Genomic DNA, 72089 nt, shown 5'->3' with positions numbered 1-72089 from the left:
CTACACATATAGCCTCACAATCTTCCTTTGTAACTCTTCTAAGGCAAAGTTTCTTGCAACAAACTTTCATTATAGTTTCTTGTATATTCTATTCGGATAGCATTACATGCCTCTTGGGTTCTAGAATTGATGCCATGATTCGTTGCCTTCCTTAACACTTACATACTTTATTTTTTATCATAGCAGGTTTCTTTTCCTATAGGACATGACATCGTTGTCCATTTCAGACTACATTTCTCCTACATCTTCGTTTGTGAAGTCAAATGTTGAATGGCCTTGAGAACTATTTGACAATCTGTAATACCTTGGAAATGGCAATCTTTTAGACATTGATTTCATTCAAGCCAATGGTTAATCCAAAAATATGTCATTGAATCGGCTCCATTTTCAGCCAATATCATTATTATCACTGATCCTAGTTATTGCATTGCTTATCCCACAAATGGCATTGATATCCTCTACTCTTGTAAGTGCTTCATGACCAGTATCACTAAATTTATCATTGACTCTTGTTACTGCATTGCTTGTCCCACAAATGGCATTGATATCCTCTACTCCTGTAAGTTCTTCATGACCAGTATCACTAAATTTAGCATTGACTCTTATCCCACAAACATCATCAATATCCTCTATTCTAGGAAGCACTTCATGACCAGCATCATTGCTTTTTGTTAGCACATTACTTTTAGATTTGGTGCCCTTTAAATGCCGTCTTCCATCACATTGAAGGATACCTTTTTAAACACATGGGATTTCACAAATGCTGCCTCCCAAGGAATAGTATTATGCACTGTAACTTTGATTCACCATAATCCATTGCACTTTGAATACTTCCTTTACTTGTCAACTTTATAATCTTGGTCATGCAAAGTATATTGTGGGCATAGCCCACAAATGTGCCAACTTCTAGTACTTCTCTTGACTAAGACAAAATATCAACCTTTTCTCCCTCAAGAAAGGTTTGAAATGTAATATCATGATTATGAAGAAGAGACTTTGGGATGATCTCATTCCGATCCCAAAGTACTTGTTGTGCTTGTATGTTAATAATTTGACATTCTAGTAAATCACCGAGTGTTTTAAAATCTCCTTGCAGATACTTCAAATCCACTTCAGGTGAATCACCTTAGTGATTGTTATCTTTTCTCACCACAACATTGAAAGTGACACAAGCTCATGGGATCAATTATTTGTATTTGCCCAAAGGCAACCACTTCATTTTTTCTATACAATACCACATCTAAACCCTCTTCACGAGTGAAATCTTGCATTGGAAACAGAGATTATTTAATTTAGTAATAAAAATTAAGTAATTTAATTTCTTCAAAAATAATTAAAGTGGTCAAGATCTAAACCCTAACCCTAAACTCTAAAGACTAAAATAATATATTTAGTTAATACATATTTATTTTAAAAATATTTAAATTAGGATTTAAATATAATATTTATTATAATTAATTAAAATATTTTAATATTTTAGTATATTAAGATATATTAAGATCCAAAATATATATTGTAATTTTTAAAAACTTTCATATACATTAAGATTTAAATATATTTTATTTAGTATTAAATAGGGATATTCATTTTTAAATATATTGAGATTTTAATATATTAGCATATATTAAGATTTAAAGTATCCATTTGAAACTCTAACTCTCTCCAGTTGTACATTTTGACCAACAATCTCACACGTGAGGACAAAGAGAGAGAGGAGAGAGAGAGAGAGAGAGAGAGAGAGAGAGAGAGAGAGAGAGAGAGAGAGAGAGAGAAGGGGGGGGGATTATATAATGTATTATGTACTATTACATGTATGTGTGTGTGTGTGTGTGTGCAGATTTAATAATCTCATCAATAAATGAACCATACAATTAATTCAATCATTTGGATAATTATAAAAAGTTGCATATGAAAAACAAAATTGATGTAACTTTTGACAATATTGCAATCTAAACAATACTTTGGTAAGGCCTAAGCAACAGGATTGGCAATATAATTTTTCAAAACATTGAGTTTGCACATTTAAGTAAATAAATAGCCCAAATGTGTCGAACCATCAAGTAGTCCAGGCTTCGAAGTCAAGATCCACTTACCTGTCACCATCCAAACAAAACAATGTGTTAGAACAACATATTTTTGTGAGGGAAGACATGTAATGCCTATAAACCCCAGCTTGTTATCGCTTATACCATGGAGCAGGACACCTATCAAGATTCTACAATGATTAAAATAGGATGTCAAAACTTTAAAAAGTAGGGAAGAAAAATTCTATATAAAAACAAACAAGGGGGGTAAACCACACTTTTGTACATGAAAAAAATCAAAGATTACTAGTACTTATTGTAAATGGGGGGTATTCTCCACCCACAATGAGAAGGAATGAGGGGGGTAGTCTAAACTAACTAACAAAAAGTGTTAAATGGGGGGTTATTCCACACCCTTCTTTGAAGAAACAAAAAATAATTTAAGAAAGTGAAAAAAAATGTCTATAGCTCAAAAGAGAAAGAAAGAAAAACATCCACTATAGTTAATTAATGAACATCATAATGTAGAGTATATCTCAATGGTCTATATATAATCAAAAGGAAGGACATAAAGCCCTAAAAAGAATTCTTAGAATTTAATAAAATTATTAGTAAAACAAGATGACCTTATTCTTAGGCCTATTTAATGTTTTTTTCTTTTAATTTTGCAAATCAATAAGCAACACATCCTATCATAGAAGATTTATTTAAAAAAATCTAAAGGAAAAAAGTCAATTACTTATTCTAGGTATTTAAAGGACACATTAAAATAAAAAAGGATGTAAAGTTACAATAACTAAACCAAAATAAAATATCCTAAAGAAAAAATCAAGAAAAAAAGGTACCAAAAAGAAAAAAAGGGAAAACTGCCATAAATGAGTACCAAATAAATGAAAAAGGAAAGCATCTAAGATAAATCATAAGAACTGACCAAATAGTTTACGCTACTGAAAGAATTGAAAACAAAGGGGGAAAAAAAGTCAACTTTATAAACTTTAGGAGAGCCAAATAGAGGGAAGAAAAAAACTTAATTAAAAGTTAAGGGACCATGAAAAAAGGCATCAATAACAACTAGCACAAGAAACAAAATCCTTAAAACCATATATATATATATATATATATATATAAAGCATAGTAAAGGTACTACAAAAACATTGGTTAGAGATAAAAGAAAGTTTAGAAAAAAGAGGAAAACATAGTTGTACAAAACTTAAAAAATGAAGCTTTTCAAGGTAAATGACAAAAAATTTGAAATTATACATATATATATAAATATATACTCAAGAAATGATGCAAACCATAAGCGGCTATGCAAGAGTTCACCAAAGCCAGTGGAGCACAAGTTGGTGCCACTTAAACACAACTAAATAACAAAGCTATAATGATACAAACTGTATATATATATTATCCAACAACAACCACATGAAATCAAGAGTATGGGAAATCATCAGAAGTGCAAGGAGCCGAACCATTAAGAAAAAACACTAAAAAGTGAAATGTCAGACCTATAGTCTTGAGCTGACACATAAAAGTGGTCGTAGGTAAGGGTGTTAGGCTACAAGGTGGGCTCATCAGGCAAGGGATGACAAAGGGTGTTAGGCTACAAAGGGATGACACCAAGCAAGGAAGGTGGCGAAGCGTAAGCTCTCACAACACAAGCAGTCGGAGAGAAAAAGGCAGAGACTATAGAGGTAGCAAAGAGGCCATGCACAGTAGAGCTTGTGAGACAACAATCGTGGCAAAGCGAAGAGAAAGCCGGCACACCAAGCTCTAGAGAAGAAGGGGAGTCAAGAAGTAACACCATGCAGTGGGAGTTAAAGAGGCAACAACAAAAGGGGAAGGGAGAGCTAAGCATCAGAAGGAGGCTATCCTTGAGAGCAAGTGGTAGCCAAGAGGTCAGATGAAAATGAAGAGCAAGGAGTTGGACAGTAGAACAAATAGAGGCAAGGTGAAGCAATGAAGAAGGTGCATCTGAGTGGCGGACTTAGTCAGGGTAGCGATCTTAAGGGGAAAGGGGCCACCCAACAAGGTTAAATACGGAAGGAGTTGTTATAAGCTATAAAAAACCATTAGCAAAAATAAAGGGGCAGTGAGGGGCATTACAAAGAATAATAATAGAAGGGAGTGGGGGGTTAATATATGGTAGTTAGGGATGGATAAGCATAGTTAGGTTAGCAAGTTAATCAAAGTATAAGTGTAGGGTTGCAATTTCATATATAGGGTCTTAACCCACCTTCAATAGAGCAAGAAAAGCAAACTTTAGCAACAAAGGAGTAATGTAGTTAGCATGGAAAAGGTCGAACGGACATCAAACGAGCGAAAAAGATCGAAGGGCTAGCAAAAGTGTGAAAGAAATAGTTGCCACATTCTATTTTAAAGACCAAGTCAAAGAAAACATTTAAGAAAACCAAGAAAGCAAGTCAGTTACTCAATCATGGGAAGGTCGATGGGGCAATGGAGGATGGTTGGGTAATGGTAGTAATACTATGTTTAAAACCCAAAGTGTTAGGGGGATTTAATAAAGCTTATAAATTGCAAGATCTAATAAATTAGCATTTCTTAGTATAAACATTTATTAAAAGATTATGTGCTAAAGAAGACCATGTGGAATTAATAGTAGGTTTTATAAATCTCAAGGGGAGTTTACGTAATTAGTACATAATAAGGGACTACAAAAGGGTGGTTAGTTTAACCAAAATTATCAAAACTAGTGGGGAGCTTTGACCAACCTAGTATATATAGGACTAAACCACAAGATGACATGGGAAAGGCAAGGGGGAAAAAGAGGTATGGGTAGAGTCAAGGTTGGTAAGTTGGTTAGGTTACTGAAAGAGGAGCAAGGTACAGGTTTAGATATAGAGTAAGACAAGGAGCAATAGTCAACTATCGGGATGGTTGGATAGGAGAATTGTTAGACAAGGGACAACAAAGCATTAAAAAATTAGTGAAAAATGGTTTGGGTAAATGAGGGTAATAGCAAGTGGGGGTAATTAAATTAAATCCAAATAATAAAATTCGAATGGGAGATTTTAAACCATCAAGATTAAGGAACAATAGAGGGATTAAGCATTTAAAAGACAATTAGTACTCATAAGGTTAGCGGTCAAGACGAAATGGCACAACAAACAAACAAAAAAAATGCAAGGGTTGAAAACTTTATTAAAACCTTCTATGGTAGCCTATAGAGCCAAATTTCTTCACTCTTACTCTTTGGAGAACCATGTGTAAATGTGTGTATGGAAAAAACTTTTTAAAAAGGGGTAAGGGGGGAGGAGGAAAAAGGGAGGGGGGTTAAGGTAAGGAATTGTGTGCACACATCATGAATGTATGTAAGTCAAAGAAGTAGTAAATGTGTGTGTGTGTGTGTGTGTGTTTAGATTTAATAATCCCATCAATAAATGAACCATACAATTAATTCAATCATTTGGATGATTATTAAAAGATGCATATGAGAAATTGATTGAAATTTTTAAGAGAACTAAAATTTTTGCAATATGGTAAAGATCTAAGCAAGAGAAATTTTTCTTTAAATTGCCTCTTATAATACGTAAAAATAGGTAACAGAGCTATAACACCAAGAACTAGTGTGGTGGTTGCTCCAAGCCAACCTTGAATTTTGGGCGATGACAGGTCGTCAGGCTAGAGACTACACTGAGGTGATGCTCAGAATGATAGATTGCATCTCATTGTTACGCCAAAAAATAGTGCGGTGGTCTCTCCAAGCCAACCTATGATTTTCATATACAAAGCTATGGTGGCAAAAGACTGCGCGATGATAGGTGTCAGGCCAAAGACTTGCTACGATGACGGTGCTCAGAATGATACATTGTGTCTCATTATTATGCCAAGAACCATCATGGTGGTCTCTCCAAGCCAACCTTGAATTTTAATGATCTACATGGGCGTGGTGCCTAGTGACAGGTGGCAAAGCTATGGCAAAAGGCTGCATGATGATAAGTGGTCAGGCTACACCGTGTGAAGCAATGCAGAGATACATGATGTAGTGCAAAGCGACCATATGTCGAGCTCTGTGGTGTTCAAAATAAATAGATTATCTAATTATTACGCTAGTGCAGCATTATGACATCGAGCAAATTTTTTATAAGAGCATGGATCCGCATAAGATTCAAAATTTCACCTAGGAGTGTGTCGCATCACGGCCTCAAAATGGCCCTGAAAATTATTCCGCGATTGGCTACACCCAAGCAATCGTTGACCCATATAGATCAAAATGAATTTGGGTCCTATTGTAAAAACTAGTCTCTATAATTTTATAAAGAGTGCTACCATTTGTATGGGTACCCATAGTGACACCTATATCTCAATTTGTATATTAAGTTGTATCATAAATATATGAGTATTTTGATCCCAAACTTGGTGTATATGTTCTTAAAAGTTTGCAAACTTAAATAAACACTTAGTACAAAAGTGTCAAATCTATCAAGTAGTCCAAGCTCCGAGGTCAAGGTCCACTTACCTGTCACCGTCCACAGAAAACCATTTGTTGGAACAAATTGGCATCATGTAGGAAGACAGGTAATGTGTGTGTTTCCCTTTTTATCAGTTATACCAAAGAGACATAAAACTAACAAAAGATTCTAAATGTATACCAAAATTTTGGATGTTATACAAATGCAATAAGTAATCTAAAGTTTTTTGCATTTGGCTTTTCAATACAAAAATGGTCTAGTTTTATTCTCTTGTCCAATTGTTTCCAATTCCCTTCATGCTCCCTTCAGCTTTTGCGAAATAAAGGCCATTTTAGCAGGTTCTATGCATGCGGACATCCTTGCAGTCCTATGAAATTTGTTTGAGTTTGTGACCGAAATTTCCTATCAAATACAGTTATCAACCAAATCAGGGGGTTTTTTCATCACCAAATATTTTTAAAGAGGTTAGTTAATAACAATATTTATAATCTTAAGTGTGAGAAGGGGGGTTAACAAAGAGTAAATAGGGGGGTCAACCGCACCCTTGTAAAAAATACAGTTAGAAAAATCCCCTTTAGTCTATGTGAAATTATATACATGAAGCATAAATCGTGGAGGGTAGTAAGCATTAAAAAAAACAACCAAACTTAGGGGGGTACTCCACACCCTTAATAAAGAAAAGTTTAAGAAATGGGGGGTAATCCACACCCATACACTAATAAAAATTAAAAATTACATGGGGGGCCCATATGAGGAACATAATCAATTATAGGGCAGTAGGTACATCCATGAAAGGAAGTAGCATAAATTAAGGAGTTAGTTCAATTATCCCAAAAAATAAAGTCATAGTTCAAAACTGAGTGAGTTACAAAAAGTAATAAAGTAATTAAAGCTTACTGTTATTTGAAGAAAAAATTAACCTAGCTAATAAAATAATAAAGACATTGCATAGAAAATTCTTTCTTTCATCACATTGTCATAATATGCTAAAGTTTTTTTTTAATAATTATATGTTATTGTAAGGGTACATTTAATGGGAATAATACTATAAAAATCTTTGTAATTATGACCATAACCAAAAACTTAAGAGAAAAGCCGTAACATTTAGGAAATGAAGAAAGACACTTTTAAAAATTGAAAATAATTAGTAAAGGGAGCATTAAGTTAGGTTAACAAACCTAAGGGGCACTTTTAAAAAACCCTTTACACAAGTGAGAAGGTCAAAAGAACCTAAGGACTAAGATCAACCATATGATTGACTCGACTCGAAAGAGCTACACGTGACTGCCATGCAACCACAACAATAGCTAGACAAGCTTCAAGAGCAGCGTGAAAAAATGACTAAAAGAGGCAACATTATCGAGTTTACGGTTGCGAAAGGTAACAACGGAATAGTTTCAGTAAACCAGTAGCTCCGTGCAGAGAGTTTCATCTCAAAGCTTTTCTTTTCATGCTATTCAGACTAGTATGAAAAGCTTTTGTTTTCGCAAAGAAGGCAACAAGGGATCTGACTAGTAAGCAGTATCAGCAGTGAAGCAGTGTAGAAGATTACATACTAAAAGAGAAAAGCACTAACATGCCAATAAAGTTACAATAGAAGTAGGCAATTGTGAAGAGGGAGTACCACCATGTCTTGCTAGCATCAGATCTGGTTTAAGTAAGGGCTTGAGCCATGCCATGACAGTAGCAAGAAGGCCAACCAAGGTGACAAGCAAGCATGTTGTGAGAATAAGAGAACCTTGCAAAAAGTTGACCACCACGGAACAAGAAGGCAAGAAGGAAATCAAGAGAGCAGAACGGCCAATATGAAAGCTTGCCGAGGCGTAAAAGGAAACGGCATAAAGACTAGCTATAAAACAAGGCAATGAAATGACACCTCTTAAACATGGCAAGGAGAAGAAGCTGCTCAACTCAAATGGCAGCTAAAGAAAGTAAAAACTTGAGAGAATTGGATAGCAAAATATCCACGGGAGCTAGAAGGGAATTGCTGCCTCAAATCTTTGAAGAGAACGGAGCAAGGAGTACTACGCGCAGGTCATCAAAGGTCACAAAAAAGGGACGACAAGCTAGTCTACAATAGTGGAAGGAGAAGCCACAAGGTAGTGGATTAGCAAAGTCTCACAACGATGGAGCTAGACCTGTCGCAAATATATTTGCAATTACTAAAACCTCCATGGGACGTTACAAGTAACACCAAGATGGGGGGCAATGCTTTGTTTATGGTTATGATTGTTCATGGTAGAAGGTAAGTATGAGTGTGAGGCATAGAAACCATAAGTAACATAAAAGCCAACATATTAAGGCATATAATATATATATATATATTATATAGTGCCATAACACTATATTACCTAAAATAAATGAAGGAAGAAGGAAGGTGAAAGTGTGTGTGTGTGTGTGTGTGTGTGTATGTGTGTGTGTGTAAGAGTGAGAAAAAAAGGGTTAAGTGACTGTGTACGGGGAGAGATTAAGGCCTATAACTGCACGAAGTCATTACGAATAAGGGGTGAGGGATTAGAGTCTATTTATATAAAAAAGGGGGCAATTAGGGGGGGGAGGGGGGAACTCAATATGCAAAATTTTATTAAATTTGGAGGATAATCCACACCCATCATTTTTTATGTAAAAACTTTGATGGGGGGTAATCCACTCCCTTAAATGATAGGTTAAAGAAACAAAAAAGAATTAAAAATTTGAAAGAAAAAAAATTAAAGAAAATATTAAGAGAGTTAAGGCTTTAAGAAATGCAATTTATAGGAACATTAAAAAAAGTTTTAAGGCAATTTGAGAGAGAAAAGTAAAGTCAAGCAAAAAAGGAAACAATTAAAGGGAAAGTGACAAAGTGAGAGCTTGTATGTTTAGGGATTAATTACATATACAATTATAGGTGTGATAGCTAAAAAGTTAAGGAAAACTTTAAAAAAATAAACAAAACAATTGAGAACATAAGTAAAAAAGAACATTGAAGAAAATGAAGAAGAAACTTAAGACACAATTAACTAGATTAGACAATAAAGAATAGATGATACCATTAAAGAATAAGGAGATTAAGTAACTAACTAGCTAAAAGAAAAAAAGAAAAGAAGTAGAGAACTTGAACATAAGTAATTAACTATATACACAATTAACTATATATATACCAGAAGGAAACAACCTTTAAAAATTAAATGACCATAGTGAGAAAATAAATAAACAAAGGAAGAGCCAATTGAAGAAAAAAAAGAAAGAACTTAAATAGCTATCTTTAAATATTAAAATAGAGGACAAGAAATTAAATAACTAGGAAGAATAAAGAATTAAAGAAAATATAAAAGGGGTTGAAAACTATAAACAAATCTATAAAACTCCGAGAGCTTAAACATAGTACGCAAGTACATAGATCTAAGAACGAACTTGTACCATGTTCTCTAAATAACGGATTATTTAAGGACATTTTATTACGTATGCTCTCGTAATGACAAAGCTACCAAATAGACCATAGAGATCACAATTAAATTACCCAAGCACCAACTCTTTAAAAGAAAATTAAACAAATAAAAAGGGAAGACTTAATCACTATATATATATAATATTTCTTAAGAGTGGAAATGAAAAAAAGGAATCGAGGAAAGAAATATTGAACTGAAAATATATATGATATAATGGAAAGTGATATAATGATATATATGAAATATTGGAAATGAACGTAGAGCTTCTCATACATCATTTAACGGAATGACTAACCACAAGTGATTGCATGCGCAACACATGGTAAAAGAACAATCAGTCTGAGAGAAGAGGTCGACGCCAAGAAGAGACTGCCCGCCAGGAAATCCATCACAAAGCAAGAGAGTGAGTGAGTAAAGATATATATATATGATATATATGATATAATGGAAAGTGATATAATGATATATATGAAATATTGGAAATGAGCGTAGAGCTTCTCATACATCATTTAACGGAATGACTAACCACAAGTGATTGCATGCGCAACACATGGTAAAAGAACAATCAGTCTGAGAGAAGAGGTCGACGCCAAGAAGAGACTGCCCGCCAGGAAATCCATCACAAAGCAAGAGAGTGAGTGAGTAAAGAGAAGGAGCTACAAAACTGTGTTAAGAGGAGTCGCCATGAAAAAGACTATCACGGAGACGATTAGTGTATACAGAGACGACTAGTGTATACAGTCAAGAGCCCGGAAAATTAGAGCACGCAGTCAAGTTGAGAAGCTGTCCATCCATAGTGTACTGAAAAAACGAAGTAAACTGCTAAGAGACACCTTACGTGAGTAGAAGGTCGTAGAAGGAGGAGGCATAGTGGAAGTAAGGGCGAGAAAACCATTACGTGAGCTTTGAATAGCTCTGAAAGTCTAAAAAGTGCCAGTCGAAGAGCGACTGTCGGAAAAACCATTACCATACGTACAACCGAATGCCAGAGCAGGCACCACACAATACCAGTAGCTTCACAAAGGAGTCAGGTTGCAAGGGAAGCACGAGGCAGTACTCAGTAAGAGTTGTAGAGCAGGTCGATAGACAAGACGAGCAGGTCTAAGAGTGGTGCAGACTACTAACAAGCCAATAAAGTTACAAAGAAGAAGGAGCGTAGACACTAGAAGTACAACTCAACGGCATAAAAGTGAAGGTAATAGATGAGAAGGTAAGCATATGTTACGGAAAAGCGAGGAGGCGCAAAAGTACTGTGAACATAGATGGAACGATGAGGCAGCACCGAAGAGAGCTGAGGCACGAAGACCACCCAGTACAAGTCGCACAAAAAGGTTACTGGCACGAAACAGAGAAGAGAGCAGCACCGGTTGCGTACCTAGTCCCAGTGACTTGAAGGTCATCACTAAATAACCAGCAGGCACAATAAGAAGGCTGTGGCTTGGGAGAAGGTCATAGACCCACAACAACATAAGGAGAAGAGCAAGAGGCGAGAAGGAGATAACGTGAAGGCAATTCATAACGCTCTATCAAGAAGAGCGAGCAAGAGGGCGGTAAGTAGTGGCAGTTAGGGGTTGGGCGGTGGGTAGCGGGAAATTAAGGGTATAGTACTAAATAGTGAGTGATTACGTGAATAGCGGGTTAGCAAGAATAGGGGTTACGGGTGGTTCGGAGGTAGTCAAGATTAGGGAATGGTACCTCAAGATTAGGGAATGGTTAAGGGAAGCATGGGGTTTGGAAATGAGGTGACGGTTAAGGTAGTAGTAAAAATAGGGAGAGGGACACCAAGGGGGGTGCTTCTTTCAAGCATATATGTATATATATATATATATAAGGCTTTAAGCTATAAAAAAGCTAGTGGAAGAATTTAGAAAACAAAGAGTATAAATTCTCTTATGACTAAAGTAAAAACACATTAATTATATTAAACTAACAACCAAAATAAAGCTTGATAGATATTTAACACTTTATGAAGTAGTCCCATTAATTATATTAAGCAGTTAAAAAAGTGCTTACAAACTTTTTAATTTGTGATTTTTTTATTATTTTTAAAAAAGGGGGGGTTGAAGAATAAATAAAGAGGGGACGATTGAACAAAACCCTTCAGTTGTAATTACAAGCATCAGGTTCAAGGACAAATGAAACTACTGATTAATTTGTAAATTATGGGTGGTAAAATACTTATTAATTAGTGAACAATATATGAAGAGGAGGAGCATTAAATAACTGATTAACATTTAAATGTGGAGCTATTCACAAAGCAAAATGTAGAGTGAGTGTACTAATATGTAGGAGAAAATAAATAAAATGTAGAAAATGTAGGTTTATGTGTGTATTGTTATTGTTAGGGGGGGTTTTATAATTTAGAGTTTTGAGAGAGGAGTGTGTGTTATTAGCCGGAAAAGAAATCAGGACCAGAGGCTAGAGGCTGAGCATAGCGACGCTTGAGGGCCATAGAGAAAAGGAGAACGTGAGGGCAAAATGTTATCATGGGAGGGGAAAAGGAATTAGAAGGGGAGGGAATGAAGAGGGAGACTATGACACAAGGGGAAAGGGAGAGGGGGAAGAGAAGCGGATACATGATGGGAGGAGGAATGTAAAGATGGAGACATCAAGGGAAGAGGACCATGCTTTATTTTAAAAGGAAGGGAAGGGAGAAATCAAAGTACTAGCTAGGTGGCTTTACAAGAATGAGCGTGTCCCATCAAGGAATAGCCCCCTCATTTTATAGCCAAGAGAGACTATGACACAAGGGGAAAGGGAGAGGGGGAAGAGAAGCGGATACATGATGGGAGGAGGAATGTAAAGATGGAGACATCAAGGGAAGAGGACCATGCTTTATTTTAAAAGGAAGGGAAGGGAGAAACCAAAGTACTAGCTAGGTGGCTTTACAAGAATGAGCGTGTCCCATCAAGGAATAGCCCCCTCATTTTATAGCCAAGAGAGGGGGTCTCTCCCAATAAATGCATCCTCCCACATGCATGGTGTGTGTGGAAAAGTTTCCCATGTAGGCTAGGCAGTTACGCACTCTCAATTGTGTGCGACAACCCTTTGCCTCATTTTTTCACATAAATCAAGCCCCATATCTCAAGTCTATGATACTCCCTTGATCTCTTCCCAATTTTATAATACGTTCAAACCTCTATGAGGACATGGAGGGTTGGCAGAAGGAATCTTGCCACCTCATCCTACTTTCCCCATTATTTAACTTGCATCCTTGGACTATCTATACCTCCCCCACATGGGCCTATCCTATATGGAGGGAATAACCCAATATAATATCCATCTCCACCTATTTTATATTACTTCTCCCATAGACTTTGGGCCATATCTCACTAAATGCAGCCTAGGTGGAGGGGTGGCACATGGAGGAGCCATGCCATCTTATATTTTATAATATTACTACCATGGATTATGTACAACACACCTTACGGGTCCTCTTACGTGGAAGGGTAGCAAAAAAGACTCCTTTATTTCAAAATAGGATTTACGAATGTGAAGAAGAAAAGAATGTAAGCTAGAATGTGAAAGGAAGGAGTCTTTTTTGCTTTCTCAAGTATGTGTACGAATATTTTTTAAACAATTTGTTTTAATGATGTGTATGAATATTTCTTATAATTTGTTTAACACTTTAATAATGAACACCAAGACCAATATTGTCCTTGTTTTAAAAATTATTTTGGTATTTTTCAATAAATTTTTGAATAATTTGTTTTCATAATGACCAAACGGTGGCAATGTAATTTTTCAATGATGAATATTTTAGCTTAAATATTTTAGTTTAATAATTATATTTAAAAAATAAAAAATAAAAATTTGATTATTTTATTTTAATATTTTGATGGGGAATATTTTAGCTTAATTATTTTAGTTTAATATTTTAATTCTCATGTGTCTCATGATCAAAATTACTCTATGTAAGTGGGCGTGTAAAGTGTTGGCTTAATTGTTTTGTTTTAATGTTTAAATGGTGAATATCAATAGCAAGAAGGTGTATATGTACATCGTCTCTCAAAGAGAGAGATTCTCTTCTCATTTGTCTAAGATCAAAATTACTCTATACAAGCGATATTGCAATATTTGTTTTGAAATATATGGGAAAAAAACCATGGGACTATGATATTCAAAAAAATTGGACTCGTATATAGTCCAATTCTAGAATTGGACTTTAGACAAGTCCAAAATTTTTTATACAATGTTTTTTTTAATGGCATTAGGCTATTAAATGCAATTTTTGTAGGATGAGACATTAATTCAAGGTGGCCAAAAGCTCATCGTCTATCACCAGGTGAGCAATCAATCACATGAGATGAACTTCAATGGATCAATCAATCAATATGAGACCAATTGAAACAAGAGTGCACAAGTGAGCATAATTGGTCCCTTGGTCCAATCACTCATATAGAGAGCTACCCAATTGATTGATGATTGGGGGCTCTCCCTCATTTCTCTTGTAGCAACAACGTAATGTATTCATTTATTTATTTTCTTTCTTGTCATAAACATCAGCCTTGGGCATGGATGCTTTGTTAGTGGCCCCACCGCTTAGCTTTCATTGTATTTGGGCTTTTCCAGTCTCACAGACCCTTCAGTCTTTCAAACACATCAATACTCTCTCTCTCTCTCTCTCTCTCTCTCTCTCGATGTTACACATGGCAACATAAAAGTAGCCATGAAGGGTGAATTTGAGCTAAGACAGCGAATAAATTCTAATGACATTTTTTCAAAACATTATTGTGTTTTCTATGCTCTAATGGGCATGTATGCCAAGTGGGGTGCTTTTACAAAAAACTTAGGACTAGCTCTTTTCTCAAGATGCACGAACTTCTTATATGCACAAAAAGGTGTAAGCATATAGGGTGAGACATAGCATAGAAGACTGGATACATAGCATCATCAATTAATAACTACATAAGCATTTGCATCTTCAAGAGACACTCACGAAAAGACAGACTCTAATGCTCAACATGGAGCAACCCCAAAATGTTGTGCTCAAAACCTCAGCTCTACTCTCAACATCTAGCTCTTCTTAAGCCTAGTTATTGCAATGAACACTCTCGTGTATATTGCCACCCATCAAGTACCAACAGACACTATCGACATGTCACTCTTCATTAGCCTTGCCATAGCCCAACAAAAACTGTTGACATGGAGCACTTCATTTAGCCTTGTTACTACAATAGACACTCCTTTATACTGCCACCTTCACGTGCCAACAACTTTGAATTGTCCACTCCTTTATATTACCAGCTTGCAAGTACCGATAGCTTTTTTGGCAATTGCATACCACCCCTTGTTAGTGAGCTATGGGGGGTTGGTGGTAGCCCCCCCAATCTACACTATCGGGAGCTCATATGTCCATTGACCATCCTTCAATTCCCTGTCAAACATTGAGCCCTCCATTTATGTAGAAAATACTCTTTCTACAATTTGATCTCACGTTTGTCGCTAGTAAAATGCTTCGTACCAAAGCTCCAACATTTTAAGACCAACACATCTCATGGTAACGATGGGTTACGATAAGAATTTTTATAATGCATTGGCCTATAAAGACCATACTTGACTTGACAAAAGAAATATGAAAATGTGCAAGTGATGAAAGAACAAAATTTTGAAGAATCGGAGTACTTAAAGATGTTTGATTTTTGCATCTTTTAAAGCATGGTTTTATGCACGTGTAAGATTGCGAATGAAAACTCTCTTTTAAGGTCAAAAGAAAACTAAACAAATGTACAAAGAGATATACGTGCACACACACATTCTATGTTCAAAATGTATGTGGATTCATTTCGGTTTCTTAAATGTCTTTTTTAGTCATCCTTGCTTACTTTATATAAATGGCTCCCTATATCCCTACATACTACTATGTAAGCATCGGGAAGTGTATGTTAAATAGTAAACCATTCGAAGATTATGATATCAAGCATCAACCCCAAGGAAATTTTGTTGCATGAGTCCCTAGACATGCTTTGATCCCTATGACTCATCTTCATATTTCTATAACATGGTTTCTATCTTCCACACTCCAACATTGTATGCTATTTTGTTATAGACTAGTCCTAATTGCATCTCCTTCTATGATAGTAACATTTAGTTAGGATTTTTATCGGAAAAGGTGTTCTTGAACCCATTGCTGCCATTTTCCATTGTGCATGCCTACAAGTGGTAGCATCAAAATTCGCACACATTTTGAGACACGTAACTACAAAAGCACCTATTCGGCGGCCTGCAGCCCGGCCACGGGGGGGGGAAGCAGCTTTAATAGTCAACTCAGAATCGTTTAGGGAATCGTTTAGTTGAGTGTTAAATTGAGTGTGTTTTTATATTTGAGAACCAATGCAATACGACACCCTTTATTCATAAGAGCACTAACAAATCATCATCATTAGATTGCTGCCAACTGTCAAAGTGATTCCATTCCTTTAATTCTTGGAAGTTTGATGAACAATGTAAACACGAGGATCACAGCATTTAAAGCACCAAAGTACGTGTGCACACATATAGAGCTTAACACACCCATACGTACAAAGGCCTTGACTTGCAAGATCGTTTGCATCTGTTAATTGACTATCAAATGAGTGAGGCAATGAAACAGGAGGAACCCGTGCAAGTTACACGACCATTTTAACACAGTGAAATCCTCATTGCATAGAGGACAAAGGCATTCATGACAACAGACTTCAAAAGTTTGTCTATTCTTGCCTAGATTTTGAATGAAGCTCGTTCCTTGAATGTAGCTTACATAACAATCAAGGCAACCTTAAATAGAGGTAGTTTAAAAAGCTTCAGTATTCCTCAAGCAAATCACATCCCGTTCCAAACTCTTTACAGATCAATCACCATCACATTTGGTACATAGACCAATCGATTAAAAAAGATGAGCAAGAAAACAAGCAAGAAGGGGACAAAGGAGCTAGCGATCCCAATCTACCGGATGAGCTAACACTCACTGAACAAAAAATATGAACAAAAGAAACAGGCACAAAGGGGACCAAGAGAGCTAGCAAATCCAATCTACCTGATGAGCTAACACTCACTGGTTTGTTGTCATATGCATATCGTCAAACCCTTCACACTTGAGAGAAGTGGGAACATATGCTACTTACTTTTCAACACATGTTTTAGACAAAATCCCACTATAATTTTGACTTCGCAGACTAAGACACCATCATGAGCTTCTGCAAGGAAGACATTGCATACCTAGCTAGGTACAAGATTGAAAGGACCTAATTTGTTAAGATGTCTTCTATGAACTACCATTTCATTTCAAGCTGCCCTGCCACACCATCATGCTTTTGCACATGATAGTACATTCATGAGTCACAGGCTTTGTCCAATGGTCCTATGGCAGCTAATCCTGCAAGAATGTCCCATTTGCCAATGATGGTAGGTGCTGCTGCCACATACTTCGTTGTTGAGAATGTGAAAACCCATCTTCAAAAACTGTATATAGCTATGAACTGGGATGGACATTGCGAAAACTGCTTTATGTTGAGGGAAAATGCATCGTGCAAACAAAAACCATCTTGGAGTTCATCAAACTGCTTATTGGCTGGGAGCATGCATGGCACAGAGGCTTCACCACTGGTACTCAGAAATGCACAGATTTCTGCCCGCGTGTGAACTGGCCTTGTAGAACCTTAGTTGGAGGTAAAATTATATAAATGGACCCTTGCCCTAGGTGTAAGTTTCTGATTTAGTAAGTGATGGATATATCTTTTATTGAAAATTTTGGCATGAGGAGGGAAACAAAGTCCCACATACCTCTACAAGAACACGCGAACGGGCAACGAGATTACTAGGTACCATTCGGATGCTTAGCTGGGGGGTGGAACCCTCAACCTGGGTTACATGATGAGCCAACCCAACAACTAGGACAATAGCTTGTTCATATTTTGAAAAACGTTTTTCAACTTAAATGCTGAATCTAGCTTTGTTGTGCACTTACAATAATCACTTTCATATATAACTAGAGGAATCCAGGTACAAGTCCAAATCCACCCTATCAGAAAGTGCAAGTTATAAACTCACGGTGGTCGTCCACAAGACTATAAAAGCATCAACTAAATACTACAACACCCCTGCTAACCTCAACAGTGCTTAATAGTGGGGATAGGAACTTGGCACCAATATATGCTCCCAACACACACACACCCACACAAAGAGCATACATTCATACAAAGGCCTGCGTACTGAGTTTCTCCATTTTTATATAGCTATGCAAAGAAATTGAAAATACAAATAGATTATACCACCTACCATGACTCAATTCGATACTCAAGACAAACTCAATATGCAGAGCCTTGTCGCCTTAAAAAGTCTACAGCTTTCGGAATACAAATGTCACATGATTTTAAACAAGCAAAATTTGCCAGAAGACAAAGGAAGATTTTCAAATGTCAAGCCATCCAGTGTAAAACATCACGCAGTAGAACCTGTCAAGTATGAGTGTGTGTATGTGTTTGCACACTGTTATCACATGATAATGCTAATGATAACTTTTAAGCCTTTATTGTATTCAAAATTGGCACAAATTCCTGTATGGCATTCTTAATGGAATTGCTTCAATTGACCAGTCATCAACAGCTGTTGCATGTGTGATGATTCTCTACTGGTATGGCACTCCCTTCGAACAGCTGACAAACTTCAAAGTAGATACCATTGACAAAATTTGACTGAGAATCTTTTCGAAGTACAAAATGTGTACCTGATTGAGAAGACACAACGAATTCTTGGGAGGCTAGGGTTTAAGTCTTGTAAGGTTCACATCCAAAAATTTAAGAACCTCAGATCTCTGCAACTTGGCTTGCCCAAAAGCTTTTTTCAGAGTCTCGTCACATACAATCTCATCGTTATCATTCTGAAAAACATTGAGAGTCTCCCACCATCAGAACCAAGGATGACACCATCCCAACCAAACATTAAAATCAACAAAAGTCCATTAATCAACTACAACAGTTTTACCAGAATATTCATAAGAAAGTCCAGATGCACAATTCATCTATCTTCATGCCTAGTTGAAAGCAAATCTTCACATGGTCCCTTAATCAACTAAAAACAGTTTTCCCAACTATTCATGAGAAAGTCAAGACGCACGAAACCACCTTGATGACTTTAATTGAAGGCTAATCTTGACATTGTCAACAAACACAGGAGATTTTGGAAAGGGAACTGTGGGACATTGTCAGTCAAGCACAGGAGATATTGTGAAGGGAAATGTGGGATCCTATCATTCACAGCTCATAGTAATCCCTTGATTTTGTTACAAGTTGCCACATGGGAATACCAAATTTTTGGTTGCACCGAAGAGCCATTTGAGGTGATGTGGCATAAGGCTCTTTGTTCCACAGTATAGAAATCAAGCACTTCTCAAGCAAAGGCCTCAACACCTCCCCTTCCGCTTTATGTCCAGTTAAACATTTTCCTTCTCCTTTTCTTGCAATAACTTTTAGCTCGTCGCTTCAATCTATTTTTGCCCTAGTGGCTGTTCCCATGAGTGTTTGTTGGCTCCTATCGCATTTTTTCAAGATGGACCAACCCTATCATTTTGGTCATCTACCCAGTCACCTATGAGCCCATTATTGCATCCACGTGGCCTATATTAGCTTAGCCATGTTTTTAGCATGTGATATATCTAGCAAAATCATTCCCCCTTCTCTTTGCACCGACACTCACAACTCTCTCTCCCACACCCTCACGTGGGCGGATTGTTGGAGTAAGTACTCTCTTTCTCGTAGTACAACATTTTCGTTCTTTCCTCTTCTCCACTAGTATTATTAAATTTTGTCATCTTCTGTGCATATAATCTGCATGATATCAGAGAACACAAGTGTACAAATTCAGGCATGCTGATGCCATCACCGCTGATCGGAACATTCATGGGCTACTTTCTCTTCATTCGAAGTGAAGAAATCACACAAGAAAGTTGCAAAGAGAAGTTGATTCCAACACAGCCAATCAGAGCGTTCATAGGCTGTTTTTGGCAGTTTTCTTCATCTAGAGTAGAATCAAGAAAAGGAAGAAGAAGACATTTCAGCAGCAAATCCCTACAATGCAACTTTGAAAACACACAGAGGGACAAAGAAGAATCAACAGCATGCTTGAGGATCACCTAAGGGCAATAAACATGTGAGGAATTTCAAGAGGGGTAGTACCTCTGTCTCTTTGTTACAGACAAGCTCAGATATCTAGAGGTCGCTTGGTGACATTGTATGTTTCACCTGAAGTACTACTTGCTAACAGTATATCTGCCTTGGGACTTCTATGATCAGTGTACTAGTCACTGTTAGTTGGCTTTTGCGATGTATATGGATTGCTACCCTACGCTCTGATCAATCATCTATGCTATGCCAGTTTGTGATACATGTTTTAATGATGGTATATTGTACGGATTGCATGGACAGCCCGTACGCCGTGAGTGTGACTGTTGGTACGGCTGTACAGAAGGGGCCAGCCTTCCTTGCTCGGGCTGAATGGAAGGATTTATTACTGCAATGCAGGCTGCTTGACGACCATAAGCTGAAGAATATCATGGCCTTGCACGGGCTGTTCAACACACTTTTCCTGCACTTGGAATGGGCTGCTGTCATAGAGGCTGAGTTAGAAGGCTTCCAGCTGAGCAGGGCATCCAATGAGCTCGTGGGTGGTTTGCATTAGCACGTTAGTGAGCTTGGTTGAGCTTGAGCTTCGGGCTAGTAAAGAGGGCACATAAGTCTTCTAGTGACTTGCTTGACAGGGTGATCACAATGAATGCTTGCAGGGATTGTGCTTCTAAGCACCGGGGGCATCTCACTTATGCTTTCAGCCATTGTTTGGGTATCTCAATGGATCAGTGGACACTTATGATTGTCTGGGGAGCGTGTGGCCTTGTTTAGGCTGTAAGTAACAGCTCCCATGTTAAATGCAGGTGTTTGCACTGAGTATGGATGCCTATGGTCACATGGGTGTGAGAGCAGAGCCCCGCAAGGCTAATGTGTTGTGATACTGATGCCTACGGGGTGTGGGAAGAGCACTGAATGCGAGTGGGTTTGTACTCATTGTGTATTCTATTTGCTGGCTTTGGCAAGTAATATGTTCCGTGTGGGAATATGTTTTTGGTTTCTCTAGGAGATGGGTCACTTGCAAGCAGTGGTTGCTAGGCAGACGGCACATCTTTGTTACAAGCTCATTGCTGAGTATGCTAGGGTCGGGAATGAAAGGGACTAAAGGGGGAAGAAGAGCAAGAGGGAGAGAGTGAGAGAGAGAAGACTCAAGGTGTGTGGGTGTGAAGTGATGAGCCACACCACAAACTCATTTGTTTTATTAGGATTAGGTTTGCCCTATGACTGTCTTAAGACAGTCATAGGTGTCCTATCTTTAATGAAGGGTTGGCAATGTGCCTTTACCCCAACAACCTCCCACCTAAAGGCCAATGTGCCTAAAGGGGAGAAAAGAATAAAAATTACAGCAATATACAGTTACTGTATACAAGACCATAAAATAAGAATGGTCTCATCCTAATCCCATGATGTGGCGGCAATGTGCAAACCGCTCTGTAGGCAAGCTCTTAGTGAGCAAATTTGCAGAATTATCATCAGTATGCACTTTCACAAGCTCAAGTCGCTTGTCTTCCAGTACCTCCCTGATGAAATGATATTTCACTTCAATGTGCTTGGTCTTCTGATGAAAGACCGGATTCTTTGCCAACATGATAGCACTCTGACTATCACAATGCAAAACTGGCATATCTCCTGTAATGCCCAAATCTCCCACCAGCCGAGTAAGCCATATTGCTTCCTTGCAGGCCTCAGTGGCTGCAACATATTCAGCTTCAGTGGTTGACAGTGCAACGCATTTCTGCAACCGAGACACCCATGATATAGCACCTCCTGCAAATGTGAAAATATAACCGGTAGTAGACTTCCGGTTATCTGCATTCCCTGCATAGTCTGAATCTGTAAAACCATGCACCAATGCATCCTGCCTACCATAGCATATGCACAAGTCTTTGGTACCCTTGAGATACCTCAAGACACCTTTCACTGCTTCCCAGTGCCGCTTGCCTGGATTTGCCATATACCTGCTGATAACTCCCACCGCAAAAGCAATATCCGGACGAGTGGCAACCATGGCATACATCAAAGATCCAACTGCAGATGCATACGGAACCTTGGCCATTTCAGCCTTATCATCATCTGATCTGGGGCTGTCCTTACTGCTGAGTTTTAAATGTGGAGGCAACGGGGTACTAATAGACTTCCCCCCCTCCATTTTAAAGCGCTGCAGTACTTTGTCAATGTACTCTTTCTGTGACAGAAACAAAAGTCCCTTGGACCTGTCACGAGTAATCCGCATGCCAAGAATATGATTTGCATCACCCAAGTCTTTCATGTCAAAAGACTTATGCAGTTGTTTCTTCAAAGCACTAATCTCATGCTGAGATTTACTGGCAATAAGCATGTCATCCACATATAGAATGAGTAGCATCAAACTGCCATCCTTTGCCCGTTTGGTGTACAAGCAATGATCGGTTTCACACCTATGATACCCTTGGGACTGCATGAAGGCATCAAACTTCTTGTACCATTCTCTTGGCGCCTGCTTGAGTCCATACAAGCTCCTCTTGAGCTTACACACAAGCTGCTCTTTCCCTTTAACAGCATATCCCTCTGGCTGACTCATATGGATCTCATCATGGAGATCTCCGTGAAGAAAAGCTGTCTTCACATCCATCTGACATAAATCCATGTCATCATGAGCAACAAGAGCTAACACTGCTCTCAAAGTAGTCATCTTGACTACAGGGGAAAAGATCTCATCAAAGTCAATGCCCTTCTCCTGCTTAAATCCCTTGGCAACCAATCTGGCCTTATACCTAGGTAAAGCATTTGAATCCACTTTGACTTTGTAAACCCACTTGCATGGCAAAACCTTTCTGCCTGCAGGTAACTGCACCAAGTCCCATGTATCATTCTGAAGTAGGGAATCCATTTCTGACTGCATGGCTTTCTCCCACTTCTTTTTCTCCGTTCTTCCCATAGCTTCCTTGAAGCTGAAAGGCTCACCACAATCTGTCAGCATGATAAAATCAGCCACATTATTGGCTCCTAGAACAAACCTGGCAGGAGGCCGTTGTGCACGGGTGCTCCTCCTAACAAAATGTTCCGGATTAGGCTGCTGTCCAGCCTGTTCTTCATGCATGACGGGTGGCTGTACCACCATATCTGGCTGTTCTACAGCCCTATCTGCTGGCACATCCAGTGGTGCATCATTGGCAAAATTATCTGGCTGATTTTCAGCCTGTATACCCTCTTGAACAGGGTGATCTGCAGCAGGCTGCTGCTGCATATAAATGGGCATTCTTTGTTGTCCAACATCATCATAAATAACCCTCCTGTATTCCACAGGTTGCACGGGTTCCTTGTGTACACTATCCTCTTTAAAGATGACATCATTGCTGCGTATAATCTTCCGTTTAACGGGATCCCATAACCTGTACCCCATTTCACCTTCGTCACCATAACCCATAAAGATGCATCTGATAGACTTTGGATCCAGTTTGGTGCGTAGTTCTTTGCGTACATGAGCAAAGCACTCGCAGCCAAATACACGTAAGTGCTTATATGAAGGTGGCTTGCCAGACCACACCTCTTCTGGCACTTTCAACTCCAAAGCCTTGTTTGGAGACCTGTTAATAATGTGAACTGCTGTTTGCACGGCTTCTGCCCAAAAGCCATGGGGTAATGCAGCATAAGACAACATACATCGAACCTTCTCCTGAATAGTTCGATTCATACGCTCACTTGCACCATTTTGAGATGCATTATGAGAAGCTGTGAGTTCCTGTTTGATGCCCTTAGCTTGGCAAAACTGCACAAAAGCATGTGACACATACTCACCCCCATTATCGGATCTGAGGCATTTCAGCCTGCGACCTGTCCGATTCTCAACCTGAGCAACAAACTTCTTGAAAGCATCTAAGGCATCGCCCTTATGCTTCAAGAAATAGACCCACACTTTGCGTGTGGCATCATCAATGAAAGTAATAAAATATTTTGCACCCCCTAGTGATAACTGTGGCATCTCACACAAATCAGTGTGCACTAGATCAAGTGGTGCTCTATTTTGGGGAGTTCTCCTCTTATGAGGAGTCACAGAATGCTTGCCAAATATACAATGATCACAAGTAGGCAAATCTGAAAAAGAAAGAGGCGGCAAATAACCCAAACGTGACAGTTCTTGCATTCCTTTAACAGACATGTGTCCCAACCGGCTATGCCACAATGAAATCTTTGGCAGCTCGGTTATGGCAACAACATGATTACCCACACTGGAAACATAAAGAGGGTACAAGGTATCACTCTTAAAACCCTCAGCCACTACAGTCTGGCCATCAGTAATCACCCATTTGGAATCCCCAAATGTGGTGTGGTAACCACTGTCATCCAATAAGCCAGTGCTAATCAGATTTTTCTTGATTTGCGGCACATGGCGGACACCATCAAGCATGAATATGCGTCCATCAGGAAATACTATCTGTATACTGCCAATCCCTGCAATCTGACATGCATAGTTGTTCCCAAGATGAACAACTCCATGAGTACCTGTGTAGGAAGTAAACCACTCCCTATGAGGAGTAACATGAAAAGAGGCACCTGAATCCAAGAGCCAGGTGTGCATGTCGTGACCATCAATAACCAAGGCATGTGCTATTACAGCAGAAGAGGATAAAACATCATGTATGTCACTGTCACTGTCACTGTCCTCTGCTGCAACATTCATTGCATCCAAGTCATCTGCCTTGGCCTTGCCTTTGCCTTTGCTTGCATTTCCTGCATCCTTTGTTTCAGCCTTCTTGGCTTTCTGATCCCGTATGAACTTGAAGCACTTAAACTTCACATGTCCCTTCTTGCCACAATAAAAGCATTCAATATCCTTTTTACCACGGGACTGACTTCGGGATTTGGACTTACTAGCAGATCTCCCCTTCTGCTGAGTCCTGCCTCTATCCTGTACCTGCAAAGCATTTGAAGACTTGCTGCCCGCATTATTCTTCCTGCTCATCTCCTCCATAAGGAGAGAGCTCTCTACATCAGCATATATAAGAGTGACATTTGAATTAGACAGGGTGGTCTTGAAAGTGTCCCAACTCTCAGGGAGGGTACACAACAAGAAAGTAGCCTTGAATTCCTCATCAAGATTCAACCCCTGTGCAATCAGCTGTGTAAAGATGGCATTGAACTCACTCAAGTGTGAGGTCATAGCTGTACCTTCCTTCATGCGAAGATCGACCAACTTCTTCAGCCAATAAACCTTACTGGCTGAGCTCTTTTGGGCATACAATTCTTCTAGTCTTTGCCATAGACCATAAGAGGTCTTTTCAGCCTGAACATTGAACACAAGAGTGTCTGAAATAGTGAGCATGATAGCTGCCCTTGCAGACAAATCAAGCTCTTCCCAGTCATCAGCTGCCATGTCAGATGGCTTGACACCCTTCACCCTTATGGGCTTAGCAATCTTCTTTAACAGAAGTACATTCAAGAACTGTTCTGCCCATAATGCATAGTTGTGTGCTCCTTCCAGTTTCTTTATGTTCAGAATCGAAGAATCACTTCCCCCTCATGCCATATCAGATAAGGAAAGTACCTGACTCCCTGGAAGTAAAAAGGACTGAATAAAAAATTCTGATTTCTCAGAAAAAACCTGCTCTATTCAAGAGCCAGAAGCACTCTCAATGGTGCTGTTTTTTACTGTCAGGAAAATCTGCAGCAAAACAGTAAATGACCCTGCAAATACTGTACCTTCTGACACACTGTACCGTGCTCAAAGAGGCATAAAAACAGTAATTTCAGACTGCTGCAGTTGCTCAACAAGTGCTTAACAGTGCATAATCATCTGACAAAGCACAAACACTGCTGTAAACCCTGATGTACTGACTGTACTGATCACTTCTCCCACCTCAGATGAGGTATTGCACTGAGTTAATATGCATAAACCACTTGGCAAACACCCAAAAAAAAAATGACACTTCAGCCTGTCACACAGCCTGCAACAGAAAATGGGATAAATCCCAAGCAATCACCCTTATACCAAGGGGAGAAAATGCATCTGAAGATCTCTGTCGGTAACCCAAGTGCTATCAAACAAAGTCTGGGCAAAAGCCCCTTGATCTGACACCTGAATCAAGTGGAGAACACCTCAACACTGAGGTAGCATGCAATATGAAAATCTCTCTGACAAAATCATCCACCAGTGTAATGCATATACTACCCTGTGTAGAAATGACATACACAGATCCCAACGTACAAACACTCAATGAGGAACCTTTTGAGCACTGTCAACGATGGACAGTTAGGGACCGAGTAAACTCGATGCGCCCTGGCCAAGCGTGGCTCAACTGAAGTTCTCTGAGTGTGGCACAAGAAATGTGACCTGCAAGAAAATGTCACCTCGACACTGCGGAAATCAAGACAAATGTGTGCTCTCTGGCACCACACTGCCTCAAGGCATACAATGCATCACCTTCCGGACAAAAGCCCTATGATCTGCTCACCTGTAAACTGAGATTCAAACCCAGTAAAAGCATATGTCCTCTTGCAAAATCAAGGCATTACCTTCCCAGAACAAAATAGCTGTGCAATCAACCACACACTGTGGTTCTCTTCACCTCAAGCACGAGATGAATGAAAGTACTTGCTGTACTGTCAAGATAACACAGTTTGGTGAACTGAAAAAAGACCCTGAATCAAGAGGAATGAAGAGCAGAATGCGCTTTCACCTCTTTTTCTTCCCCAAACAAAGAAAATGTACTCCCTGCTGCAAAAATAGGAAGCAGCTCCCTGTACCTGCGCTGTGGAGATCCGTACAGATGTACGGCTCCTGTACGGAATCCCAGAAAGAGGGAAAACTGTCGAAAGGTGTGGCGGCGTCGTCTGTACGACCGTACGGCAGTCCGTACGACTGCGTACGGTCTCCCTTGTGTGGACTGCGCGACGCCCGAAGGGCTTAGCAGCTAGTAGCAGCTGCTATGCAGCTGCTGGCTGCTGGCTTGATGCGGCGCCGCCCTGCTGCTGTCAACAGCCGCTGTACAGCCCGTGACCCGCGCCACAACCCGTGCCCGCTCCCGAGCTGCTCCCGTGCCCACGCCCGATGCTCGCGTTTGCGCCCTGATCAGCCGCTCGAAATCCGTCCGTCCGTACGGCTGTACGGACGTCGTACGTCCGTACGGGCCAGTCAGTACAGCGTTGTACGGAGGGGGTGGGTAGGCTGGTCAAGGGTAGAAAGGCTCTGATACCAGTTGAAAGGGACTGAAGGGGGAAGAAGAGCAAGAGGGAGAGAGTGAGAGAGAGAAGACTCAAGGTGTGTGGGTGTGAAGTGATGAGCCACACCACAAACTCATTTGTTTTATTAGGATTAGGTTTGCCCTATGACTGTCTTAAGACAGTCATAGGTGTCCTATCTTTAATGAAGGGTTGGCAATGTGCCTTTACCCCAACAGGAAATCCATGCTTGGAATGAGAAGTATCCCTAGAACCCCGAGAGGGATGGTACAAGTGTGACTACCATAGTGTTTGTTGTATTGTGATGCCAGATCTCTTTTGGGAAACAAGTTTATTGTATCAAGATATGTGTGGTCACCCATAGGGTGAGAGACCATTGGTCATGGCAGTCCTGGACAGTGGAGAAAGCTTTGGTATGCTTTCTTTCTCTGCTTTGAGCAGATGGATGACTAGTTGGGCACTAGTAACAGCTGTGGGGAACTGAGTGACTGAGTGGGCTGCTAGTAACAGTTCCGGGCTGTGCGCAAGCTTCCTGGACTAGAGATGGAGACCTACTGCCAAGAGTGGTGAGAGCAACGAACAATAAAGGCTTTGCAGGGTATGTGGATGCCCACTAGGATGTGGAATGCTCAAGTTGTAAGAAGGGATGTATCCTTTATGTAGCCTGGAATTCTGGCTCTCTCACTTAATTAAAGAAATACCGAAAGGGGCGCCAAGGTTTGGGGCCAATCTGTGTCTTTGTTTTTTAGCAGGAGCACTCTAGCTCCCAATCTGCTGGTAATACTTTTGCTGAATTGTTATTGTAGCAGTGTTGACTGGTTACTTAGTTTTTTTCTGCCCTTTGATTTATTGAAGGGCGATTTCATTCGCAATGACTCCTCTATAGGTTGATGCCATCTTCCAGACAGTGAAATTCATCCACAGAGTCCGGTACTTACCTCAATCAAAACTACCGAACTAGCCCTGGAGTCATCCAGACAACTAGCAGAGAGTGGAGCAGACACATGGTATGCACGGATATCCACATAGTTTACTATGCACGGTATTCAGATGGACACGCTCCCCCCATTTAAGTACAGCATGGACGCACCCCTTGAGTCCATCCCACGAGATGAGATTAACAGTATCATACGGTTAGATCTCCTTCGGCTCCATACATCTTGGACGTGAGGGGAGACTAGGAGCTCCCAACAAAGTCCCAGTTCTACCGCGACCATTTCCTGAGAGTATCGGAGGAGGGATTCATCATCAAACCCCAGTATCTCGAGGACAAAGGAGTCTCGCATGCACTGAGGATCGCCATTGGACAGATGCATGTTTCATCCCATCGTCTGAGGATTGTGATGGGGAGAGCACTCGGCATACCCAGAGAGCAGCGGATTTGTTTGCTATGCACAATAGAGTGGCTGAGACAAAGGAGCATTTTCTATGTACCTGCCCAGCCTATTATGAGATCTTAGGATGTTACCATTGCCTCCACCAAGAGGGGAGTGGCTTCGGCCCACTCTCACGCCTGATCCACTTCCATGGCCAAGTTTGCATTGGCCTATATCAATTGACATGCACCGACACATGGAGACTCTACTACCATAGGATAGAGAGGCTGATAGAGCACAGCGACACATCACAGAATTCTATGCATTTGAGTCAGCCCCAAGACACAGAGGGATGGAGGAGGAGGAGATAGCTGGCATGCACGCAGCTTGAATCACTGACAGGGATGCAGAGACCACCTGCAGCACGAAGAGTGACTCGAGCACTCTATCGAGGTCCAACCTATCACAACTTTTCTCAGGGGAGACCACTCGAGACGAGGGTCACTCTGAACATAGCCCAACGTTTTCAGAGATCGCAGAGACCACGCCCCCCTCTGCCACCACAACGTGAGACAACCCAACAGGCGAAGATCCGATACATTTTTTGTTAGAAAATATCCAACAGAGCGAACACGCAGCGGAAGACTTATAGTAATCCCCAGGAGCTCACACAATGTGCGGTGTGGGTGTGGAATCACAAACTTCTTTACTTATGTGCATAAAATAGGTGTGCAGACTCATCAATAGACAATGAACCAGCCAGATAGAGAAACCACCAAAATATATATTTCCGTCCAAAACTATGGACACAATACAAGAGAGATAGATCCAGAGTCCCACCAATGGCGTGGTCCTCTGATCTTACCACAAGGTCCTTCTCCTATCTGCTGGCTATCTCTAGCCTCGAGCCCACGTGCTCCACCTCGAGCTTATGTGGACTCTCCGTCCTTTGACCTCAGCTCCTTGCTGCCCTAGAAGACAGCCAAGGTCTCAGCCTCTCACTTGAGCTAAGTCTGCAGCAACACTGGTACTCCTTCAGCTTCTGGATGTAGGCCCCAAGGGTTGTGCTCTGCTGCTCCTTTCTGCTCTGCTGGAAGCTGCACTGCTGGATGTGAAATGAGGCCTGTGGCCTCTGCTTTTATAGGCCCCAAGGGCCCCTTGAAATAACCGACCAGCCAGCCCTAAATGGGCCAACTGGCTGGTCTGTTTGCGCTGACCAGTCTGCCCCAAAACCAGCCCTTTAAGGGCTCCAAAACCGGGGCCTTTTGCCCCACACTTCTAGGGCTTTTGGCCCTCCAATCTAGGCAGGGGCCCAGCCTATATAAGGCATGCCACTGCCCATTGGCAGCCCCATTTGCTGCTCCACCAGGCCCCAGCCATGTCAGCACCTGTTCATCCTGCTGCTCCCTCTGCCAGGCTCTTCTCCAGCCACGTGTGCAGCGCTGTACTGAACCGTACTGCTGCTGACATCATCGCACCCTGCCAGGTCAGATCTAGGGCTTGCTGTCCCCGCCTTTTGCTCCTTCCACAGGTTCCGTCCTTTGCAGCCTTCTTCTCTTGTGAGGTGCTGCCCATGTGGCAGTCCCCCTCTCTCTCTCTTCTCTGGGCATCTTCTGCCCTAGGTCTCCCTCCCCCACGCTCTCCTCATTTGGGCGCTTACAGATGGGGAGGTGACCTTTCCAACACCCCCTCTCACCGACACATCTCGGCCCAATGCCAACACGTCAATGACAATGCTCCAATAACTCCTTGGTCATAGTCCTCTGGAACTCTTCAATGTCGAAATCTTTTCCTGGCTTTTCATCCAGTGGCTCCTGCTCCACCAGGTCTGATTCCACTTCCGCACACCATCCTGGTACACAGGTCCAACTCTGGTAGCACCTCCTGGCACCACCTCCTTCAATCACGTTCCCTTCAAACTCGAGCAATCCAGCAATCACGATCTTCCAGTTGTCCCCCTCATAATGAGTGAACAACCTGGAGTCTTCCAGACACGGGTCTGTTTCAACCCGTCCTTCCTTTGGCAAGGTCTGCAACCAATCAATATTTCCAGATAACCTGGACCATGAACTCTTGCTGAGTTCTCAAGCAGGTACTCTTTTGGCTTCAGTACTCTTTGTCCATCACCTTCTAGCGATATGAGTCCGAGATTTGAAGAAGCAACAATACTTCCCCTTCTGCCTTCGAAGAAGGCCAATTCCTTCCAATCTTGTATCACCTGAGACAAATGAAGAGCAGAGTCTCTCCACAGCATGCTATAAAGGCTCAAATGCAAAATATCAAATACATACCAGACTGTTGTATTGCCTAAATGTTCGCTCTGAAAGCAAACCATGTACCTCAATGAGGCACCCGCCAAGAACCTGTGTAATCCTGTACTGTCCCCTTTTGAACTCCAGCATCCATCTGACCATGAGACCCCAGGGCCCTCCATGGAATCCACCCTCGTGTCAGTGTCGACAGCCACACACCCGGAAGGTACCAAGCGCTCCATGCTGTCCTTCACCTTCACAAAGGCATCCGACTCCTCGTCGACCCACATCTCTATGTCGACATCCTCACTGTGATTTCTGGATCAACATACCTGACCTCGGTAACACTTGGTGATGTCACCAGAAACAACTCTTTGATTACCACGTTTGCTTTGGCCTCTCCCTCTGAATCTGAGTCAACAGACTCCTTTTTGTTTTTCTGATCCACCTTTTTCTTTCTGCAGTCCTTTGCAAAATGTCCTTCCGTATCACAGTAGAAGCACTTCTTCTTCTGCTTCCTCTTAGAAGTCCCCTCGTCGTCAGAGTCATCTTTCTTAGACTTGCCACCGTCAGCGGAATCCTTCTCCAGCATCGCCTTGTCGTCTTTATCCTCGTTGTAGAGCTTCTCCCGAGCTTCCTCTTGTAGCAGTAACGGACCCAACTCCTCAAACGTCAGAGGTTTGGTCCTCTGTCTTGCTATCACAACCATAACAAAGCTCTTGAAACTCCGAGGTAACCTCCTCAGGACCATCAAGGCCAAATGGCATGAGTCTGTTTTCTGACCACCTGCTGCCAGTTGATCCCTCACCACCTTGACCTTCGTCAAATGGCTATGTACCGTATCTCCTTCTTCCATATCAAGATTGTAGAGTTGATGCTGAAGAAGCACAATCTGGGAGGTGTTGTCCATCTCGTATAGATCCTTTAGGGTGGCCCACGCCTCTACTGACGTCTCGGCCAACTGGATATGTGGAAGAACGGAGTCCCCTATAGTCCCTATGATTATTGCCAGGGCATGGGCATCTCTGTCTTCCCAAGCTTCGAGCTCCTCTCTGTCTACTGCCATGACTATCTCCCCTTTCCTGTCCACCATCCATGGGCTTCGACTCCACTCCCGTGGTCAGCTTCCACAACTTCTGAGCCACTAAATGACTCTGGATCTTCACTTTCCAAATCGAGTAATTAGTCCCGTCCAGTTTCCCAGACTCTCCAAAGTTAGGGATAGTGAAGGAGAGAAAACTGGGGGAGGAGGAAGGGAAAGCAGGGGCTGAAGAGGCTGTGGCGGTCGACATCTCTACTGTTTATACCACACAGCAAAGTCAACCAAACTTAATTTCAGTAGACCAGAATTCTGAACGCACCTGACTGAACCTGAGTCACCCTCCTCGCAAGGGGGCACAATCCTCCAGTTGTGGAAGCCAATTCCCGAGCTTCTTAATCAGGGTCATCCTTCAGCAAGGTCCCTGCCTTCAGGCTCCCACACCAGTGAGCCTCCTACTTGGGCTCTGATACCATGTTAGAAAATACCCAACAGAGGGTACACGCAGCGGAAGACTTATAGTAATGCCCAGGAGCTCACACAGTGTGCAGTGTGGGTGTGGAATCACAAACTTCTTTACTTATGTGCATAAAATAGGTGTGCAGACTCATCAATAGACAATGAACCAGCCAGATAGAGAAACCACCAAAATATATATTTCCGTCCAAAACTATGGACACAATACAAGAGAGATAGATCCAGAGTCCCACCAATGGCGTGGTCCTCTGATCTTACCACAAGGTCCTTCTCCTATCTGCTGGCTATCTCTAGACTCGAGCCCGCGTGCTCCACCTCGAGCTTATGTGGACTCTCTGTCCTTTGACCTCAGCTCCTTGCTGCCCTAGAAGACAGCCAAGGTCTCAGCCTCTCACTTGAGCTAAGTCTGCAGCAACACTGGTACTCCTTCAGCTTCTGGATGTAGGCCCCAAGGGTTGTGCTCTGCTGCTCCTTTCTGCTCTGCTGGAAGCTGCACTACTGGATGTGAAATGAGACCTCTGGCCTCTGCTTTTATAGGCCCCAAGGGCCCCTTGAAATAACCGACCAGCCAGCCCTAAATGGGCCGACTGGCTGGTCTGTTTGGGCCCACCAGTCTGCCCCAAAACCAGCCCTTTAAAGGCTCCAAAACCGGGGCCTTTTGCCCCACACTTCTAGGGCTTTTGGCCCTCCAATCTAGGCAGGGGCCCAGCCTATATAAGGCATGCCACTGCCCACTGGCAGCCCCATTTGCTGCTCCACCAGGCCCCAGCCATGTCAGCACCTGTTCACCCTGCTGCTCCCTCTGCCAGGCTCTTCTCCAGCCACGTGTGCAGCACTGTACTGAACCATACTGCTGCTGACATCATCGCACCCTGCCAGGTCAGATCTAGGGCTTGCAGTCCCCGCCTTCTGCTCCTTCCATAGGTTCCGTCCTTTGCAGCCTTCTTCTCTTGTGAGGTGCTGCCCATGTGGCAGCCCCCTCTCTCTCTCTTCTCTGAGCATCTTCTGCCCTAGGTCTCCCTCCCCCACGCTCTCCTCATTTGGGGGCTTACAGATGGGGAGGTGACCTTTCCAACATTTTTGCCCCTCACAAATGAGCCACCACTGTCAAACCACAAGGGAGGGCTTTTCTTCATTTACCACCCAGCCAAGGATCCTGGACCATGAGCTCCTTTCCCTGCCTTCATTCTTTTTGTGAGCTCTCTCTAGAATCCACCCATGAACCCAGCACTTGCGAAATGGCTTCCTCATAAGTGCCATGTGTCCCACAAGGGACCTTACCCATTCTCACCCCCTCATGGGCTCCCTTTCACTTCTCTTCATTAATGCTTAGGCCTAGGAAGAAACCTAGACCCAAGCCCTCGAAGCCCCATTAACTCCAAGTGCTGTCAAGCCCTCTTGGTCTCCCGCCTCACCATAACCAAGCCTTAGGCTTCCGTGATTATGATTGACGTAACATTCTCTTTCCCTTAAGAATGGTTTACGTCCTCGAAAACAAAATTGGGAAACCTCCTCTGGAGATGGCTTACCGTTTCCCATGTTGAACTCTCTTCAGATCTATCATTCCACTTAACCAAGCATTCTTGCCATATTGTATGTCATGTTCTTTTTTCTTGTTTATCTAAAATTCTTTCTGGTTCATGTGGTAAAGACACGGGTTCAATGAGTTAAACTAGGACATCATTTCCAATAAGATTATCATCATCTCCTAACCTCCTTTTTAGCCTACTCACATGAAAAACTCGATGTACTCTAACATCCCTCGGGTAAGGCTATAAATGTTCTCCAATTCTCTTAAGTATTGTGAATGGTTCACAATACCTGGCAGACACTTACCTGTCTTTAGAGATTCTGAAGACTCAGATACCCTGAGGTAGAGTTTCTCATTTACTTCAAACTCCAACTGTTAGAAATGAACCCAACAGAGGGTACGCACAGCGGAAGACTTATAGTAATGCCCAGGAGCTCACACAGTGTGGTGTGGGGTGTGGAATCACAAACTTCTTAACTTATGTGCATAAAATAGATGTGTAGACTCATCAATAGACAATGAACCAGCCAGATAGAGAAACCACCAAAATATATTTCCGTCCAAAACTATGGACACAATACAAAAGATATAGATCCAAAGTCCCACCAATGGTGTGGTCCTCTGATCTTACCACAAGGTCCTTCTCCTATCAGCCAGTTATCTCTAGAATCGAGTCCGCGTGCTCCTTGTCGAGCGCCTGTAGACTTTCCGTCTAGTGTGTTCTTCTCCTTACTGCCTGTGAATCAGCCTAGGTGGGCAGCCCCTGCCAAGCTTTGTTTGCAGCACACAGGTCCCCTTGGTCCTCTTGAATGTAGGCTCCAAGATAACTGTTCCACTGCTCCAACCTGCTTGTAAATGGCTGCTCCAGAAGATGATGATCTCAGCACCTTGCTGCCCTAGAAGACAGCCAAGGAGGTCCAGCCCCTTCCTGGCTAGGTCTGCAGCGCTTGTTGCACTCTCTCACCTCCTGTAGATAGGCCCATAGAGTAGGCTTCCTGCTGCTCCTTTCTGCCCTGGAACTGCTGGCTATGCTGGATGATAAATGCGGCCAAGAGCCTCTCCTTATATAGGCCCTAAGGCCTGCTGAGAAAACCGACCAGTCTATCCCAATCTGGGCCGACTGGACAGACCAGGTTGGCTGGCCCAACCGACCTGGTTGGCTCAGCCCAACCAGCCCCAATAGGGCCCTTTACTGGCCCCACAAAATCGCCCTCCTGGGCTCTCTTTTCCAGGGCTTGCTGGCCCACGATTCTATGCAGGGGCTGAGCCCTTGGCCAGCCCTAGATAGGGCCTGGTTAGCTGGCTTTGCCCAGCCCAACCAGCCCTCCATATGGGCTGCCATGTGCTGCCCCATCCCCTGCCATGTCAGCGCCTGTTCTCCCTGCTGGTTCTACCCTCTGCCAGGCTCTCTCCAGCCACGTATGCAGCGCCGTACTGTTCCGTACATCGCTGATGTCATCGCACCTTTTACCTGAGACACGCCGCCAACCATGAATGCTCCAAATCTGTCCCAGATCCACACATCCAGGTAATCTCTCATTGGGCACATCCTGCCCTAGGTCTCCCTCCCCCACGCTCTCCTCATTTGGGGGCTTACAGATGGGGAGGTGACCTTTCCAACACCAACCTTCTACGGTGAGGGTTTACGTAGCTTCATGCTCTATCCTGAGCTCTTCTTATGCTAGCTTTAGCTAACTTAAGCATTTGATTCATATTTTCAAGAAAGTCTTTGGCCGCTTGAACCTTCTCTTTTCCAAGTCTCACTGCCATTGGGGCTCATGGTTGAAATCCATACATCATCATGAATGGACTAAAACCTGTAGCTGAATGTTTGACAATGTTATATGCAAATTCTAATATGGGCAAATACAATTCCCAATTAGTTTGTCGTTTACTTACATATGCTCGAAGCATATTCTCAATGATCCGATTGATCCTTTCAGTTTGACCATCACTCTGTGAATGATCCGCAGTGCTCATATTCAACAATGTTTCTAACCTCATAAACACAACCCTCCAAAAATGGCTGTTAAATTTGCTATCTCGGTCACTAGCCATACCGGCTAGTAGCCCATACAATTTATAAATATGCTCCACAAATAGCCTTGACTGACAGGAATAAAATGAGTCAGCTTAGTCAACCGATCGATAATTACCCACACAGAGTTATGCCCCCTCTGTGTCCTAGGTACTGCCACAATAAAATCTCAGGAGATGCTTTCCCATTTGCAAGATGGAATCTCCAATGGGTGTAGGAGACTTCCTACCTTAAGGCGTTCAACCTTATTGACCTCGCATTTTTTGCACTTCAATACATAGTCTTGGACGTCCTTACCTATTCCAGGCCACAGAAGCGCATCTCTTATGAATTCTTGGGTGTCTAGCACTCGAACAATCATGACACTCCAAAAGAATTGGGCACCTAATGTCATTATTATCCGAGACACATACTCTACCCTTGTGGAGCAGATAGCCGTCCTCAATAGTATATTTTTTCTACTTCAGTCATTTATCACCGACCTGCGGTGTGTCACCATTTCCATGTGACTCCTCACTGAAAGTCTCTCGATTAGTTGGATCCCTCTTCACAATTGCTTTCCATATTTCAAAAAACTGAGGATCAAACTCACATTTTTCCTTTAAAGACTCTAGGAAATCATTTTGAAATTAAGTAAAACTCAATTCATTAACAATTGGCATTCGGCTAAGGGAATCTGCTATCCCCCTTCCGATATGACAGTTGTATATCAAACTCTTGCATTATTCAGCCCATCTAAATTTTCTACCTTTACGCTCTAGCTGATTATAAATCCACTTAATACTTTCTTGATCAAAGATTATCTCAAATTTGGCACCATATATTTGAGTGCCTCCACTTCTTCAAAGCATAGACTATAGCATACAGTTCCTTCGCATATGCCGAGTAATTCAGTTGGCATGATCTAACTTTTTGCTTTTAAAAGCCACTGGTCGACCTTTTTGTAAAAGTACCACCCCAACAGCAAAATCACTGGCATCTATCTCAACCACGAATGGTTCGGTAGGATCCACTACCTTTAAGATAGGAGTTGCTGCTATAGCTACTTTTAATTTTTCAAAACTCCTCTTTTGAGGTTCATCCCATATGAAGGTGCTTACCTCCCCTTAAGTTGGTCCATCATTGGAACGACAATCTTAGCATAATCTTGGATGAATCTCCTATAGAATCCAGACAAACCCAAGAATATCTGTAATTCTTCTAGGTTTTTAGAATGTGGCCATTCTTAGGATGTGGCCATTCTAGTATGGCCACACTTTTTCAAGATCCATACGAACCCCTTCTTTGGATATTCTATATCCCATGTACTTTACTTCTTTTGCAAAGAATTCACATTTGGATTCCTTACAAAAAGTGAATTATCTCTAAGCAATTGGAACACTTTTTGCAAAATATTCCAAATGCATTTTTTTGTTTAACTATATGTAAGAATATCATCTAAAAATACTACAACAAATTTCCTAAATATGGCCTTAAGATACTATTCATAATTGACATGAAAGTTGCTGGAGCATTTGTTAACCCAAATGGCATTACTTTAAATTGATAATGCACATACCTAGTACGAAATGACATCTTAGGGACGTCCTCTTCTCTAATTCGTACTTGGTGAATATCCTGACCTTAAATCAATTTTAGTAAACTATTTCGCCCCTTGCAATTGATCAAAGATCAAAGAGCAAATCAATGTGAGGCATAGGATACTTATTTTTTATTAATGCTCGGTAATCCATGCACAAACGCATAGTACCATCCTTTTTCTTTACCTGTAAAACTGGTGCAGAGTAAGGTGAGCTACTTAGTTAAATTTGGCCCTTCTTAAGGTATTCAATTAATTGTCTTTCGACCTCAAGTTCCTCTGCTTGCTAAGCATATATGGAGGTTTACAAACAAGGATAGATCCAAGAATTAAGTCTATTTTATGATATACTTCTCTCTTAAGGGGTAAACCATCAAGCAAATCAATCAAAAAAACAGCTTGGTCGATGATAGTGCAACACATAATTTCTTGAACTACTTGTTCGTTAAGAAATTAAAGTTGCATGAGAGTCCAAGTGCCCATAAATATGTGGTCTCTCTGGCAAACGGCAGTGATAAAAAGGTTTGGAACACCATGATTCATGGCGTAGAGGTGGATATTCAAGGCTATCAAGATGCCTTGAATTTTCAAATTATGCATCTCGATCGAGCCGATGTTCTTCTTGGTCGAGAATGGTTGTATTGTCTTGGGCATAGCTTACAGTGGAGTTATCTAAATAACTCCATTATGTTTGAAAAAGATGGTAGAATCTTTCAGATTCAGGGAGAACATGATGTGCCCAATCCTCTTATTTGTTCGATGGAATTGGAACGACCGCTACATCAACAAGAATGTGAGGTATATCTTTGTGAAGTTACTTTTATTGGTGATTTTATGTCTATGCATCAGAAAGAAGTAATATGTTTTTTGATAATGTTAAAAAGTATAAACCTTCTTTTAATGATTCAATCACACTTACCCTTTGCCCCTTGATTTTTCCATGCATCCTCGATAAATCATGACCAAAGGTGGGTTGCCAACATTGCCAATGATAGACAGCACATGTGGGTGCTATCCTCATGATAGACCTCTACCTCAATGTACTTTTCAATATCATTAAGCGGCAACACCTGCACCGCATGTACTTGTTTGTGTGGAGGTCTATTTGGGGCTTTAGCTCCTGTTTGTTTATTTTTAGGGCAGTTCCAAGCAGCATGGTCTTTGCCCAAACATTTAAAGCAAAAATTTTCCTGATTGGCCCTTTCATAATTCTCTTTCTTCAAGAGATGATATTTTTGTCTTTGAGGTTTCTTAGGTGGTTCCTGAGAAGCCTCCTTCTTACAGTGTCCCTTCCTTTTCAAATTGGAAAACTTGTTGAACTTAGGCACAAAACCTGTTTGTTCCAAAGTTCCATCTTTTCCTCACACAAAGGATTGATGAGGTGATCAAGATCATTTTGAGCGGGAGATCCAACCATTGGATGGGGGCTTCTATCAAAGGGAAAGTCGCCTATTCCCATCACAGATCCAGTAGTTTAGTGCACACATCCACGCTCTCTCTAGGACATCACGATGCATGCACCACCTGACATGTCCTCTATGCCCCAGGCCCAATACTTGCCATTTGTTCACCACGCAAAATATACGAGCTACACTCCGTCGGCTCCATAAACGAAGAGCACAGGATTGTAAGGGACTACAGACTGAGCACTTCGCACATGGACAGGAGGTCCTAGCTCCAATTCTAGCGCAAATATTAACCATGACTGATGCCACAGCTTCCCACCTGCTTCAAGCACTACCAACATTGTACCGATACACAAAGCAAGGGAGCCCATGGACACTGGAAACTACCATGCTCTTATGATTTGCCACACCAAGGCTAAGATATATGGATCAGTACAAGAGATGGAGATCAACAGCCACAGAGGCTTATGGAAAGCGGATACATAGGATTTTGGAGACAGCACTCCACCTTGGACCACGTGAAGGGTGTGACCCTTGATGAGAGGGTACATTACAATAGAAATGTCTCTTCAATGGGATGTCTCTTGTGAAGGGTTGTGCCTCATAGGAAGTGTCCCGTCAAAAGGGCATACCCTTCCACAAGTGTCCATTCATCAAACCATCCATAAGTCTAGAAATAGAGAAAGGAATACGTCACAGATCGTGACATCCCCTCCCACTCAAAAGAAGACCCTGGTGGAGATAATGAACTGATGTAGAAAATATCACTGTAAATTCTGAAATATTGCTGTAAAATGTCACGGTACTGCTGTAAGTCTTCATCAGATTGCCAAGTAGCGTCGCAGTCGTCCTGTTGGGGTAAAGGGCAGTGTGCCCACCCACTTATACAGTGCCCATGTATACTCAGATATATATATATGATAGAGGAATAAGCTGGAGTAGCTTTTGCTCCAACACTTTTGGTATCTCCTATCCCTTTGTGTGTCCTCTCCTCTCCCACAACTGGTATCAGAGCAGGTCGTGGTGTTCGATCTGCGGGGATCTTCGCGAGGGCTTGTGGTGTGTGCGAATCGAGCATTGAAGTAGCTTTGGATCGATGTCTCTCGTGGAGAAGACGGGGCAGCCATAGCTATGCTTATCTGCTGATCTGAGCTCCGGGAGCTCGAGGAGAAGAGCCTGAGGAGAGAGTTCAATGGAGCCATCGAGGGAGCCCAGGCTGTTGAGGCACCCATGAGCGTGTGTTGCAGGACACTGTTGTAGAGCCGTGAGTAGGAGTGGTTGGAGAAGACATCATTTGGGAGCTTCATTGCCTCGTTGATGGAGGCATTGCTTCGTAGATACTTGCTGGAGATCGTTGACATTGGTGTTTCACAACTCATGAGTGGATATCGTTGGAAGCTGTCGTATGAGTCTTAGAGGCAGCTTGTGTCTTGGAGCTCGGTCGTAAAAGCACCGTTTAGGCTTGCTGCTACTGCTAAGGCTGGAGCTTTGAGCGATGCACTCGAGGCTGAGCCTTCATTGGGGAGCGTTGTTTGGAGAGGGCTGTAGGGAAGCTCTTTGTAGATGCAACTGCTGCACATGGCTCGTGAGCCATTGCGAGCTCTTAGATGGAGTAGATAGGAGTCTCTTTCTCTCCATACCCTTCTCCTTCCCGTGAGCAAAGGAAGAGCAGCCCAGTGATAGCAACAACATCCACTTTGGAGAAAAAGAGTGAGTTCTTTGTTTTTAGTCTGGAAATCTGACAGTATTTCAGACAGTAAAAGTGAGCAGAATGCCATTTTCGACAGCAAGTATTTGCAAATCCATAAGGATTTAGGCTCGGTGCCCAACAGAGGAGTCGGAGAACTTTGGAAGGGCTACGTTTTCTCTGTTGACAGCTCGGTCATCCGAGTTTACAGTACAGAGTTATTTACTATCCAAAATAGGGACAGTTCGTGATCAGTGTGCAGACAGCCATTTTGCAGACTGTATATCTTTTCACTTGTGCAGAATCTGCCGCTGCGTTCAACTAGAGAGTTGTAGATCCTTCAAAACACTACAACTTTGCTGTTGGACACAAGTTGATCCAACTTTTGGATCAAAAGATATTGCTGTTTAAAAACAGTGACAGCACAAGTACAGTGCCATTTTTCTTTTTGCAGATGTCACAAGGGTACAACGGATGCATGATATTGTCGCTTACTTGGATGCACAAATGATATAGTGGTACATGCCATTTGGATGCCATTTTGGTTGTCAATTGACACATTTTGGATGCATCATTTCTCACATGCTGTGAGAGGTCTCAAGGTTGAGCAGAAAATACAGCCTTGGTAACATTTGTGAGGTGTCTTGATGCTGAGTTCAGTGACATTGATAGTCACTTTGCACTGATTTGGTTGGGCATTGTACTTGCCATTTTGCTGGTGTTGCAGTTGACATACGGGGTGATCTGCTGGATGTATTTTGACCATTTTTTGGGGCTGTTTTTTGCTGGAGCAGATGAGTGCTGTAAAGGGCAGCAAACATACAAGGAAGCTGCTGTTGCTGTTTTTATGACAAAACAGTCATTTTCAGGACTGAATATCTCTTTCCTGGTGCGGAATTGCACTTTGTGCCGAACTGGAAAGTTGTAGTTCACAGAACATACTACAACTTTGCTTTTGGAAGCAAGTTGATCCAGTATAAGCTGCAAGAGTTACAGCCTCTGCAAAATCACAAAAAGTTGCAGTCTACTGTCTATTTGTAACCAATGTGCAGGAAGCTGTTTTTCAGGTGAGAATATCTGAGAATCCACAAGGATTTGGCTCTTGAGGTCAACTGACAAGTTGTAGATCTTTCTACCAGCTACAACTTTGCTGTTTACAGCATTGGCATCTGGTCTTTCAGTGAAAAGATATCGCTGTTCAAAAACAGGGACAGCGTGTTATTTTGCCCAAAGTGGCTGTGAGGTATTGTTGTAGGGATTTCTCTTGCACAACAGTGAATTGGGAACTCACAGTAAATTATATAAAGTGATTGGGATCTCACTTCAGTCCAAGGGCATTATTGGCATTTTGGCAAGTCACTTTGGCACATTTGGCAAGTGGTGAATGCTTGATTTTGTTGCCAAACAATTGCGCGCTTGAGGTGATGCATTGGTGATGCAGTAAATGCCATTTCGATGCATTATGGATTTGCATTGGTGGATGCTGCACTGATGTTTATGGATAGTTGAGCTGGGCTCCTATTGCCATTGGTTGAGCAGGCATTGCTCATTTGGTTCAGTGCATTTCTTACTTGGATTGCTAGGCATTGGCAGGTTACTGGGCTGCATATATTCTTGTTTATGCCTCTTTATGGCTGAGTGCTTTTGAGCATTGGATCAGCCAATTTATTTGGAGACCTGATTGGTCTGGACAACACTATATTTTTTGGTCATTTGGGTTGCCTATTGCACTATACTGCTCTTTGGTTGTGACCTATTGTGCCACAGATATGGCATCTACAGCTGGTAGTGCCCTCTTTGATATTGAGAGGTTGGATGGATCAAACTTTCAGTATTGGAAAGAGCAGATTTATGATGTGTTAGTGCAGAAGAGGCAGCATAAGCCCATTCAATGCAAAGGTGTCAAGCCTAATAGCATTAAACAAAGTGATTGGGATGACATGGATGAGCGAGCATGCTCTATCATTCAGTCATCACTCTCGAAGTCAGTCTACTTGATGGTCTGTTTTGACCACCGAGTCGGCTCCCATGAGATAATGTTTCCAAGAGCGATAAGCATGTACAACAGCAAGAAACTCCTTATCATAAAGCGGGTATCGGGTTTAGATATCTGAATGTTTATGGCTGTCAAAAGCAATGACTCTGCCTTCTTGCATCAAGACTGCTCCTGTAGCGATGTCGAAAGCGTCGATCATGACCTCAAATGGAAAGTTTGGATCAGCAATAGCCATAACTGGTGTTGTAGTGAGTGCTTGCTTGAGTTGTTGGAAACTATACTCTGTTTCGGGAAGCCACTGAAAAACTGCTGAGCTTTTCAATAATTCGGACATAGGCGCTACGATTTCGGAAAACTGATAGACCTTTGTATGGTAGAAGTTTGCCAATCCGAGAAAAGAGCGGACATCATGAACATTCTTAGGAGTAGGCCAGTTTTGGATTACCTCGACCTTCTTGGGATCCACAGAGATGCCTTGAGCTGAAATAACATGTCCCAAATATTCGAGTTGGGTTTTGAAGAACTCACTCTTCTCAATGTTGATGTAGAGAGAATTTGCGCGGAGAACATCAAAAACTTGATGAAGATGTTGTTTGTGCTCTTGTAGAGCTCTGCTGAAAACGAGGATGTCATCGAGGTAAACGATGACGAACTTATCGAGGAAAGGCCTGAAGATGTCGTTCATTAGTGTCATGAATGTGGCCGGGGCATTGTTTAACCCAAAGGGCATGACCAAACATTCATAGTGTCCACACTTTGTTCGAAAAGCTGTCTTGTACTCATCGCCTTCTCGTATGCGAATTTGATGATAACCTGAACAAAGATCAATCTTTGAGAATTGTGTTGCATGTAGAAGTTGATCGAAGAGGTCATCAATGCGAGGCAATGGATACTTGTTTTTGATAGTGAGCTTGTTGAGGGCTCGGTAGTCGATGCAGAGGCGCATTGACTGCCAAATTGTTGCGTAGAAGAGGCCTGCAAATAGCTGTCTGGAGATCCATGTTGCAGTGGTTTGCGAGGAGCGGATCGAGGCTTGTCTGGTCCGGGCTGTTAACAGGCTGTCTTCATCGCGAGAGGAGGCTGCAACTGTTGCTGATTTGGCAGGAAAAGATGGCGAAACAAGGGGGGGGCTGCAGGCTGTTTCACGCTGCAGGCTGGCAGGGAATAGCAGGTAACCAGGGCCGCAAATGGGCAAGGCTAGGCTGCCTATGGCGAGGGGTCTGACAGCGAAATGGCGATGCAGGGCTGCGCAGTTAGGCTGGCATGGCTGGCAAGGCAAATGACTGCGCAGGGGGGGCCTGCTGACGAGGCTAGGGCATAGGAAGGCTGGCGTGCTGGCGAGGCTAGGGCTGCGCAGGGGGCTGGCATGCTAGCGAGGCTAGGGCTGCGCAGGGGGCTGCGATATGGCGAGGCAATTGACTGCGCACTTGCGTGGAGATCCGTACGTACGGAAATCGTCCAAGAGGTTCGCCTCTTTTCATTGGGGCTGCCTATAGTTGGGTGGTTGCCCAAAAATTAATTTGGGGGTTTAGTTAACCCTAGGGTAGCTAGGGTAAACCTAAGGGTAGGGGCTGGGTTTTTTTTTTTTCCTTTTTACCCCTCTAGGTACCCTTTTATAGGTGCTTGGTGCCTAAAAGGTGTGTCTATTTGAAGGGGTGTGACCCTTGGAATAGGTGCACCTTTTCATGAAGGGATGTGTCCCTGTTTTTAAAAGGGGTGTCCCTACATGAATAGGTATGTCCTTTTTGTCCACGATGGGGTGTGTCCCTTGAGTGAGGAGTCAAGACTCGTCATCAAAAGGTGTGTCCGATGGTGGAAAAGGTGCGTCCCTTGGTTTTGGGACAGCCCAAGCACCTGAAAAAGACACGATTTTTGTCGTGTCCATTCACATCAACTTGTGATGTGTGGGAGATGGAGAGGCCATGGATGACTTTAGGCAGGGTTGGCGCTTTATCGGCGCTAGAAGGTGGGGGGCATTTCCTACAGGCAGGAGCGAATTTTGCTCTGATACCACTGTAAGAAATCCTAGATTTACTATATTTAGAAATGTGCTAAGGAACAGAAAGGAGACTGAAATAGCAGAGAACAAGGAATAATTGTATTGCTTGAATGTCTGTAGGGTAGATGTTGTTGTCATCCATACAATTGGGCCTCTCTTATATAGAGAGTGAAGAGTCACACATGAAAAGGTATGTACTCCAAAGGGTATGTGCATGAAGAGGTGTGTACCCCTTGTGACGGGTGTGACCCTTGATGAGAGGGTACATTACAATAGAAATGTCTCTTCAATAGGATGTCTCTAGTGAAGGGTTGTGCCTCATAGGAAGTGTCCCGTCGAAAGGGCATACCCTTCCACAAGTGTCCATTCATCAAACCATCCATAAGTCTAGAAATAGAGAAAGGAATACGTCACAGATTGTGACAAGAAATTAATTCAATGGATAGCTATGGGGTGCAAAAAAACCTTGGGGAAGACATATCCACGTTCAAAAGACATCTAATATGTAAAATGAGAACCAGCTCACATGATTAGGAAGTGGAAAGGGGAGGGTGGACAAGACCGAGGGTCCCAAGAGAAGAAGAACATGCAAAATCTGCCTCAAAGGGGAGATGGAAAAGGAGCAGCATATACTTCTAAGATGCCGGGCTTATGCACACATCAGAGAAAGATACAATGGCAGGAGAGGAAACCTGAAAGATCTATTAGAACAGCCAACTACAAAGCTGGGAAGCTGTCTAAAAGAAGTGGTACTCAGGCTAGCCCACAGAGTTCAACTAGCCCAACAAGCAATCTACAGCATTCTATTTCACCGGATGTAAATAAATCACTATTTGTTACTAGTGATCACAAGTCCAATAGATCCTATAGGGTATCAAGAGGACTTTAATACAATCATATCATATCATTGTTGGAGGTCAACATCTCCTAATGTCACCTTAGTGAGAGAGGGCCAGTGCTTGTGGGTGTGCCCACCCCTGTGAGGTTAGGCTAGTCCAGAGAGAGCCTTGTTGTGAGTGTGCCTGCCCCCCGTGAGGTAAGAGTAGGGTAGAGAGGTTTCTCCGAGCTAACATGGAGGCGCCTATCTGGTGTGCCTATGGGGCAGCATATATGCAGCAGTCCAGCACCCCCAGGAGCCTATGTGCAGGCAGAGGTGGGGTCGGCCATCATAGGCAATGCTGTTGGCCTAGTTGGGGCAGGACCCCTCCCTTATGGCTGTGTAGGCAGCCCCATGGGGCCTAGGTGCAGTCGGCCTGTAGGGCAGGGAGTCAGCCCCCTAGGCGGCCTGTTCATGGGCAGTCAGGCAGCCCTATAGACGCTGCACAGCAGCCCCTTTATGCAGGGTGCGGGATCGGCCAGATGGCCCAGTGGTCGGCCCTTGAGGCAGCCCTCTAGGTCTGAATTCCAGACCCTTTATAGAGAGCAGAGGGGGGTTGGTCGGGCTGCATGCTGCAGCCAACTAGAGGAGGATGAGGGACAATACATAGGCCCCCCCTCACTCCTTGTTTTCCATCACTTGGAGCAGGGGTGTGGAGCAGTTCTTCCACTCTCAGGGTGCCTCTCTCGAGCATCTATACAGTAGAGGTTTTCCCCTGCAGTTCTGGGGGTTTTCCCTGAGATACATTGCAGTCATCTCTTTTTTTCTCTCCCTTTCAGCAGTGTGAGTCAGTGTGTGTGCTCTCCCTCTCTCTCACCTTGTTCAGATTCCGCTGCACTCTCGTATGGTATCAGAGCCACGGTTGGCTAGAGACCCAAGGAGCAGAGAGATTGTTGAGACAGCACACAAAGCAGAGGTTTAGGGTGCTGTTCGGAGGTGTCTTTGAGGAGCGTGTGCAAGGAGTGGACTGTTCGGGTGCCCAGCAAGGGGTGACTTTGAAGGGTGTTTTCAGATCAGAAACGAGATTCAGCCTGAGGCTTTGGCAGCTGAGCAGAATGGCAGAAAGCAGTTGACAGCTGAGGAACGAGAAGCACTCAAGGCGTCCCGTATGTGTAACCAATGAGGCCACAAAGGTCATTACTCACGGCGATGTCCTCAAAGGAACGGTGAGGGGACTAGTAACCAGCTGGACAGTGTTACCGCCGCTACAACGTATACTCCCGCCTTCTAGTAGCACAAGGCAAGATGCACTGCCAACAGGCTTTCCAGATCCAGATGGAGGATTGCTTGCTTGTTTGTGGCAGCTGGACCTGCCAATCAAGTGTAAGGGGAAGGGAGTCATCGATTGAGGCAGGCTTTCAGGCAAAACCTTGAGCCACAAGGAGTTGTTCCCGCTGACTCAGGTGGCAGTATCTTACCAGTATGTATTTTGTTTGGACATTATGACCTGGTGAATCCAGAGGGGTCTCCTAGTGTTTTGCTGCAGCTATTGTTTGATGAGCTGCTGGAGACCTGGATGGGTCAGCAGATTGCCAGTGCGGGAATCCAAACACAATTGATTGATCCTTGTGAGCAGTTATATGCCGGTTGTCATTGGAGCACTCAAGTTCATGATCTGGAGATAGTGTACCAGTTTGGACTTGAGAGGGGGGGGACCCATTTCTCAGTGCTAGAAAGCAAGAACACTCAATATATCCTGAGCAAAGGCTGCCCTAGGATCATCAAACTTGTCATGAATCTCGTCCTTGTCTTTTGATCTACCCTTGTCCTTTGACCGGTAATGTTTGGCCAAGTGACCTCTCTTCCCACAAGCATAGCATTGGCTTCGACCTTTCATCTGCACTATCGTAAGTGCTTCAACACCACTGGAGTGACCTGCAGCTTACATGAGATAAAATAACCCTCCTCCAAGGAGAAGGGAGCAGAGGTAATCAAAATCCAACTAAGATGTTACTAACCTGACACCACAAAGCTCGAGAAACCATGTCATACTCTGGTGGCAGCATGGTGAGGTTAAGGGCAGCCAACTAAAGAGACGATAAGGCAGCACCCATTGCCAAAAGCCCGTCATGGATGACCTTGGCCTTCATCAAGAACGGCTGCATGGTCCTCCCTATGGGAAACTCGAGACTATATAGCTGACCCTGCAAAGTGATAGCTCACGTAGCAAAATCCCTTGCATAGAGATCCTCCACGATTTAGACCATACTTCGAAAGCGCTAGTTAACATTCATATAGCCATAAACATATCCTTGGTAATGGTACGTACCACTACTGAATGTACCTTGGAGTCACGGTCCTCCCAATCCTGTAGCACTTCCATGAAAGCAGCATCCCAATAGATCGAGTTCTTGGGACATTTGGGGCCCGGGCTTCCACTCATATCTCTGAACTATCTCCCATAGGCCCTTATAGATAAACCAAACCTTCATATTCAGCTTCCAATGGGCACAATTGGTGACATCAAGTTTGTCCTCCTTACTTGTACACAAGGTCCCATGGAACCACTCCAACCTCACACACCTTTGTTCATCCTTGAAAACAACCCTCTGGGTGGAGAAGAGGAGAGGGAAGGCTAGATGGGGGGGTGTGGGAGAAAAAGAAAGAAAGAAAGAAAGTTTATTAAAGTCTTCGGAAGACCAATGGGTCTATGAGACTGTGAAAATCCTGATACAACAAGCTGTGGTAGTGGAGCTACTAAATGAGCATCCATACCAATACAAAATGCAAAAATGCAGAATGGCAGTACTAAGTCCTAAGTACAACATAGTCATGTCGATGGTCGACTATATATCAATCTCAGCATCGTCATCAATATCATCATCATCATCATCAGCAACAACAAGATATCAGGATGGATGAGGCAGTGGAGGAAGAGGCAGCCTTACTACCATGTCCAACAAGACAACGACGTGCGCGCGCGCGAGAGAGAGAGAGAGAGAGAGAGACTATGCTATCCACGCCTTGGGCAAGCCGCTCCAAACAACCTCCTGTTACCTATGCCTCAAAGTCGCCTTGTACTAGGCTCTTCAATAACTAAACAGCCGTTCAATCGCCTTGTACCAAGCTCTTCAATAACTACTCAGCCTACAGATCTACGTCACAATGCCCAGACTACGTAAGCTCTGAGCTCTCCCGGCCCCTAGCCAACCTCAACTCTAATATCATGTGAAAGTAGTACACATGTGGAAGTATACACGAGAGAGAGAGAGAGAGAGAGATAGCAACTGTATATATTCTGGAATACAACCTCGGCCATAGCGAGGCAAGTGAGGAATGAAGCTGCAAGTGGCAGCCCCCTCTCACCTTTTCTCTTGGGCACATGCCCTAGGTCTCCTTCCCCCACGCTCTCCTCATATGGGGGCTTACAGATGGGGAGGTGACCTTTCCAATATTATCAACTTGTAGAGCAGGTATTAGGTAATAGAGAGCTTTGGCATCATTATTGTTTACCTTAGGAGGAACATCACTATCATTCACGCAGATGATTCAGGGCTAGAACATGCAAAGGGTTTTGGTCTTGTTGGTGCACTATCATAAAGAGACTCCTAAACATCTAAGTTTCATGACATTTAGGCACAAGTTTTGAAGTTCGATTTTGAGCCTCAACGAGAAAGTTAAAGCATTTCAAAGTTAGAAACAACCTTCACACCGTGCACCTTGTTGACCTATCTTGTAATTGCTCTCTCCACTCCAAGGACGTTGCCTTGGTGCACCTCAACAGCTAAATGCTTTCTACATAAAGGGAGCAACCGACCACAGACCCTCGTGCTCTTGTGCGGCAAACTGAGACATCACATTGTATTATTTCTTGGTGCGAGAAACCCTTGCCTGAAAATCTTACTCTGTCCTAGTTTGTCTTAAGCTTGAAAGAAGATCTCCTTGAGAAAAGAACGTAATACTATCTTTCTTTCCTTGTTGAAAAGGTGTCCAAGCTGCATAAAAAGCAGGTTTACCATGAAGCTTAAGATCATTGAGCTGCCACCTGGCCATACTTGTAGTGAAACCTACTTGGCCTTCACTTGACACGGTGATAGTGCAGTACCACATTCTAATAGTTTTCAACTGGATTTGTTTCAACTTTGAGAGAGGTACAGAATGAACTTGAAATGTCTGTAGCACATACTGTAACGCCAAGTCCTCTAAATGCGATGGCCTCAATTGTTTCTTGACTGTAATACTGTCATGCTTAGGCATTGTGTGTGTGTGTGTGTTTTTTGACCCCACACCTTTCTCGAAGAAAAAAATTGCTAGAGAATGAAATAGAAAATGAAGGCCGGATAGGAAGCAAGAGATCATGCCTGGAGATTGTTAGACTTGATGTAATCCCAAATGCGTTCAATAGCTTCGGGCCGCGTGAGCTTCGTGGAATCCAAGACACTCGAGAGGCGGGGGGAGACTTTGTAGAAGACGAGCTGACTCCAGTGTGGTTTCTTATTTGACTTCTTCTCGGGACTTGAGGAGGGAGGAGGCACGGAGGCCTCCTTGTCTTTGGCCTTGCCCTTTGACTTGTCTTTGCCCTGGGACAAGAAGCATCTGAGAGTGTGAGAAGCAGGAGGAAGCGGCTTGCAAAGCTTCGTTGCAAGAGAGAAAAGCGTTGACGACGAGGGCATTGTTCTCTTATTCTTCGACTCTCATGTGAGAGCGTGACCTAGCTCATTGTATCAGTTCTTGCAAGACTCATAGACGGTGTTCCCCAAAGACTTGCAAAGCCTTACAATGAAACTGCAAAGTTTTAGGTTTCACCTGACTTTTTTCTATTTGGAGGTTTATGGAAATTGTTCTTGTAAGTGTTTCATAGGTATTACACTTGGAAGATTAAAAATGCAAATTTTATGGCTTTTCATTCATAAAACATGCCTGTTTTTTAGTAGACTAGAATATAAAATGGAGGTTTTTTAAGTGTGCATGTTTTCATATATGTTAAATTTAAATAGCTTCAGATATATGGGTTTTAGTTTGATGAATTATGGTTTGTGGAGGAGGATCAAGATAACCTCATCTCCCTTCTAACTTATAAGGCATTGCCACGTTTGGCTTAGTCTCCTCTAACAACAGGATTTGCTCTCTTTCATTAGTGTACTCCTTCATTGGCTTTTCCCTCCTCCACATACCGGCTAATGTCTCAGCATACCAGCTTGTTGGCTTCTCCCTCCTCCACGTACCAGCTCGTGTCTCAGCCTCCACATTGCACCATGATTGCATCAAACAATCCCCAGCTCTGAGGTAAGATTTCTTTGTCGACTTCCTCTCCTCTTCACTCCATGTTTTGTAGCTCCTCTTCTCTTCACTCCTCTTCTCTTCAAGGCAATCACTTGGATCGTCCCAAAGTTTGATTGTGCCATCAGTGGGTGATGGAGGAGAGTCTTCAGGCGAGTGCCGCTGGTAATGCGGCTCTTCTTTCTCCTAGGGTTTGAAGAACTCAAGAGGAATTGTTTGATAGTCTACCAGATTTTTGGAAGCGGGTGAGTACGTCTCTTTGTAGCAATTGTGGAGGATACAAGTGTGTGACGATCGTAATGTTAATGCACCTAGCTTTTGCCCTTAAACACCCTAAAGGAAGTCACAGGAGCAGCCCAAAACTCCTCCCTAACAATCTCCGACAGCAGAGCATTGTCCTTTTTGTTGTATAGGTGAAAACGATCGATCGTCATGCTCTGGCTTGATGCTATGCCAATTACTTTGAGAGGCTGAACATATCACCTTTTTTTGGTCTCTTAGTTGATGAGTCTACAGATATTTCAGTCATGGAGCATCTCATTGTGTATGCCACTTACATCTACGATCATGAGCCTCCGGTTTCTTTCTTAGGTTTGCTTGAAATACACAACAGGACAGCTAGGGGCTTGGAAACTGCAGTTATAAAATTCTTTAGAGAATATGGTATAGATGAGAGAAAAATGGTCAGCTTGGGTTTGATGGTGCATCTGTAATGATTGGTTCTACAAATGGATTGGCTGCATTGTTGAAGAGAAGGAGTCCTTTCATGACATCAATACATTGTGTGGCACACCAGACTCACTTATGTGTTTCTAACACTTTTAAACAAAATTCTGATGCACAACATGTGGACTGTGTGTTGAATGAAGTTGCTGGAATTTTCAAGAAAAGCTATTAAAGGTCGTCTAGATTGGCAGAGTTGGCTAATCATCTTGATTGTCCAAGCTTGAGGATGGAAAAGATACACAAGATGAGATGGTTGAGTAGATTTAAGGTAATTTCCAAGATTTGTGAAATGTATGAGCTGCTTTTGGTGTGCTTACAAGAGGAGAATACAAGAGTGTTTAAATTGGTTGCAAACTTCAAGTTCATGTACATGTTGCATTTTTTGGGTGATGTGATGGATCATCTTGCAAGCTTGTCATATGCCTTTAAGAAGTATTATGTGGATGTTACAACTATTTCTAGTTTAGTGGCTTCCACCATCACTATGCTAGATATGGAATTTATGGGGCCTCAAGACATCAACATCAATATGCAAGGGCATGATCATTTATGGATTTCCTTCTATTCCTGAGTTTGGTGGTCAAGATGGATGGTTATGTTCCATGCGTAGGGCTTTAAAAGGGGACATGTACTATGGGGTTAGAATTGATAGATGTGTTATTGGTAGTGATCTTGCTGAAGCTCTTGAGTTTCAAAGTGCTTTTTATAATGAAGTGAAAAGGAACTTGCGATCTAGGTTTTCTGAAAATCATGTGTTGGAGAGCTTCAAAATCCTTGCACCTTTCACGTTTCCTTCACCTCAAGAGCTTAAAAGTTATGGAGCAGATGAATTGGGAGTGTTGGTACAGCAGTACGGAAATGATGCAATGTTAGTGGATGGTACACATGTAGGATGCTTGATTGATGGTAGAGAATTGAAGAGGGAATATCATATTTTTAAGATACAAGCAGCATCAGATTGGAGAGGAAAAGTGTTGAAAGATGCATGGTGCTTTATTAGTAAAAATGAAGTGCTCCATGATAAGTATCCTATGCTTCTTCGAGTTGCAGAAATTGCCTTGTTGCAATGTAGCAGCACAGCTATTTGTGAAAGGGGCTTCAGTATTCAGAACATCATCAAGAACAAGCTGAGAAATAGATTGGAAACCAAGAACTTGGATTCACTTATGCGGATTTCAATCGAAGGACCACCTCTAGTAGAGTTTGATTTTGTGCCGACTATACAATTATGGCAGAATGCAGTCAAAACATGCAGACATGCATACAGTGAATTGGAATGATAATGTATCATGACTCCTTGAATTGTTTCTTGCATTTTCAATGAAGTGAAATGATAATGTATCATGACTCCTTGAAGTTGTTTCTTGCTTTTTCATGAAGATATATTGTGATGAATGTAGTACCATTATATTTTCTTGAATGTATTAGCAATGTTCCCTTGTAAACTTTCAATATATAGTAACATTTCTTATAATATGCCCATTCATGTTTCCATGATTATAAAATCGTTTAGAGTAGTTGTAAAATATAACTTCAAGATTTGTTAAATTTTTGGAAATATGGTTGACATTTTTCTAAGGCCATGATGACACAGGATAAAATTCAAATGTGCTGAAGTGCTCAAATTTCCCTTTTCACAAGACTGAATCATAATATCTCAGGTTTGTGATTGCTGGGTTGATTCATAGACTTGTAAGTTTTGAGATATCAGGTTTCTCATTATGCAACTAAAAATATTTTTGGGGAACACTGCTCATAGACCTTGAAGATTTTTGTCCCGACAAGGGTCTTAGGGAAGGTTTGGTTTTTCGGGCTTGGGTTGGAAAAACGGTGGGTTTATGTGTTGTTGGTCAAGTTGACCAGGTTAGTCAATTTTCGGGTCAGGTTGTGGTTAGTGACGTAGTTGGAAGTTAGGGTTAGGTTAGTTGTAGGTTTTGTCAATACTTAGTGTTAGTTTAGGTTTTTTGTGCTTCGCCTTGCTGCTTTCGTGCTCCACTTTTTGCTTGTGCTACTGCTCTGCTGCATTTCCTCATCCTACTCACACCCTTTTGTGCTTCTGCTGCTCGCGCTCTTTCTTCCAACAGATTTGCTCTAGTCTTGTCTCTTGTGATTCTGCAAAGCTATTCGTGGAGCACCTAGATCGGCAGTCTATTTCTTTCATTTCGTCCTGTCGGTTGCGCTCTTTTTTGCAGCGGAGTTGTTCCAGTCTTATCTCTTGCGATTCTACAAAGGTATTCATGGAGCACCTGCTTTCGCAGGAGAAGGATGTCGGTGGTTTAGTGGTTGTCCTATTCGTCCGCCTGCATATGCAGGTTGCCTTGTGGAACCGGTCATGCAACACATTATTGTTACATGAGGGTTATCAAGGGTATATTAAAAGGACCTTCCAATGTTGCATGGGTGTGGAGTCGGTTGCATGAGTGTAGTCGGTTGTAGAAGAGTGTCAAATGTCGACTGTTTTAGCAGATGCAGTTTTCGGAATTCGCTCGTCACAGCTTGCCTATAAAATGATGTACAGTAGTAGTCTAACAGCATAACTACTGTTTATATCACTTCCTTTGTGAGCTCGAAGTTTGCAGTGTTCAGCGTATGTTTGTTAGGATTTGAAAGTTCTGCAGGTTGAAAGCAAAGTGTTAGTTTGTTATGGCAAGTGTTTCCAAGGTTGATATGTCTGACTGCGTGCAAGGTATTTCGTATTGGCTCCTCATTCCGGTTTTGCATGCATATTTCATTGAAATGTATCATGTTAGAGGCTTGGATTTTGGTGTTTGTCGTTTTTTCGAGAGAAGGAAAGCTGTCAAAAGCTAATGTTTTGAAGTTATTGACCCTTGGCTGGCCTGTTCCTCAGTAATTGTCTAGTTTTTTACAATGGAATTGTTGTGCATGGTGGGAATATATCTTCAGCCAACTGACAGATTGGCTTTCTCCAATGGTTACCTGCTTTTAGTACTATTTGAAGGACAAATTGATGTAATGGGATCTAGAGTCCTAAGGTCTAAGGTTGTGAGTGTGTGAACACATGGTGTTCCTGGATAGGTGTCAGTAGGTGTGATTGAGTGAATCTAGGTGTGTGGTGTGTGATTGAGAGAATCATGGAACTGATTGAGAGATTTGTGGATCTAGATGCTCTACTGAGCTCATATGTGATGTCACTACTGGATGTAATTGGAGCCTATATATTGGGCCTGTCTCTCTTGAATAGAATACTCTGTCTTTTGACTCACTTGCTGAATCCTTTTTGCAACTCCAACACTATTGATGACAACGCTATTTGCGCTAGGTGTTTTATTATCACTAGATTCCTTGTTTGAAGTCTGAGTTAAGCCTGCCAGTGTGTTCTGAAGACGTTAGGTCCCTTTTGAACGACTCTCTTGTCAAAGTCTTTTCAAGCTACAATTCGAACTGCTTTGGCCCCCTCCTCTGAGAACTGTATTCATGTCAAAGTTGTTTTTTCCTGCTTCGCCCCCTGCTGTTAGAACCGTGTTTCATGCGAAAGTTACATTTTTGTGCTGATGACTTTGTCATGCTGGTATGCAATACTGTGGAGGATGAATTTTTAACACATGGTAGGCATGTGGCATTCCATTGACTGTGTATCCCAAGTTCTGACCGTTTGAGAAGACTAGTTCACCATCCCTGCTTTGCCTTTGGATGCGCTCATCCTCTATACTTCTCGCCATCAGAGAGCATTTTGTTCAACTCCATCTTTGAGATTTCCACATCTATTCCATTCTGAAGCATAGAAGCATTTGGCCAAAGATTCTCAGGTGGGCCTCATTTTGTAAGACCTTCTGTGCCACCTTCATGTCTGCTTGAGGAATTTTGTACAGTTCTAATGCCTCTATCGCCATTCACAAAGCCTTTCCCACTTTCTGTGTTCAAACGGAGTTGTGAATTTGAAATTCGATTTGTTAAAGCAAGCTGTTATAGTTACATTTTGATTGTTCTAAGTGGCGCAGTATACGCGTGTGTGGAGAGGGACAAGCTGAGCTTCAAATTTTTGTTTTCAGGTAGCAAATGGGCTGTGAATGCTAACTGTTTCTATTTTTGTGATCATTATTGGTTTTCAAAATACAGACGTAGAAGCCGTTTTGTCATAGTAAGTTCTTTTACGTAGTGTGTGTTGGTGAATTTGATGTTTTGTTTTATGATAAGCCGAGTGTTTTATTTTGTCTATCCAAGTGTAATCGATTGTTAGTGGAAGTCAGTCCAATTAGTCTGCGTCGTCAATGCATGTTTGTTTGCAACGTCTGTCTTATCTTCCGAAATTGTTGGAAGAGAGCCTCTGGAAGGCCCAACATTCAGATTATCCACCAATAAAGTTTATGGGTATGTGTCATGATAGTAGCCAATTGCAAGAGTGTTTATTGGCTGCAGGTCTTGCTTATGCAGCACATATTACGAAAAATATTATTTTAGTAGGGTAGATGGCACTTAGATTAGACAGCGTAGAGATGCGATTGAAGGGCTTCATGTTGTTGCAGATGTGAAGCATATTATACATATCACAAATGGAATCGAAGAACTTCACATTCCTAGTGCTTTGTAATACTAGAGAGTTTTAATTGTATATTATTTGGCCCTAGCGAAATCAATATGGAACACTTTATGATCAATAAAAAAATAGTTGTTTAATATTAATCGTAGAAAAGTTTTGACAATGATCTGGCTCCCCTTCGTGCAATCTACACTTTTTGAGAATTGTCTCCTTTGTGAAGGTAGGATTTTTTGAATGTATTGATGTGTACGCAATTCGCGGCCTCCTATGTATGCAGTTCAGGGCTTGTATGGTTATGTACTCAATTCGGGCCTTGATGTTTATGTAATTTAGGGCCATAATTGAGAGCCTTTTTTGTCTATCATAAATTCCCCTCGAAGAGCCTTATGTATGGACGTGTCCATTTTGGAGCCTCATGTGTATCCAATTGGGGGTCTTAATTCGTAGCCTTTTTTGTCTTATCATAAATTCCCCTCGAAGAATCTTATGTATGGATGTGTGTGCAATTTCGGGCCTGTAACTCAGAGCCTTAATTCTGAGCCATTTCTTGCCTACCGCACATGTCATCAGTGGACGAGATCCAGAATTGGGCCCTGGTCTTGTTTCTCCGTTCATGTGCATTCTTCTGTTGGCGCTGTCCTTGCCTTTTCTCTCTCTGCAATACTTAGTGGATTAGAGTTTCATTACAGCCCAGTAAACAAATCAGAACCCTCTCATTCCTCAATTTTCAGTCTACCCCAAAGTTGTCAAGTTCACACATGTCATCAGTGGACGAGATCCAGAATTGGGCTCTGGTCTTGTTTCTCCGTTCATGTGCATTCTTATGTTGGTGCTGTCCTTGCCTTTTCTCTCTCTGCAGCACTTAGTGGATTAGAGTTTCATTACAGCTCAATAAACAAATCAGAACCCACTCATTCCTCAATTTTCAGTCCCCTGTGCACTGTTTTCCAGCTGCCCTAAAGTTGTCAAGTTCTGACGCATCCTTTTCAGGTATTACAGCCCTGTTTTTTGGCACCAGCTAACCAGTGCGGCCCGCTTCTCCCGCCTTCTCTTGTAGCCTTGTGTTTTTCCAGGGGGGACACAGAGTAGATTTCTGGCTTCGTGTAGGTCCAAATGTCTTGAGATGAAGTCCGCCTGTCTGCATATGCAGGGACAAGGGCTGCCTATGTAGTCATCTCACATCTTCCCCTTGTTGGGCAGGAACCATGTGGGTTCTTTTACATCAGCCTCAAAACTGCAGAGTCTCGCAGTCATTCCTTAGCCACACAGGAAGGGCTGAGTGCTTTGCTTGAAATGTGGTCGTAATTGTAGCTTCGATGAAAAATGTCGTAATTAGCTCTTGAGTGGGAAGTTTTGATGAAGGAAGTAAAGGGAAAGCTGCAAAATCAGTAGTCTGACTATTATTCGTCCATGTGGCATGAGCATGTCACACGGTTGGTTAAGAAATTAGAAGACCATCGAATGGCATACATGTGGAGATATCAGCTTGTATCTACGAAGTCCTTGGTAAGCTTAGGAGAGGTGGCCCGATAGATAGAACACCCATGGATAGTGTAGTGGACTGAACCTCCAAATGTAAGTAATGGCCATGACCTATAAAAGAAGAGCATGAGTCTTACTTGTATGATGATTCCAGCAGATTTAGTCACCAGAATAATCTGGCATCCTGATTCTTTCACTAAAGGAGCACTTAAATGTGTCTCGCTTAATATGGAAGTGTAGATGCAGTTTTGGCAGAGAATTCTGTCCTGTTATGTGGTAGCACCAAAGTGTCGCAAGCAGCGCAGAAGGAGAGTTGCATGCCTGCGTTGATGATTGGATTTCTCAAAATCGCTATTGGAGACACGTTGTCAACTTTGCTTGATCACACCAGTTCCAACAGCAACTCCCAAGACATGGACACACTTGTTTCAATAGATGTTATACTTTTACTAGGCCAGCAGCCAAAACTTGATGGCCACAAAGTAAATGAGACTTCGAGCACATCTGAGAGCTGCAAGCTCCCGAGAGAAGTTTGGTTTTTGTCCACTGAATGTATTGACAGAAGCATGCATTAATGTAAAAAGTATGGTGTCTGAACAACTCTCCTTTTCAAGCAACACTTTGATCAAGTCTGCTGAGAGACTTGTGAAGCAGGGTCTAGGGGTTAACAAGCCTGGAGTGACCAAAGTATGGCGTCCTATTACTGCAAGGATACGGATTGACTCTCTTACATCTGCCTCGCTCTCTGGAGCAGAAACTGTTGGAGAGCAAGGGTCAGATGTCTAATCCCCCATATGCTAAGTTCTAATGAGGATGCAGGCTGTTCTCTTCAGAGTTAGAATACCCAAGTGGAGGATTGCCAAGAGGCAGAAGATTACATTTCTTCTGATAGATCCCATAGTAGTTCTTTTGAATGTGATTCTTCTCAGGAACAGTTTATGGATAGCATTTACAATATCGAGGAAGATGTTGACCTGTTAAGAGAAGAAGATTTCCACTCATCTTCTCTTTTGCTGTTGTGTTTTGCCCAGCATTTGGTTGAACAATAATCTTCATGACAACATTACTGCCCATGTGAGAGTCACGTGTCAGCCCGGTCTCCTGGTGAAATGGTTGCGCTAATGTTAGACAATATCGATGTTGATCTTCCCACAGTGTCATTCATTTGGAGCCACGTATCTCCTTCAAGGTTGTTTATGTTGATTATATGACAACACATTTGTTGTTTCAGCCAACGTGCTATCCAAATACCAACCTTTATGTTGGATAATGTTGCTGTCAATCTGCTCACGGTGGCTTTGATTCGGAGGCATAGATCTTATGATCATGTACTTAGAATTATTTCCTGAACATTGTATTTTATGCTTCTTTGTTCTTCAAACTTGTATAGGTTGATTATATGTGTGCCTTTGACTTTTCCTACATTCATGGACCGCACACATAGTTTTGGAATACTTAATATGTAGACACTTAAAAGTTTTATTGTCAACCCCCTTTTCGTGTTCTCTGCAGTAGTCACTGTTGCCAGTACCCATTCTGGATATACTGGAGCAAATCCTTTTATTGGATAGGCTTTCTCTTTCTTGTGTAACCCTTTTTAGAGATTTTGAACTCTTTCCTAAAATTTTCAAACCTGCCTGTTACAGTGTGACTAGAGCCATCCACAGTGACATAGCCCTCTCAAGAAGTCACAAATAACAGCTCCTATTTTGGTCTGTCGTGCTAAAGTATGAACTACAGCCTCAGCTGGCCTACACTATAGCATCCATTACCATCAGTACTTTTTTTGCACAAATTGGGCATTCAAAGTCAAGAAAGACGCTAATGGCCGATACAGTCTACGTTATACGGTACTACTAGTACATGTGCCTTGTATCCCATACTACTTGAAGAGTGTCACGTAGATTAATGAAATCTAAAGACGTAGCCCAACTATATTTGAAAGTAGACAGTGGCTTTCATAATAGAGGTATACAAACTGGCTTTCACAACTTCGATGTAAAGAGTGGGTTTCAAAAGAATGTAAAGGATATTTATTCTAGTTAGGTTTTTCTGTCTTTGGGGTGGCTTTAGCAGCGAGCAGCGAGCAGCCGCTAGTGTACATGCTTGTGTCTCTTCTTCCCGAAGCATTTGCAAGACGTGCCGAAGATAGCAGACATAATTTATCAGCAAGTTTTTTTCCGAAGAATGTTCTTCCAGCGATAGATTATAATGCAAGTGTCTTATATTTCAGATTCACGAGTTATTGGTTCGTATGTTACGAATGCATGCATACCTAGTTTTGTTCATCTCAATGTTGCATTGATTGCACGTTGCTTGTTGGTACTCGTTCTAAACGGTAAATCATGCTTTCATATTCTTAAATTTAATATGGAAAATGTAACCTGCATAGGATGGCTTGTTCGCTTAAACTACGTGAGGTATGATTTGCTAATATTTTGTATTGTCATGCAGCTGCTTTTTTTCAAGCTTTGTCGTTGTGCTGAGAAACTGTTGCACTGTCCATACACCATCTTAAGAACTTAGGAGCTAAACACAAAGTGTCAAATTTAAGCAGTCGCTTCCAACAATGTCTCCAGAGGCCACATCTTCTGATGGATCTTCAAACTTGAGATCCATCAACAGTAGGAAGAAGGCACAAAAGAGAAAGATTGTCGAGTATAAGAAAACCAAAAATAAGAGTACGATGAAGCCTTGGTACTATGAAACCGCAAGGGCTTTAGGTTTTTTGGAGTTCATAAGTACACACATGCACTTGTACGGTTAGCACTTTCAAGCTGAGTAGTGCCCTGTATACATACTATTGTACATATCACTTTCAAGATGAGTGTTGTAGTCTATACATATCACTTTTGAGGTAAGTGATACACATTATACATGTTGTACCTAGCACTGAAAGTAATAAAATCTAAGCTTTGTTACAAAAACGTGTCGATATAATAATTTTTGAATATCTTAATATTTTTCTCCTATTACCATCTTATATTGGAAGAGGCTTCAAATATATATGCTGAAAATTTTTCTTTATCTCTGAGTTTTATCTTTTGAAATTGCTACTGTGAGAAGTAACTTAAAATTTCAATTTTAAGATTGCATATAGAAGTAGTGCTTTTGTAATGAATGGTTTATAAGCTAGATTTGTGATGAGTTTTAGAACAATGCTTGTTCACAGAGGCGAGCAACTCTTTCGTCCAGCGTGAATGTGCTAGTGGCTATGATGTTGATGTAGAATCATCTAGTAGTGCTAGCATAACCATTGATAAATGTTCTGTTAAGCGCTACTTTCCGAATGTTGATGGGAGAGATGACAAGAGAATGAAGTTAGAGGCCCTAGAGGATGAGAGATCTCCCAATATCTTATCCTTAGAATCATCGGACGAAGCAAGTACAGACACTGAGTATTCTCCGATTGATAGGCCTCTATTAATTGATGAAATAGACTTATATGTTAGAAATGGAATGTTTGAAGGGAGAGTTCTTAACAAGTACGGCACATGGACTTTATACAACGTCGGCTACCCCAAAAGCTTAAAGCTAGACCTTACTGATAGAGAGGGAAATGGATGCATCACCCTCGCAATAGGCGAGGTCTACTATGTGGATTTCATCAAAATGCTGAACATTGGTGATTGTATCAGAATAACCAACTAGTATGTATGCAATAGAAATACTCGAAACACCGGAGGGACGGCTGACTTCACATTGGTTTTCGATCCTTCCACCAGAATAGAACAGTGTGAGCCATTCACATCTAATCCAATGTTTATCCCGACAACGACCATTTGTAAGTACAACGAAGAATGCAAGGAGCTCAGTATTAAAGGCTAGGTAAATTATCTTCCCTTGGCAATAGTTGCAGTTACGGTCATCAAGGTTTGTAGTTCAATCCGACAGATGGATGAGCTAATTGTTGGTGATGACAAGGATGCGGACTTGATAACGGTACGTACTTACTGTAAATACCTCTCCTCCAACCATTACGCGTAATGTACATCTTACCCTCTCTTTTATCCTTAGAAAACCTATTTTGATTTTCCCTTGTTTGAAGCAGCTAGCATTTTGGAGTAACAGATGTTCCAACTATGTGAAGATCGCTAAAAGATTTAAAGCTGCCGGTTTCTATCACTTTATACTGCGGAATGTTGGTGTAAAGAAGAAAAGTCAGCCCATCACACTAAACATGTTAGATCAGACCATTCTAGTCGCAGCTAGAATTCCATCTATCTTTGTAAGGCTAGCTCGTGTCTTCCACTCGCACATTCAACAAATAGGCTATGGCAATCAAGTACACTCTACTACCCCATAACATTTTATGATGCTTAGTGTATTTATCTGATTCTATTGATAGTTTGCTTTGTTGACGTTTTGTGTCAAGGTGAGCGGCGTGCTCAGTGTCATTGGAATCAATTCGACACTCTACAAAACCATATGGAGTATCTATAAAGAAGGAAAATTTTCAAAAGACAACACTGTTGCATGCTGCCTGACATGCAACCGAGTTACAGTCTTGGAGAAAATTCCAAAAGTGAAAGGCATTATTACCAGTCTAGATGGTGCAATTGTAGATATCATGTTGAAAGACATCTGGGTTGAAAAAGTCTTGGATGTGCCATGCCCTTTCATTGAGATGTTGGAGGATGACACGCAATACTTGAAGTCCGAACTCTTCGACAAGAAAATAGAGGACAGGTTCTTAGTCAACATGCATGGTGCAGTTGCAGGATTTATTCCGCTGCGCAATGTTCCTGCCTAGCCTCATCGATTATGATGCCTCTACCACAATGTGATACAGTACCGTGTGTTTTTCTGGTTTGTAATTTTGCTTTCGCTTTGTATAGCGAACGTTTTCACACTAAGTATGCACTTCTCCGGTGTACAGCACTATCCCGCCATGTTTATTTCCTTGTTAAAAGCACAGAGGCTTAGTGCTTCAATAGTAGAGTGCTTTGCTTTGAGAAGGGTATGATACATCTTTGTAAATATGTCTTGTTTTTATACAAAGAAAAAAAAATTGTACATAAACAAGGCTTGTACATTGTCATTGTTTCATTTCTTATTAATAATATGTAATGTAAAGTTCATTTTTGAATGGTTTATCAAAGTTTTATCATGTTTCACATTTTAAGTACGATGGTTCATTCTCGTAATACTTAGTTATACACTTGCAAAAACTTCATATGAATTTGTTACCTTATAAATCTACCGACTTCGTTGGTTTATACTTTGTTTTACTTCAGAAGTGGAATGATTTGCCTTTAATAAAATGACATAGTATACTCCCATACATATGGCTTCTTTTTGTTCGAACTGGAAAAAGCTTGACGTTACTTCTAACTTTCTGTGTTGATACCAATATGTAAAGTTCACTCTTAGATTGGTTCTTGATATTCTTACTGATGTGTGGTTTTCTAGTTTGCGATTCTACTTTTGCCTTTAACAACGAATGATTTCACACTTAGTATACACTTCTCTGTCACACACCACTATTCCACCATGTTCATTTCAAATGTAAAGTTCATTTTTGAATGGTTTATCAAAGTTTTATGCCATTTCGCATTTCCAGTATTATGGTTATTCTCATAATACTTAGTTATACACTTATAAAAATTTCATATAAATGTATTGCCCTACAAATTTAACACCTACGCAACTTTGTTGGTTTATACTTTGTTTTGCTTTGGAAGTAAAATGATTTTCTTTTAATAAAAGGACATAATATACCCTGTTATATATGGCTTATTTCCAATCAAACTGAAAAAATTACAATGTCTCTTCTTGCTTTATGTGTTGTTACCAATATGTAAACTTTGCTCTTAAATGATTTTTCGATATTCTGACATACTTAAAATTTTAACTGCAATATTTTGTTTCAATAATTCAAAATCATGTGCTCGTCAAAATTTTGTGCTCATAACGCTTGAATTTGAAAAACTAAAACATTCGAATAAGTGCTCATTAATTTCTACAAATCCAAGTAATAACTTTAAGCACTTAAACTTCTTTACCTTGTTTATTGTCATGTTCCTTAGTTATGCAGTTATCAAAATTTTCTACACGTACTCAGTAACTGGAGATAATTTTAAAAACTACTTCAAGTACCTAAACTTTATTACCCTATACATTTAAGAACCATCCGCCTTCCTTGTTTTTTACTTTGCTATCCTTTGAAAGTAGAGTGACTTACTTTTAATAGAAGAACATGAAATACCCTTCGAAGCAGCTTTACCACCATTAGCATCTTCAATACGATGATAGAAACTCGTGTCTGCTTATACAAGACCAAGTCCTTCCATTGTAGGGGCTGCTTCTTTTTTGTACAACCCTTTTTTGAAATTTGAGACTCTTTTCGAACAGATGACTTTTATCCTCTTTATCTCTATTACATACGATTTTATGCTTCGTTAATAACTTCATGTTTGCACCCTAAAACCAATTTACTATTTTTTTTAAAGTTGAAAATGCAAGATTGATGATAAAAACTATTTACATTAATAATATATCTTACATTTTTATAAGCTGTCATGTTATCTTCGAATAGCATGCGACAATATGATTAAACAGTTCAATTTAATACTTTCAAACACTTTTCAAATTATCGCACACACATTCATTGAGTGATTGCAAAAGACATCTCAACATGAATACAATTAAGTTCAAGATGCCATCATTCTACGTACAAACTTCCCCTACACCTCTCATTATGGAAAGTGCACACTCACAAACTAGCAACTACATTTCCTTGAATGAAATTCACATTGATGACTCTTTCTACAACCTCTCCCTACAAAACAAATGTGGATTTACATCCATATCTTATATATTGCACTTTCATGTAACGCCCGCAACACTAAAGAAAATAGTTTACTTCGAAGGGTGCAAATTGCTAAAGACAACTACATTTGCACACGAGGAATGGGGGCTACGATTCTTTAAATCAAGCCTCTTTAAACAACTTTACTTACACATCAAGAGCACTGAAGAATACTTTCAAGGATTGCTACATGATCATCATTACTACTGTGCTGATGACCTATTCTTGCAACATGTTCTATTCAACACTTTCGGTTTTGAATTAAAAACGTATCATACTAATGACGAAATTAAATATGATAATTTAGTGCCTACGAAGCTTCCAAAACAAACAAAAGAAGTGCAACTTATAATAAAACATCCTGAAATGTTTATGTACATAGGAACGATGCAACCAAACACACGCTGAATGAAAGCCATGGTACTTAGTTTGGAAGAGCACGATTCATTAATGATGAATCATCCATAATCCTTGGAATCAAGAAAAAACTACAATATAAGAGTACATATCTTCTCAAAAAAGTTCGTCCGAATGTCCTAATGCGCACACTGGATACCCTTATGCAAACACCACTTTATAAAGCTAACAACATTGAAATAAACAACAAATGGAATGAACATTTGCAACAAATAATGCATAGCAATCAGTCAACGGGAGAAGATAATACCAATTATGAGGCTGATGTTGAGGAAATTGACGACTATACAGACACATTGATACATAATCTTATTGCAGCTGAACAAGTCATGGATTATGAAACAGATGTTAGATATGTGGCTCCTTGTGAAGACAACACTCCATTAGGTTTGTTTCAAGACAAACACAATGAAGAACTAAACTTTCCAACATTGTTTTTCGGCCATGAAAGACTTATTGGAAACACAAGGCTAACATACCAAGACATAGCAAAATGGGAATTAACACACACATCTTTGCATTTCTCACAAAATATACCAAATTTATTTTTCAAATCGATCAAAGTTTTAATCAATAAGGTCATGCAATCAGTTTGGGTTCATTTGCGTAAAGGAGCACTACAAAATAAAACAATATATGCAAAGGATGTTATGAACGACACAAACATTGACACTATTTTAAGATCTAGAAAAGGGTACAAGAACTTTGAGAATTTGCGGACTTCGCCAGACTACAAAGAGAATTTCAGGAAAGATGCATTTGCAATGATGAGACAATTGGGACACTGGACCTTTTTTATGATGCTATCATGTGCAGAAAGGTTGTAGATTGTATAGAACACGACACACAAATGACATTTGTTGAATGGATAGTCGATATTGGAATTGACATTTCAACATATATACTAGCACCACGGTCATCAATTTTGAAAACAACATTGTTCTTAAAAAGACATCCAAAAGACTTTTTCACAAATGCTTTCAATCATGAAATGAGTTTTTTGTGGCAATCAAACGTGGACGTACAATACATTATCAATCCATACTCAGCTACAACATATTGCACTTCGTACATGACAAAAATGGATCACACAATAACAAGTCTTGGAGAGACAATGAAAGCTTGCACAGAAAATGACAGTAGCACACACGATAGGGTGCAAGCAATGGGCAACACATTTTTGCATGGGCAACAAATGATTGCATAGTTGGCATCTTTCATTACTTTGTCTTTACGATTACACAGAACAACCAGAGAATTTTCCTTTATAAACACAAATCATCAACAAAATAGAGCTCTCATTCTTAAAAGGAAGCAGCAATTGCAATAACTCCCCATTGAATCAACAGATATTACATGTCAAACTGTCATAGACAAATATAAAAAAAGAGAAAACATGAACAACATTTGCCTCGCAACATTTGTCGCTGAATACGATAAAAAAAGAGGCACCATCAAAAAAAGGAAAAAAAAAAATCATAAGATTCGTCAAGTTCAATGCAACAAAAGATCCAGAGAACTACTATCGTGAGCAGTTACTATTATACTTTCCTTTTAAAGACGATGAAGAACATGAATTATTAACACATGGATCTTGGAAAGAGGCTTACACTACTCGCTATCAAACAATTATAGAAAACAAAGCTTTATACACGAAAGATGATGATAGCGATCACGAAACAAATGCATGTGATACATTATCAATCAACAAGCATGATGATACAGAAAGTGAAGATGATGCATCGCAAGACCACAACTTCCCCAAATATGATATCGCATTGGACTTAAAAGCAAGAAATAAAAAAACATTGAACAACAAATTTATAATCCCTTAAAAAAAACAAATTCTCATGCTGAATGACGAGTACTTCAAAATGATTCGATCACTAAACTTCGAACAAAGACAACTGTTTGATGACATTATGATACAAAAATGAATAAAACCAAACAAGAAAATACACCTGTTTCTAACAGGTGGAGCTAGAACAGGGAAAACATATCTTCTGATCCTCATAGTTCAAGGCTTGTTGCGACATTACAATCAGACGATACAAAACATACATTACAATTTGATACATGTCCTGATGTTAGCCTACACAGGAAAAGTGGCATACAACATAAACGGCCTCACTATTCACTCTGCACTTCATTTACCATGATTGCAAATAAAGAACCTAACAAGCTTGGCCAGAGAAAAACTAGATACAATCATTCGCCTCTACAAGCAAGTACAACTTGTTGTATTTGATGAGATTTCGCTAGTCAGTAGAAGAACTTTAGATTTTGCAGACCTTCACATGCGTACATTCAAAAGAAACCACACATAATACTTTGGTGGCATCGATGTCATTTGTTTAGGTGACTTATACCAAGCAAAACTAGTAAGAGATAGTTGGGTATTCAAAAAAGAAGAAGATACAATCGAAACGATAGCAAACACATACTGGCTTACAAAACCAAAATGTTACGAGTTGAAACAACCAATGCGATAGAATGACAACAAATTCATAGAGGCACTTAACTATTTCAGAATATGTGCACACACTCAAGAACAAATAAAATACGTAATCGATAGCTGCTTCTGCCCGCCACCACAGGACCCCACTTTCCCCCATCTTTACTACACAAACTTAGACATGAATAACCACAACAAAAAGGTATTTCATGAAACAAACGGGAAAGAATATAACATTGAAGCAATTGACACATTTAACAATAGTAGCCACATTTCATGTAAACTATTGGAAAACCCAAAAGCAACAGATGGCCTCAGAACAATTATACAAATTAAAGAGGGAATGCTAGTTGAAATATGCTCAGGAAATGTAAATCAACAAGACAGACTTGTGAATGGCACATACAGTATTTTCATGAGCATGTCCACGAATCAAAATGATGACATCATATGGATTCGATTTCAAAACCCACAAATAGGCAGAGAAACAAGGGAAAAAAACAATCACACGTACACAACAACTATTGATCGAAAATCGACACTGATATTGAGAGTAACAAAAGAAATACAAATTGGCCCTTCTAAAAAAACTATCCTAACTTGAAAACAATTCCCGATCCAACCAGCTGCAGCAACCAGCAAAAACCATACATAGATCCCAAGGGCTGACAATCGAGAATGTTGCCTTCTCTCCAACGGGCTTTCGAACACATGGTCTCGCATACACAACACTGTCGCATGTCAAAAAAATAAAAAAACTCTACCTGCTGCAACCACTACAACAACACTTCCTTGTAATCTGTAGATAAAGATGTACACGATGAAATGCAGAGACTAGCTACTCAATCAAAATGGGAAAACATCAATGATGAAATTCCCAACTATAAAGAAAAGACTATTCTTATTCAATCTTTGAACACAAGTTCATTACAAAAATACAAACAAGACATCATAGCCACTCTAACACTCATGAATTTAGATATTATTTGTTTCCAAGAGACCCAAACTACAGAAAATGATACACATCTCCCTTCAACTTTTAAATGCATAAACAACCAGACTAGTTGCATATTAGTTCGACAACACATCACCATTCTTCAAACAAGTATGATTACAGAACATGGAATTGAAATAACAATTGCACACATCGAAACAAAAAACAACCACTACACAATTGCAAACATTTACAAATCACCATCTATTGCATATAATTTGTTCTTCCAATTATTAAAATCCACATTATCAAACATCTACAATGCAACCAACGTGATATTAATAGGAAATTTCAACATCGACATGCTGCAAAAAACAAGACAATCACAAACACTACAACAAATAATGACCAATTTTAAGTACAACTTGCAATGCCATCAAATCATGACAATATATGGAACACAATTAGACCACATCTGGAGCAACATACCAAATGAAGCGAGTCGCTCTAGAATGTCATACACATATTGGACGGATCATTCCATAACATACATACACGCGTAAGGAGAAAAAAAAAGTGATAAAAACCATACAATGATTGCTCTTAGAAGATAGGACACAAAACATACAAACACATGGAAGGGGAAAAAAAACTGAAGAAATACTAAACGTTCGTTGATTTCTTGACGCAGTATAGGAACGAAAGGGAAAAATTCAAACATAAAACATATGAAAATAGTAAAAACACATATTAATAAAAATGTACAAACATGAAGCCTGGCAAATATGAAAAACCAAATACCTGACAGATACATCCATGTAGATAATCAAGTCCCTGGAACAACCTCTTTTTTAAACCAAAAAAACCTAACAGATACAAACATGAAGCCTAGCAAATACGAAAAACCAAAAAAAGGGGGGAAAAAAAGAAAAAAAAAGAAACGTAATCAACTTGGTAACTTAATCCATACATCTTACATGAAACTTATCCCACAACCACCCTTTTGTACATGCATACATTAACACAATTCAAGATACTACGTGCTTACATTACGTGTATCTTAAAGAAGACAAACATGCTTGGATAATGGCCAAAAGACAACATGAAAAAGCTTTTTTTTCAAAAAATGAGAGCATTTGCATAGAGTGTAAGAAGATACTACAACATACGCATGCATATCTTACAAGCGTTTACTACTCCAAAAACAAACCGTATATCTTAAAAGGGACACACATGCTTGGAAAATGGCCAAAGGACAACACGAAAAAACATTTTTCTACAAAAACATAGACTATTTGCATAGAATGACCATTTGCAACAAATAATACATAGCGATCAATCGATGAAATAATGTAACACCAATTACGAGGCCGCACATGAGAAAAACGACAACAATTGCACAAACACATTAACACATAAACTAATTGCACCAGCTGAACAATGCGCACATTGCGAAACAAAAGCCAGATATATCACTCCTTGTGAAGACACAACCATTCATCGCAAAACAACAGTACAATACAAGGAACTAACAAAACAACTACTCACTTCGAAAAAAAAAAAGAACACTACACATTTGCATACCACTTTCGTCAGTTTTGCAGATCTGCCCGTGTGTGGCAAAAGTTGTGTTTTTTGCAGTGACAGAATATTTTGCAGTGTTCTATAATGGCATCTGATTCTCTTTCACAGATTGTCACTGAAAAGCTTGACAAGAACAACTTCCAGGCATGGAAGTTTAGAATGACAAATTTCTTGATAGGAAAAGGCTATTGGGAATTCATTACAGGAAATGAAGAAGAACCTGTTCTTCCTAATGTTCCCAGTCAACAGGAAATGCAGGCATTCAAAGGATGGCATGAGAGAGCCAGGAAAGTTATGTACTGGCTGTCTATCAGTATTTCGGACTCCATGATTGTGCATATTCAGGATGCAAATATGCCAAAGGAGGCATGGGATACTTTGGCAAAAATGTATAGCACAAATACGCAAGCCAGGAAAATGCAACTCAAACAAGAGTTGCACAATGTGCAGAGAGAAAATTTGAGCATAAATGACTACCGCATGAAAGTGAAGAAAATTGCAGATGCACTTGCTTCCATTGGGTTGCCAGTGGATGATGACGATTTGGTTTCTGTGACCTTGAATGGTCTAGGAAAGGATTATGCACAGTTCCGGACATCCATTGCCATCCGTGAAAACTTTCCTGATTTTGAGGAGTTGATTGCTCTTCTAATTTCTGAAGAGCAGAGAAATGGGGGTGCATCTTCTTCAGCAGGAACTTCAAAAGAAACTGTCTTCTACTCAAATGCTGGCAGAGGTAGAGGCAGAGGTAGAGGAGGCTGATCTGCAGGCCGTGGTAGAAATCAGAATATGCAGCAAACGCAAGAAAACCAGTCCTATGCAGGAGGACGTGGGAACTCTAGAGGCAGGGGGAGCCAAAGAGGCTGTGGTGGATGGCAGAGAGGCCAAAATGCAAACAGCAATATTGAATGCTACTATTGTGGCAAAATGGGTCATATGGCTAAGGACTGCTATAAAAAGCAGAATGACATTATGAATGGAAAATTGCAGCAAGGCAATTATGCATCCTCTAGTAGATAGGGTGATGACAGAAATGAGCATTTGTTTATGGTGCAGCATATGAAAAATTCTATAACAAGTGCAGAAGAAAGCAATGATGTGTGGTATGTTGACTCGGGTGCGTCAAACCACATGACAGGTCACGCGGAATGGATGCAGGATGCAAGAAAAATGGAAAAACCAGGATTTGTGGAGACTGGTGATGATACTGCACATCCTATTGTGCAGATTGGTAAAATTCCTTTGTCTATGCAGGATGGGAAAAAGAAATACTTGTCTGATGTATTTCATGTCCCGAACATCACCAAGAACCTGGTTTCTGTTGGTCAGATGGTTGAGCAGGGCTTGCAGGTCAGATTTAATCCTCATGGATGTTTTGTTGAGGATATGAAAAATAATGGTCGCTTGATAGCAAAAGGAAAGAAGAAGGGCAGGATGTTTACGTTGGATGCAGACATGCCTGAATTGAGTGCAGCAATGTTTGCACATGGGACCGATGTAGTTGCAGATATTGATATCTGGCACAAACGCATTGGTCATGTTAATATACAGCGACTTAAATCAATGCAAGCCCAAAATATTGTTGCAGGATTGCCAAAATTCAAGGTTGCAGAAATGCACAAGATTTGTGAAGCCTGTCAATTTGGGAAACAGGCAAGGAAACCTTTTCCTAGGCATGTTCAAGAGAGTAAAAAACCATTGGAATTAATCCACTCTGATGTGTGGACTACAAAAGCTGCATCTATTGGAGGCTGTCACTATTTTGTCACATTTATTGATGACTTCAGCAGAAAACTGTGGGTGTATTTTATAAAAAAGAAAAGTGAAGTGTTTGGGCACTTCAAAGCTTTCAAAGCTATGGTTGAAAAAGAAACAGGCCTGCAAATAAAATGCCTAAATATACAGATCGCCATCTGGTGCATATAAATTATTCTTAAAATGATAAAAAACCACATTATTAAACATGTACAATGCAGCCACCATGATATTAATACAAGATTCCAACATAAGGAAAACCTTCTCACATAAAATGTAGAATAATAAGAAAAAAACATATTTGGAAAAATGCCAAAAAAAAAAACGACATATAAGAAATTTCAAATACCTCACAAAAACATCCATATTGACAAGCAATTCCCTAAACCAACTTGTATAAAAAAAAAAGAAAAAAAAGCCCAAAAAAAAACAAACACACTACCTACTCGTCAACCCTATAACTTAATCTATACACCTCTGATGCACCTTATCCCACCTCCACCCTTCTCAAAGTAGGGCCTCGATGGACCCTCCACCTTGTTTATTTTTTCTTTCTTTCTTTATTTTTCTCTCTCATATATAAATAGCCCCATAATTGCACATCCGAGATATTTTCACCGCTCTCAAACGAGCTACCATAGCGCCTGGTTTCAGTTGCTGAGTCCCAGCTCTCGATACAATTAGTATCTGTTTTGTATTTGATTTTGCTTGAGCCATTGTGCTCTTTATATCAATCAGCAAGGGTCATAACGCACCCTTAGCTCTAGCCCATTGAGGCTTGTGTGAGTTTTGCCCGTTTTGGTGTACTTTGTACTTTGTCCCATAAGTCCACAAGGCCTCCCACGGATGTTAATACATTTTTCTTTCTTTCTT

At 41.2% G+C, this 72089-nt stretch overlaps 1 protein-coding gene and 1 long non-coding RNA gene across 3 annotated transcripts; one reads left to right on the top strand and one right to left on the bottom strand.

The window, feature by feature from the left end:
• Positions 1-18187: 18187 nt before the first annotated feature.
• Positions 18188-50061, bottom strand: LOC147896326 (uncharacterized). 2 transcript variants are annotated; one of them, XM_087383248.1, is made up of 2 exons: positions 49636-50061; positions 18188-18739 (listed from the first exon to the last, which is right to left on the bottom strand). In XM_087383248.1, the coding sequence occupies exons 1-2, from the start codon at positions 49945-49947 to the stop codon at positions 18620-18622; spliced, it is 432 nt and encodes a 143-aa protein (XP_087239374.1). In that variant the 5' UTR covers positions 49948-50061; the 3' UTR covers positions 18188-18619. The 2 variants fall into 2 exon arrangements, with proteins under 2 accessions (XP_087239374.1, XP_087239375.1); XM_087383249.1 differs by lacking the exon at positions 18188-18739 and adding an exon at positions 49142-49269.
• On the top strand, positions 49090-60162 carry LOC147896325 (uncharacterized). The gene is made up of 3 exons (XR_015541937.1): positions 49090-49148; positions 59494-59598; positions 59715-60162. It is a non-coding gene; the product is annotated as an uncharacterized LOC147896325 (long non-coding RNA).
• Positions 60163-72089: the final 11927 nt, after the last annotated feature.

The sequence above is a fragment of the Dipteris shenzhenensis genome, chromosome 12 (assembly GCF_047967505.1).
Source record: "Dipteris shenzhenensis isolate YYH24624 ecotype China chromosome 12, Dip_SZ_1.0, whole genome shotgun sequence".
NCBI lineage: Eukaryota > Viridiplantae > Streptophyta > Polypodiopsida > Gleicheniales > Dipteridaceae > Dipteris > Dipteris shenzhenensis.
Note: the sequence above shows the minus strand (reverse complement) of the source record. Positions and strands in the feature narration are given on the sequence as shown.

What these genes read in the sequence shown, in the direction of transcription:
- LOC147896326 (XM_087383248.1), bottom strand. Translation starts at nt 49,947, where the DNA reads ATGCCCTCGTCGTCAACGCTTTTCTCTCTTGCAACGAAGCTTTGCAAG. An exon ending in TCAAGTCTAACAATCTCCAG is followed by an intron (nt 18,740 to 49,635) that starts GCATGATCTCTT and finishes AATGTTTTTCAG; the next exon opens with AATGATAACGATGAGATTGT.